The sequence below is a fragment of the Ostrea edulis genome, chromosome 3 (assembly GCF_947568905.1).
Source record: "Ostrea edulis chromosome 3, xbOstEdul1.1, whole genome shotgun sequence".
Lineage (NCBI taxonomy): Eukaryota > Metazoa > Mollusca > Bivalvia > Ostreida > Ostreidae > Ostrea > Ostrea edulis.
In genome coordinates this window covers 66,939,347-67,011,435 of record NC_079166.1, presented here as the reverse complement: position 1 = coordinate 67,011,435, position 72,089 = coordinate 66,939,347, and the positions used below count along the sequence as shown (strand labels likewise).

Sequence of the window (72,089 nt, the reverse complement as noted above, 5' to 3'; positions counted from 1 at the left end):
ACAACTCTGTCTGATAATCAAATGCCTATCGCAAGGTCATAAGTATGTATTAAAGTTTTATAAACCATGGATGTACTTTACATATTAATTAAGAAAGTCTACAAGAGATGAAAAATAAGGAAATTACAGTGTTTGTAAATTTTGATCTTAGTCGTAAGATAGTTTGTGAATAGGTGCCTTGGCCACCGTAGCTGATGTTTAACCACAAGTTCCACTGCAACAAGCTACTAGTAAAACTACTGGGTACCTTATGACATCCCCTGTCCCAGCATCATCAGCTGTGTTCGGTCCAATTCTGGACCAAGTATTTTTAGGTGATAACTCACAACCCACTATGTCGACAAGTGATACACTAATGTTGAGTGATGGTGTAACTTTAGGGGTCAGCCTCTCCCTCAAAATAAAGAACAAAATCTGGAATAATGAGTTCATTGGCATGCGCAATTTACTGTATGCAAAATATGAACCACTATCTCTTACATTTTCAGGTAGTATTATTACATGTAATTTGTACCAGGGCCCAAGGTACAAAAACCATTTCCCTTTCACAATAGACTGATTCTTTTCTAGTATTTTTGTCCATTTAGATGGAACATTTCCAGGCGAAGCTCTGCATCTACTTAAGTACGGTCATATAATTTGGCAAATTCACCGTGGGTACAATGCGTTCCGTATGTTCGTTGAGCATTCCCATGACATCTCATACCCTAAACAACATTTAGTTAATTATGGTTTTCCATAAGAAAATTCTTCTCTCCATTATGATTCTATTATGATGTTACTGCTCTAGTCAGAAAATTTGGCAGAGGTGCCTTAATGGCTAAAACTTACATTCAAGATGCATTTCATATTATACCAATACACTTAGATGACTATCATCTTCTTGGGTTCCCATGCGATGGTAATTACTACTATGATAAATACCTCTCAATGGGTGCTAGCAGTTCATACCAAATTGTTTAAACCTTAGAACTAGCCTCCATTGGTCCATGTGTGTGAAGTATAAGGCAGCAGGCATGCCGCATATGCTTGAAGACCTCCTTTTCATAGGTCCAAAACAACCAACCAAGTGTCTTGAAGATTTACAAGAATTTGTGCGCATTTGCTTTGAAGCAACTATTCCAATTAAGCATGAGAAAACAGTCGTCCCAAGCCCAACTTTTACTATATATGGGATATAAGTAGATTCCATGGCACTACAATGCAGATTACCCGAGCCAAAACTTACTAAAGTCAGGTCCATTTTAGATCAATTTTAATTCAAAAAAGGTTAAGCTTAAATATTTACAGCCTGTTAAAGGGCCCTTGAACTACGTTTGCCTAGTTGTAGTACTAAGCAGTGCTTTCTTGTGTCGTTTGCTAGACCACATGCAAAGTTACCAATCCTGAATTTTTATTTCATTATATTAAAGCTCGTGCAGATCTTTATATGTGGTCCCACTTTGTGGATAACTACAATGGAAAATTTGTTATGTGCCAGACATATGGTCTTCATCCGATATAATTCCTTTTACTCGTGCTTCAGGATCCATGGGTTTTTGAAGCTATCTGAGGGAAAGATTGCCTCGCTCTGCGTTGCTTATTCCATACGAATGGAACAAATTGCTATTAACCCCTCAACAACTTCTGTATAGCTACATAAGTGGCAACTTCTCATTTCCTGGAATCCTAATATTACTCTACCCGTTTCAGTTATTTTGCTTGTAATTTTATGGGGTACATTTTCACAAGAAAATATTCCCTTAGTAATATTGCATCACATATGTTTGGTATTAGTTTTCTGCATAAAGTCTTACACATCGCTGACCCAACACAAGCTTTTGTTCCGAAAAAGATTTTAAAGGGTTGTCAGGTTATGGGTCCTTCAAAGGATGGAATACTTACTATTACAGCCAATTTCTACATAAACTGTTACCAGCACTAAATCATACAGTTCCCCAATATTCAAGTAGCATTCTGATGAAGTCAATATTTCTGTTGGCATTCCATGCCTCTTTACAACTTGGAGAAATCATTGAAAAATCACCTAAGACAAAATCCCAAATTATGCAGTGTTAAGACATTTCTTTTGAATATAAAAATCCACAATTGGCTGCAGTACAAATAGTAATGAGGCATTTCAAGACAAACAACCATCATGAGCCTTTAATAATTTGCCTTGCAACAACTAAAACTAGGAATTTCTGTCCTGTCTGGGCTATGTGGGAATACTTGCAAGTTTCGAAACCCACATCTGGTCCTCTTCTCCAACTTTCGGATGGTTCTCCTGTTCCTTATTAAAAAATAGCGCTACATTGAAAGCAAGCAATATAGTTCAGTGGTCTTGATCCCAACAGTTTTAAGGGGCATATTTTACGAATCGGTGCTGCAACACACGTGGTTTCCCTGGGCTACTCATAGACTTTAATGCAAAAAATAGGCAGGTGGCATTCAGAGGCATTTCGAAAATATATTCACATTGAGTCTTTTCGGATTTAAGGCCCTTCCATCATGGGTAGTTCATATATGTCTGCTACCCTTTACCCGTTAAGTATAAATTCTTGTGCTACAACCAAATTTTCTTTGACCCTGGTGCAAGTTGATTTGTGGTATATTATTGTACATATCATTTTTGGGTTTATGTTATTTCATACCACTTCTTTATGTGTGTAATAATTCCAATCTACAGTGTATAAAATCTATATAATATATGCATCATTGTCCGTTCAGAGATGTCTGCTGTCAGTCTGTGTATATGTTGGTGTTGCACTTCAGATATGTCTGCTGTTTCAGATTGTGTTCATTTAAGGATCAGTTCAGATATGTCTGCTGTCCAATTTTCTGCATGTATACATTCTTATAGTTGGGTGTAATTGCATATGCCCAGAAGGTTCATTACCTCTCGGTCACTTCTTTTTATATAGATAGTATTTATAGAGTCCATTTCTGCTTTGTTGATAATTTGTTCATCAGCCTTGCCAGTTGCCTTTGGGTGGGCGGATCCAATTTGTAATTGTATTGTGGCCTGTTTTGTATGTAAAACCCACCTTATTTGATTGCAGGCAGCTCTACTTCGAAATGGCATTGTGTGTTCTGCGGGGTCAGATTGCATAATCATACCTATGTGATACATATGTCCCTGTATTTTTGTTTTCGACTCATTCTGACTCCCATTAGCTATTCTAATAAATAACAGCTATTCTGTTATATAACTTCGTCATTTTCAAAATAAATGACATGTTTTCACTGCCTTTATCAAGTAACAAGCAAAGGCTACTTGGTAAGTCACATTAACCAAGGAACATAAATTATTATAAAATTCCATGTTTCCCAATTGGCCAAAATCGAATAATTGAGGAAAGTTAAAAGGTTACGTGCATTCGAGGTAAATTTGATTTCTCCAATATCGGGCCAAAAATAAATAGAGAATTTCAAAATTAATATGATTTTTTTTTTTGTTACTCAATGCAAACTTTCTACTCCGACTATCTCGCAATGATTGTAAGGAAAGGGTTATTTGATTAACTTCTTCTATCACAAACCGGAGTAACAATTGTTGATTTCTTGTAGTAGTATTGAGTCTGATCTAAAAATGACCAATCATAGGAATCGTTTGCAAAGTTCAATACATTCTAGTAGCCGGTTTCAGTTTTAATTTGTTTCAATCATTACATTTGTATGAATCTCACGTCTCTAATCACTTCCGACTAAGTGTATACAAAGATTACGGACCAGGTGTAGTTTGTTTCTAGGATCTAAAGACCAGTCTTCGATGTTTTAAAAGTTATTTAATAGAATGATAAAACAATTATTGACATTTTCTCGGTCTATAAGATGCTTTATCTACTCTCAAAGTACCATATTCATATATATTGTACTCTTCAAATAGCTAGAGTAACGTATTGATCTAAAAGAAAAATTGTATGTATGTTTACATTTTTGGTGTTTTTGTCTATGATATCTCTTTAAATTGTAATGATAGCTTCATAAATACGCTATCGTTGTGACCAGTGAGTGTATGGATCTTGATAAATACAGGATGTCTATTCTAAACACCAGGGAATTTCTACAGATATGAAGTAAAATGTACATATAAGAAACAAATATCATTTTTTTTTAATACATGAAGGCGTGAATTGCAACGCTTTGTTCCAACATACTTTTGATACATACCCTAAGTATGCCACCCGGTGTAAAAATGTCCTTATATAGTTTTAAAAAGAATTTTATTTCGTAAATTTTTCCTGGATCAATTTTACCATACGCAATGTAATGCTCCAGTCTGACATGCTATATGACCGTGTTCAATTCTCGTGCAATCCGTGCACGTACGGTTTGATGGCGTGGCGTCTACAGCACGCACCGTTTGTCAAACACTATATTGATTTTCTGCCTTCTCATTTTAGAATACCTCAATGTATAGTACAAAAGTCATGTCATTTAAAAGTTATAATCGGGAGTTTTACATGAAATTATTTTTTCATGGTGAAAATAATATATAAACTCTTGTATAAAAAATAGATATATGAAAGACGTCATTCTTTATTAGAAGACTTCCGTAGTAACAGACACCTGACCCGTAGAAACGCATGCTACTTTTCCAATCGTATATCATAGAATGGTCCGGCTCGTGCCGGCCCATAACAAGAAATGGCTGTAACTTCTAGTTAAGTATGATGTAAGTTACAAAGTCCCAGTTTTCTGTCGTTATTTTTTGATTGTTTAATCATACTATATGTAATTTTACCTACCTAACTCAACAATTCTACGTCCACCTCGCCACTCTGGTTCCCTTCTCCCGTCATCTGTTTCCTGCCAAATCTCCGTTTGTTGACAAACGATGAGATCGTCGATACATATGTATGGTCGTCGTTGAACATCGACTTTAATTTAGTTGTATAATGTATTGGACACGCTTGTCGCGTGCTGCTTAACCCATTATGCGTCTCTATCCCGATATAGGTTGTTTAGACGTTTAAGTTTCGTTTATTTACAGAATTTCCCTTGAAGTTTATGCCTCGTCATTACATTTCACTACAGGATACTCTTTTTGCACGTTATAAATCAAACTGATCACGGTCAAAAGCTGTAAAGTACGAAGTGGTGGTAAAACGGACCGATATTGGTTCCGTCTTTTACAATCACAAGAGACGTATAGCGAGGGTGACATCACTTTAAGTCAAAGGGACTTTACCGATCTTTTCCCCCGATCTGTTAATAGGTCGGTATAATACTTGATCACCCGTCTTTAACAGTAAGTTAATTTTGTTTAATTATATGTAATATTTCCCTTGGTTATCTGTAAACACTTATTTTGTCTCCTTGAAACATTCCTGCATAGACCCAATCTATATCGCTGTCTTTTTAACTTCCTTAGCTTTTTTCGTTAAGTCCAGAAAGGTAGGATGTATGAACGCAGAATCATTACAGTATTTTTTGCGTGTTTAATGTACTTACCCCCTTTCATTAATCCCTCGAATACAGCTTACCTTTGTAAAATGTGGTATCTAAAACGCGTTTGAGTAATCAAGAAATTCAAACGTGAATCTCAGGTGTCTATTTCCAAAAAGTTAAGAATATCGTCTTTTCCATTAACCCTTTCTCTACCGGTACTTTTTAGAGGTTTTTAAAGACAAGATGACAGTGTCTTTTATATCGATTTAAATCAATATGTGCCTTCATTTGATGTAGGCATATGACATATAATTTTGTTCACTATTGGACGGAGAACAATTTTCTAAAAATGTTGTCAGGATATTTCATGACTTTAAAGAGGTCTACAAGGTCAAAGGTCAAATAAGTGCAGATTTTTCAAACTTTTTTTTCAGAAATATATATATCATGACCCCTCTCACTAGATTAGAATCAAAAAGAGGAAATTCTAAATGTATGAGCTGATGTGCCTTTTAAATACTACTACAACATTACAATCAAATTAATTAATTTTATTGACATATAAATATTTTTGGTTGCTAAGTAACAACACTCGCAGTGCAATTTTGACCAAAATTTGCCTTTTTGCACCAATTTGACATAATTTAAACATAATTGCATATCATGATTATTAGTAAATGCCACATTATTTTGAAAATATAATATGTAGGCAGATCTTAAAGATTTTAAAAAGATTTTAACAAACATTATGAACACATGGGAGATAATTAAGGTCAAAGGTCATAAATTCAAAAGTTGTACGTAATATACATTGACATCGTTTTTTAACAATATGATGTTCTGTGAATATCTTCCACTAGATAGAATACTGCAACATCAAAAATAAAGATCTTTAATTGTTCATTCAAAATAATTTGATTTTTTTATATCAAATATATTTGGTTGCTAAGCAACAACACCGTAACAAATGTTATCATAAAGTACTACCCGTTTTTCCTCTCCACGTAGGAATGTTCAAGTACATGTACATGTACTTGCTTTGAATCACTATATCTGACTGCACTTGCATCATGTTTAACAAGAATGTGCTTATTATATGCAACCCTTTAAAACCTCTGGTGGTTAATTACACAAGTCATTTAATATATTGAAACAAAAATGTACATGCAGTAAAATATTCCAGATTTTAAGAACTACACACATTTTATGTGTATTGCATTACATTCACTTGTGATACCTCTGACATCAGAAAAAAAATATGCATTGAGAACACTATATTCATAATTTCCTCTTTTTACATGACAAATTTGCACAATTTCTAACATCTTCCCCTTCTTTACTGTGCCATTTTTTAAAACAATTTCTGTCATTTGATAAACAAAGAGGAACTTGACATGATACACAAAATACAGATGTCTCATAACTTGGAACCTTCTCATTCATAAAAATTGCCTCAGCATTACTAAATGTACAGTCTTTCCTTTTATCTAAAAATTCAGGTATACATACAATAGGACTTTCTTTTGATGCACACTTTTCATTTATACCCATCAGTGACATGGCAAGTAATTCGCGGAATTCAAGTTGTCCATATACAGAAGAACAATTTGTAAACTGATTGGCATGTAATTTTCTAAATTCTTCAAAAATAATATAAGAATTAACAACCATGATATCAAGCAAATGAAAAAACAGAACTTTCCAACAATGATACTACATGTTCTAATATAAGACGGTAATTTACTTGTAAACTGGTTTGAAAGATCTACAGCTCCCATACATTTATTGTAATCATTAGCAACTACAGGTTGTACAAGTCCTTTTTTGTTCCAAGTTAATCTAGATTTCATAGTGCGTTCACAAACAGTTGTAGCTGTGCCATGGTGTAATGGCGACATAAAAGTAACTACCTTACAATCTTCCCATTGCACAAATACAAATTCATCAACTCTATGCCATCTAAAATCACCTCTAGTGGCTACTCTTTCCCACATTTTCACATTTCTAAGTTCATCAGGTATAGGCAAGCTATTAGATTTCAGTACACCAATAAGATAAATTTTCCTAGCAAGTAATTCTTTGCCAAGAGCTATAGATGTATAAAAACAATCAGTAAACAACCTATATCATTGATCAAAAAGAGGTTTACACAATGGAATAGTGACATTAAATCCAATACCCTTTGTTTTATCTGTAAAAATAGTATTATTTTTACCAAGATAGACATACAAGTTGTATGTATAGCCAGACATATTATACATGCTACAACCCAAAGCTTTATTCCAAAGCGAACAGGTTTGTCTTGAATGAACTGACGAATACCCGAGAACTTATGCTTAGAGGCGACCATTCTCTCATCTACCACTATTTCCCTGTAAGGCTGATATAATTCCTTCGATTTCTCACAAACATGATCAACCAATGACTGTATGCGTGCTAACTTCTCAGCTGATGAAATAAAAAATAAAATATAACATTGCAATATGTGCTTTACTGTACAAGAAATCATTAGAAATGATATACAATATCTTAAATATAAAATACAATAAATGTAAATGCATTTGACAAACACCAATGCCTTTTAATATCAGCAAAGTTAAAGTCACAAAGTATAAACATTTGGTAACATCGGAAAGTTCTTTCCAAATGCATACAAATGTAAAATTGTTACTCATTCAAAAGCTGTGGCTTTTAGCATAGACAAACAGACAGACCAGAAACTATATGCCATATAAAGTTTTTTGCCGATACATTTTCGAACAGAAATGTTACCAATTTATATAGTTGCCTTTTAGTTTATGCATGAATCTCATCATATAATATATAACGAATTATTCACATAAATCTCGCACATGCAAATATAATAACTGAACATTTCATAAAAGGTGCAATAAAAACAGTAGTAGAAACCTTTGTTGATATCAGCTGGTGGAGTTACTTGTAAGAAGGACAAAGTAGCCTGGAATCTATTTCTAAACATAATTCCTGGTACTGGGTTGTTCCGATATAGGGCATGCGTTGACCAATACCTATCTATCGACTGGACTTTACGACAGACATATATAAGATAATGCCCAAAAATCTGAAACAAAAAGTAGTTATCAAAAGTGAGTTTACTTAGCATGAAAATAATTGAATACGCAATTGGCTGTGTAAATGTTTCCTATAATCAACTCTTTCTGAAGATTATACATTTATAAACTTATGATAAAATTTTATCAGAGGTAATTGCAGTACACATCATATGAACATGTAAGATGTATAACCAGATTAATTGTGGTAGAGGGTAATTTTATTGCAATGCAAATTATAATTCATTTCAACCTGAAAATCATTGTAACAATACTGACACTTTCGAACTATTAATACCTATACAGTTCCTCTTCAGTGAGAGGTTACCAACTTCCTTGGGAAGTATACGACAATCTTTCCCCTCTAGATATGGCCATCTCAGCATAATGGTTGATGGCAACACAGATGGAAAAAACCGTCAAAAACAGCTTCAGAAAATCTACTGGTTCTCTGAACAATCTGGCCCCATATCTAAAAGAAAATTCCAAATAAAATCAGTATTAGCCATCATCCCCTATTCCATGCTAAAACAAATCAGTTATGACATCTGAAAATTCTGTGCACATGCACGCACGTGCTGTTGAGTAATTTGACCATGTTGATGTATTTCAAGTCTAAATATACATGTATGACTACAACAGAAGTTTCACAACAGTTCAATGAAAAATGAGAAATTAACAGCAACTCAAAACTACGAGGACCAAAATCAATGCATGTGAGCGTAAGTAAGACACATTATTTTTGTTGATGCTATTCAATAGATATTTGATCGATATACTTACAGTATAAATTTCATATTGTTTCCATATTGTTTCCATCATTTAATATAAAAAAGTTATGGATTTGAAAATCGACCAATCAGAATTTAGCCCACGTGCATGCACGTGCTGGAAAGTAATTTTGACTATATATTTGAGTTAAGAACATCACGATATATTTATAACCTGCGTTTCAAAAGATTCTGTTGAAAAACAAAGAAAGTTATGGCCATTCAAAGAAATGAACCTTCAAACGACAATGCACGTGCATGCGCATGTGCATTTGCAATTTTTATTACACTGATCTGTAGATATTTGGCACGTAGACAAAAAAGTCACAAGAAGAAGGAATAAAAATACTAAGAAACAGAGTAAAACCAATATGTTCCCAAACTCCGTTTGTGGAACATAATATGTTTTTGTGTTTTTGTATCTTCTATGTTTCGCATGTACATTGATGTGATATCTAGTAATGCAACAATACACGGCAAAATGGGTTTCACCCAATATTCAACCTCAAGAGTCGTCTCATCTGAATGCCAGGTTGTCGTTCCGGGTGAAAAGCCACAGTTCTTAGATCCGGTGCCCCTGTGTCCTCTACATTAGCATCCTTCCAATGCATGTCTGGATTTGCCAATGGATCCTCGCTAGCGAAAGATAACTGGGAACTTCCCACTGAGGACTGATATACCAATACCCTTTTTAAAGATGAAAAAATAATTACAATTAAACATTCCTGATCTAAGCTTTAAAGCAATTTAAGCTTCAAGGAAGCAGTGGATAGCTTCGCTTGGAAGTATTGGTCAATTCATTTACAAATAGAGATGCCCAGTGGCGGCTTTAAGGGGGCACAGACGCCCCCCCCCCCCTTAAAATTTTCAAAATTAAGGTAAATCGTGGTATTGTGCTCAGAAAAATGTACTAAACAATTTAAGAAGCAATAATTTATTCCACTCCCGGAGAAATAAATGACAAAATCTATTGATTTCTTGAATTACTTGATTGGGAGAAGGTAATTTTTTTCAAAAAACATTAAAATTTGCGTCATTTTATTAATTTCACCTCATAAAAAAAAGATAGAAAATAGTACAAAAGACTAAATAGGAGATATATTTAGTCAAAATTAGAGAAATCTAGGCAAGATGGGGCACTTGGTCATCATCTCATAGCACACTGGTTTTGAATAATCAAACTATGTCTCAGTAAAGGCCTCGGGTCCATAGGACATAATCATTTCAACGATAGGCCTAGAGCATTCTAATACTAACAGCACACCTGCCACACCAGCACCAGCAGGTATGGATAACATGTGATTTATTGTCATATACGATTAACTACATGTACTTAGATACAGTGTAAAAGGGAACCATGATTTTTCCATTAGCCTTTCGAAAATCGACCCCCCCCCCCCGGATTTCGTTTTTGCTACAACATGAAAAAAAAATAACTCAGATTATGATAATTGATTCTATCATCACAATATGATTTTTCCTAATTATTCATGATTGATTTTTTTTAGGAAATAGAAAGATAGGATTTTGATCAACATAGAAAATCAGCACACGAGCACCCATGAATGCCGGGCCAGGACAAATTGAACACATTAAATCATATATGTTCAGCTCTTAATAAAGAGTTGTATGTTGCATACTTGGTGTAGATATCATACATATATATACTTTCTTTCACGAAACGACAAATTATGGCATCATATTGTAAATTTCCATAAAACGACAAAACCACAAACAGCTTTTCGCGCACTTTTTCCAAGTCCTCTGTGACTACATCAACTTACATGTCATTTATAGTGAATGCAGAGTCGCTTGGATCGTCATCAAATGTATTTTGCAAAAGGAGGTCCAATGCATCTTCTTGATCTGACGATATCAGGTCGTATTCCATAGTGAAGGTTGTGTATAAGCGTTAAAGCGTTGAAATCTTAGCGTTCGTTGTGTTGTTTTCAGTCAAACGGAAACACGTGTTACTCCTGCACACTCAGTAAACCCCGGATCCGGATCACGGAAAAAAGTGTTGGACTTGTTAATTGTTTTCTTTGTTTGGCAGAAAAAAATATAGCTATACCGAAAAATGTTACATGATATTTATATCTAAATCTGATGTATTTTTTTTCAATGTATACGTACTCTACCGATACATTCATGAACTTACAAATGGTTTGTGTAAAGTTCTGATATATAGATCTACTTGTATCAATAATGGTTTTATTGGGGTTTTTTTTAAAGCAGAGAATACCAAGGTAATTATTTCATACATGTGTGTATATTGATTCATTGTATCAAAAGCAAGTAACTAATAGAGGTCAATACACATAGTTTACACTACTTTATTGTGCGACGCTGGTCGATCTGATTCAGCGACCGCATGTCCCAAATTCATTTTATCGTTGTATAAAAACTACCGAGAATTATAACACGAATAAGGGCTCATGAAAAAGGAAATTCCCTCTACTTTTACAGGTTGTATTTATCTTTCCTATTTCAATATACGAATATAGGTAAAACCCCGATCTGTTTTAAAATTGAAAAATTAAAACGTAAGAATACGTATGTGTGCAAACAATTGCTATTTTCTTATTACATTGCCGGGCATTATAAATAATTTTTATATACACTCAAGGCAGGGAATATATGACCTTGCGACAAAGCGTTGCGTCATATTTAGACGAATCCATCTTTCACTTTAAATGCTTTTATTGATTTAATGGCTTTATTTACTTAATTAAAATTTACATAGTTAAAAAATAGAGAAAATTTCCAAAAATATGATATATATATATCATATATCTTACAGACGTAGTTTCAAAGATTTAGAGGCACTCCTTTTGCGTAGTCTTGTTTTTACGCGCCACCGGTCAAATTGACGGGTACGGTAGAGAAGGGGTTAAATACCACTCCATGAATCTATTGTGAATTTTATGTATCTTTAGCTGAGATATTTTAAATGGTAGAATAACAACTTTAGTGCAGCCTATATTCTGCTGAAAATATACGGCTTGATTGTGTGGCGTCTATAGCACACACCGTTTGTCAAACACTATATTGATTTTCTGCCTTCTAAGTTTAGAATATTTCAATGTATAGTAAAGCTCATGTCGGGAGTTTTGCATCTTATACCATGAAATGATTGTTCCATGGTAAAAATAATATATGAACCCCTGTATAAAAAAATTAATATATATATAAAAGACGTCATTCTTTATTAGAAGACTTCCGTAGTAACAGACACCTGACCCGTAGAAACTCATGCTACTTTTCCAATCTTATATCATAGAATGGGCCGGCTCGTGCCGGCCCATAACAAGAACTGGCTGTAACTTCTAGTTAAGTATGATGTAAGTTACAAAGTCCCAGTTTTCTGTCATTATATTTTTTAAATTATTTAATCATAGTATATGTAATTTTACCTACCTAACTCAACAATTCTACGTCCACATCGCCACTTTGGCTCCCTTCTCCCGTCATCTGTTGACAAACGATGAGATCGTCGATACATATAAATGTATGGTCGTCGTTGAACATCGACTTTAATTTAGTTGTATAATGTATTGGACACGCTTGTCGCGTGCTGCTTAACCTATCGTGGGTCTCTATCTCGATATAGGTTGTTTAGACGTTTAAGTTTCGTTTCTTTACAAAATTTTCCTTGAAGTTTATGCCGCGTTATTACATTTCACTACAGGATACCCTTTTTGCACGTTATAAATCAAACTGATCACGATCAAAAGCGGTAACGTACGAAGTGGTAAAACAGACCGACATTGGTTCCGTCTTTTACAATCACAAGAGACGTATAGCGAGGGTGACGTCACTTTAAGTCAAAGGAACTTTATCGATCTTTTCCCCCGATTTATAAATAGGTCAGTATAATACTTGATCACCTGTCTTCGTTGTGCCTGTGTATATTACCGTAAGTTAATTTTGTTTAATTATATGTAATATTTCCCTTGGTTATCTGCAAACAGTTATTTTGTCTCCTTAAAACATTCCTGCAAAGATCTAATCTATATCACTGTCTTTTTAACTTCCTTAGCTTTTTTCTTTAAGTCCAGGAAGGTAGAATATATGAACACTGAATCATTACAGTATTCTATGGGTGTCTAATGTACCTACCCCTTTCATTAATCTATCGGATATAGCTTACCTTTGTAAATTGTTGTATCTGAAACGCGCTTGAGTAATCAGGAAATTCAAACGTGAATCCCAGGTGTCTATTTCCAAAAAGTCCACAATATTGTCTTCTCCATTAAATACATGCACCACTCTATGTATCTATTGTGAATTTTATGTATCTTAAGCTGAGACATTTTAAGTGGTGGAATACCAATCTTACTGCAGCCTATATTCTGCTGAAAATATAGTTGAATTCAAAGATGTGTTACTAACATACATTGTACATGTATGCATTTGAACAAAAATCGCCAAAAAAGTGTATTCTAGTATTTGGCACAGTAATATGTGAAATAATTCTAAAATTGTAGTATTGCGTTTATTTTTAGTAATGAATAGAGTTAGATATTTACAAAGAAGTTTACCGATATAATAATTCATAGGGTTAAAAGCATAAAAGGGATATTAAAATCACGCATTAGACACATGAAAACAAAAGTACGTACCATCTATCCTTCTGTGTTTAGTAAACCAGAAGTGATAAAAGAATTAGATATGTTACATGAGGAATATGTTTTGGTTCCAGCTGACAAAGCTAGTAACAATATTGTCTTTGTAAGGCTCATTATTACAACTGTATTTTAAACGAACTTGGCATTAATTCCACTTTTGGTAATCATACTTATACTCCAACTGTCCTTTCAAAAGACGAAATTCTTCAAAACCATGCTTCAGATTTAGACACATTTAATATTCCAGTCAATGGGTCGAATGAATATGAGTTACCGTACCTATACTGGATTCCTAAACTACACATAAACCCTTACAAACAAAGATCCATTGCTGGATCCAGTAAGTGCTCCACCAAGCCCCTATCTTTGCTCCTCACGAAAATGTTAACAGCTGTGAAGGAGAAACTTCAAACTTACTGTGCGACTACATATGCCAGAAGTGGTGTTAATCAAATGTGGATTCTAAAAAATTTTAAAGAACTTTTAGTAAACTTGAAATCACAGAATTTTTCCCAAATCAATAGCATTAAAACCTATGACATTTCAACACTATACACGACCATTCCTAAATTATAAATTAAAGACTAGACTTTTGACATCATAGACAGTTGCTTATTCAACAAAAACGGAAAACGGAAATATTCATATCTAGTGATCAGTCATTCAAAAACTTACTTTGTTAAACACCACTCTGATTCCATGCAAGAGTACTCTGAAGTTGAAATAAAAAATATGCTGGAGTTCCTCATTGACAATATCTTCGTGGTCTTTGGTGATCAGGTCTTCCAACAGTCTGTTGGAATTCCCATGGCCACGAATTGTGCTCCTTTGTTAGCTGACCTGTTTTTATATTCATATGAAGCAGAATTTATTCAAAAACTTCTACGTGAGAAGAAAAAATATCTCGCTGTGACCTTCAATTCGACATTTAGATATATCGATGACGTTTTGTCTATTAACAATGATAGCTTTCATTCATATGTCGATTTGATATATCCCTGTTAGCTCGAAATAAAGGACACCACAGAGTCGTCCACTTCTACTTCATACTTAGGTATTTTATTGAAAGTAGACATTAACGGCAAACTGACAACTCAACTGTATGACAAACGGGATGATTTCAGCTTCTCCATCCTCAACTTCCCACATTTATGTAGCAATATTTCATTATCACCTGCATATGGTGTTTATATATCTCAACTGATTCGATATGCACGAGCTTGTTCTGAGTATAATCAGTTTTTAAATCGAGGTAAGCTACTGATAAACAAGTTGATGGTACAGGGATTTCAACAGTCTCGATTGAAGTCAGCATTTCGCAAATTCTATGATCGTTATAACGATCTAGTTCATCAATACAACCTCGCATTGGGTCAAATTTTGTCTGACGTGTTTCATACCGATTGTTAAGCCGTTCTTGGCACACTGATTCGACTGCGGATAACTCCGTTTACCTGATCAGGATATGGGGCTCACGGCGGGTGTGACCGGTCAACAGGGGATGCTTACTCCTCCTAGGCACCTGATCCCACCTCTGGTGTGTCCAGGGGTCCGTGTTTGCCCAACTATCTATTTTGTATTGCTTGTAGGAGTTATGAGATTGATCACTGTTCGTTATCTTCACCTTGCATAGGACCATTTAAAGTATCTGTGCCACCCGTACAATGCCTGAAATATTGCAAACACGCCGTTTAACCCGATGTATGAAGTGTATGTCAACTGTTTTAGCGCAGCACAAGATAACATGTTGTTTTTCAATACATTTTTGATTTGTTGTATATAATATATATGTGGTGGTAATTTACATGTACATGTAGTTAATTCGTGCTTGATAGAAGAGTCACGACGGGCTTGGCTGGTCATAAGCAAATCGTTGTTAGTTTTGTGTCCAGTCGAGAATTTTTCGATTATATTGAAACGTCATTAGCTGTAAGTCGCACTTCAGTCCTATGCTTAACGCTTCTGCTCGTAACAGTGAGGACCCTTTAATGTGTCAACGCCATTCGCGGCACGGGACCTTCGTTTTGTAAAGTCATATCCGAAATCAACGTCAGAAATCCACAGTCGGTTGCACTACGCAAACTTTCTGCTCATCATAGCTCGTTTTTGTTGTCATTAAAAATCTGAACAAAACAAAAGAGTTATTGAGATTGGAAAATTGAATTTATTACAATATGAAATGAGGAAAGAAATCTTCAACAGAAGATTCTGGGGAAAATCAGTTGATACATTCTACATCAAAGTATTTGCAAAGCTAAATTACTCAAAGTCTGATTTCCCCCCAACAAAGACAAAATATCGAAAATAATGCTACGCTATAAGATGACAAATACAAAATCATCAAAACAAACCCAGAGCCATCGTTGGATAACCACAGGTGATCTCGTCTTTTACTCATCACCCGTGAGCAAACTCGCCGAAAAAAAATCATCGTATGTAATTAATATGCGCGGGTCAGTTGATTTGCTGCTGCACAGAGTCGCAATGGCTAATCAACGAATCAAAGTTTATGTTACGTATGTATGTTCGGCAATGACAAAAATGTTTCCGTAGTTAAGACACCGATTGCAAATAGATCCACTCACCGGTGTATTTCGCAGTTTGAGTAAGGTACTCCCATATAATTTTTGACTGGTATTTGATGTAAGTGACCTGTACGACTTGTTTTTAATCGTTTTAAAACAAAATATGCACATTTTAACGGGTGTCAAGATATTTAGCATAAATGGCAAACTAATAAGCATATTTTCAAAATTGAAGAGTTCCAACTTTCTGATTGGTTGTCTATAATCAACAAATTAGCATATTTAACGACTATATTTCGGCGAATTTGCCCACGGATGTTGCGTAAAAAACGAGATCACCCGTGGGTATCCGACGATAACCCACAGCAAAAAGATGGCGAACAAATAAGGTCATATATATATATATATATATATATATATATATATATATATATATATACAAAAAGAAAAAAAACCCACGTAAAACCAACATCTAAACACATTACACAGTATCACTAACCCACATAATTTATATAGAAAGTTGCATAGCAACGAAGTAGACGCTGATATTTTCGCTGGAAAGTGTGTCTCGGCTTCTTTATGCGATTGGTCGCTTTACTATTCCTTATTGAATGTTCAACCAGTGAAAAAAAAACTTATTTTCAGTGTTCGGGAGCATAGAAAAACATGCTTTTGAAGCGAAGGTTTTGATTTCGTTTAAGTTGGACAAGTTGCAAAGCTTTCATCGAGATGCTTTATCTGTATTATTGAAGCGGATGGTGTACTTGTGTCTAGAAAGACTGGGGAGGAAAAAACCTGTGTTACCAAGCATTTACTACTGCGTACGAGTCTATGTACATGTCTACATGTTCAGCACTCGTAGTCTAGCGATCTTGCCACTTTTATCTATCATACGGCAGCAATGTGTTTTTAAGAAACTTGGTATCCCATCGCTTTATAAGCCTATAGGTCCATGCATGTTAAATTTACTTGCGTATTAAGTTACTGTTGTAATTTGTTCCAGTTGTGTTGTCGGCACAATTTGAATAAGTAATTATGACCTTCTTTACATATCTTTTTCGTGTTTATAAACACAATTGAAGTCTCAACTACGATAATTACAATATGACATGTGAACGGGACTGTAAGACCATATTTTCATCTTGCATTACTGATTTTATTCACGTGCTATGTAGCAGTGATGATGATAAACATACCAATGGCGGATCCAGGATTTACAGAAGCGAGGGTGGGGGAGGACATGTGAAAGTGAACTTGTAGCTATAATAATCAGCCATTTTGGGTGCCAAATCTGGAGTTTTCATCTATTTATCTTTGCTAGTGGCACACAACAAAAGACACACACTTTCATGGGTGCAGCCATTACTGCTGACACTTTGAGTTCCTGTAACATTTTCGGCGATTCCCATTGGTCCTCAAAATGGCATGTAAGGTCATACATTTTGATGAGTTATGCGAAAATATCGGCGTTGTATACCACGGGAGGTAAACGTAGCGCGACTGACCGTGGGTTTCCGACGATAATCCGAAATACCTGTGATTCTCATTTTTTAATGCCGATCGTTTGGCAAAGGAGCAATGTTTATCTAATAAACGTTTATGTCTAAGGTTTCACGTGGTTAATGTACGTGTGGGGTACGCACTCACGACCTCCCTGTTACGAAATGAACGCTCTACTACAGAGCTACCGAGACCGGAATTTTATTTTACAGTTCAATCCCTGATTATGAAAACGTTTTACACAAGTAATAAAAATGTGTTAAATCAATTTACTAGTAGCTATCTGATATTTATTTTGAGGGCTAATTATACAGTACACACACAGGTATTGATATTGTAACATGTATTCTTGTCCCAGCCCCCACCACTTATTGATCACTCGTTTTGTGGTCCCCAAAACGGGTAGTCAATGCGTGGTGTGGAGCGGGGACCAGACTAAGCTACAAGTAGCCTAGTATATAATAAATTAATAATTTGTTTTTCATGATGAAATCATTGATAACGCTTATATACTTGTAATGTTTTAAATACAACGCTGGACATTCGAAGATCACGAACCGGATCGGAATTTAAGAACCAGGTCAAAGATTTAAAACGGCATTTGGGGATATATACCTTGCACAATCGTTTCACTCAGGTACGTGGCTTTGCTGGTCAAAATCAGGACCTGATTAATGGAGTTTCCCTGGATGATTTTCCTTTTCCGTGAATACGAATGACCTCGCATTTAAATGTAATTTACCAATTTCTATTCTTTGTATCACAGTGAATGTAGGCTAATTATATACACTATCTTTCTATCACGTTTGCAATACCGATGAAGGAAAATCCCTAACATCGCTTGCAGAAAATAAAGGTCTTTAAAAATATATAAATTCTAAGTAATTCAAATTACTTTGATATAAATTTTATAATTAATTAAATATTTCGTACGACCTCTACTTGCATAGTACATGTAGATGATAGATATGGCGCTAGCACCCTAATTTTTTTTAAAGATAAACTTGTAGTAAGGTAACCCCACGTTTGGTGTGCCCAGTGATCCTTGATTTATGTTTTGTTTTGAAAAATTGTTGGGATTGCTTACGTTTAGTTCGTTTTGGTCACCTTTTTCATCTGACGGAATGGTCATCGCATGTGTTACTCTTTGAGACACTAATAGGGGCAAACATGGGATCATTTGGAAAGAACAAAAGGCAAGGTCAATTGGGATTTTAAATCTTATGCATGATGTATAAAATAAAAATTGAAACTGGTTCCCGATTTGATTGAATATTTTAAAGGTCATCTTTGATATACGCGTTTATCAAATAGATAGTTCGTGCAGGAATGAAACAAAATAAGAAATGAATATTTATTTGTGAATATCTTATCGTTGTAAAATAGCTTTGTTGGAAATCACCTTCACTAATTAATGAGTTTTAACAAAACTTTATCAAAATATGATTTATAATTACTGTACCGAATTAGCAAGTGTTTAACGAATCAGGTTCAATTGTGATAATAAACATACCGACATTTCAGTATCATCGTATGACCTCGGTTTGATAGTTTTTCATCTTCACAAAATAAATCATATGTGAATAATTCTATACAAATTGTATGTTGAATCATTGTTACCTATGATAGTAGTGATACAGTGCTATATAAAATGTAGGAATTCACACACGAGTATTCAAATGTTACAATTTTGATCTCAGTTGTTATGAACATATAATCACAGAAAATAAACCTGTTTTTTTTCACAAAACTTAAAAAAGAATAAACAGTCTTGGTTATCAATGAGAAATACCAGCTTTCTTAAAATAAACTAACCAAAATATATAGTTTTACTCAAAGTTCTTTTGTTCAGCTTGATAAGCATCTTTGAGATTGCGATTTTTACTTGCTCGTATTGTACAGAGTGTATGTGGTTGGTTCCGAGGACATCCCAAGTACCATAACACGGAATCTATGTGAGCACAGTAACCTAAAATTCTAGTGCCCACTTTACAATCGCAGTACCAGCCGGATATTGGATATTTAGTGTTATATCCATTCTCTATCCAGCAGTATCTTTTAGCCGAGACATGGCAAGACTGTAATCGAACATGGATAAGATTAGATTTACAAATATTTCATAGGTACCCTTCGGGCTAATGTTCTTATTCGCATAGTTAATAGCTTGCTTCAGTTGATAAACACCAAACGTTATCCCTCTTGAATATTCCTCAGACAAAGTAGGAAAATCAATAGGCACTTCAGAGGTTTCAGAATCTACTTTTCGCCATTTTCCCCTTTTTATTTGTTACATGCATGTTTGCTACGCGTTGTTGAACAAGATTTGACTTTGTCTTCATGTTTAACATTTGTCTTGCAAGATTTTCACCTTGTGGCGTATCGGTTGCTATATGCATTGACGAGGTTGATTGATTATATATGTTTTAACATCTCACTCGATAATTTTTCACTCATATGGAAAGGTCTCCATCGTCGGTAAAGGGTTGCAAATTTTAGGCCTATGCTCGGCGCTTACAGCCTTTGAGCAAGGAGAGATCGTTATCGTGCCACATCTGCTGTGACAAAGGGCCTTGGTTTTTCCGGTCTCATCCGAAGGGCCCTCTTATAGTCGCCTCTTACGACAAGCTAGTTGTACTGAGGACCTATTCGTACCCGAATCCCCACGGGACTGCATCGATGAGAGCAACAACTATGTTTACATAGTCTTTTTTAAATGGTAATTGAGTATTTGTCACTACGTTTGCTAAACATTTCCAATGTTTAAGCCTGCAGACTCAACCACCCGACGTAATTTTGTAACCAATCTAGTGCTATTGGCCTCATCTGTACTATGTTGCTTTTGTGCCTTGTTTAAGAAAGCGGGTGTTTCCCATTTATATCGAAAACTGTTTATTGCATCAACAGCATCTCGGAATCCACGATCAAGAATTAATAAATCTTGATCATGCAACAAATAAAAAAATCCATTGGTATTACTTGTAAACATATACATGTACTAGATACGATATTGACGTCATTGTTTTCCCGTCAATGACCAACAACACTGCATGATGATGTACCCACTGGTACCAGTAATTACTAAGGATTAACAAGTAGCCTATCTTTATGCCTGCTAAAGCACCTACGGTGTTGGGCATAAGAACTACTCTTTTCAATATATATGTATGTCCCACCCATGACCAGAATGGCAGTGTCGTATAACCCAGTCAGAGTAAATCTTCCTTTGCAAATACAGTTGTGTGGTTTTCAATGACATCTTCACGCGATATATGCGAGAATCTGAGGTGTAGGGGCACAAAATCTGCTAAAAACGCTTTTCTGGCTAATGCAATGATATGCGTGACTTGGTTTTCGTTATAACCAAATAGTGTAGCAAGAATAGAATGTGACGTGGCTGTAGGTACCTTAGTCAACAAGGGAGTTGCGGTATTGCGAGTAGAACGCATTGATGTGGGACTTTAAAATGGTAGACGGGTTAAAGATATTCAAATTGTGAATACGTTAATCCGGTTAAGCTCATGTGGCATCCTTGGATAAACGTGAGGAGTTGATTTCGTTGACATTGTCCTTAATTTTGTCGTATCGATATGCGCCCCCTTTCTCAAATGATTATTCTGTAGATGAGTAATGCAACATTTCCCACAGGGGATACTTACTCCTCCTAGACACCTGATCCCACCTCTGGTGGTACTTGTATTTAAAAGGCAAAACAGGCAAGGAAATACACGGCGAGTTAGTAGATGTTTATGAGTCGTCTGCACCATCTTATGCTCAGGTTAAATTCTGAGTTAAGGAATTCAACCGCGATAGAACGTCTGAAGAAGATGAAAATAGCTCTGGACGCCCACTGGATGCCACCGACGAAGAAATGTGTAAGAAAGTTCGGGATCTGGTATACTCTGATAGACAAATTCATGTGGAAGAAATAGCGCAGGCATTAGACATTTCACATCGTAGTATTTCAACAATCTTACATCGCATTTAAGTATGCGCAAGCCCGTTGGGTCCCCAAATCCCCTAGAGATGAGCAAATGGCAACCAGAGCATCAGTATGCAGCGCCTTGTTGAAAAGATGATTTTCTGTTGCGTCTGGTGACTGTAGATGCGACTTGGGTTCATCATTATGAGCCAGAGAATAAAGCTCAGAGTCGTCAGTGGATAGGACCTGAGTCCCCGAGGCCAAAGAAGTTCAAGACGCAACCATCTGCTGGCAAGGTGATAGCCGCAATTTTGGGACACAAAAGGCGTTATTCGATACATATGTATGGTCGTCGTTGGACATCGACTTTAATATAATTGTATAATGTATTGGACACGCTTGTCGCGTGCTGCTTAAAGGACACATCTCATGTTTTCAAAGTATTCAACATGACATGCATTTCGTCTTCTTTATGCTTATAGTAATTAATTCTAATAGTTCGTTCGCCGAAATTTTGCGATAATTAACCACAATACAGACGTAAATCTAAGCCCCGATTTCAAAAAGTCTAGATAATTAATTAATTAGGTAGGTAGTCATGTGGTACAGTGACGTCACATGCGCCTTTCCGATTGTGAAAGTACTGCGAGATCGTTAAAAACTAAACTTTTAGGGCCTAATTTATTTACCATGGGCAACATTTAAATCGATGTTGACAAATTGTCCGAGTTTTATATGTGCACACATATAACGATGTAAATACCCAAATATAGCGAGTAAAGCGTGTATGAAATCGGTAATATTATGTGTAAATAATGTTTATATGGGTCGCTGTCTACAAACTGTTTCGTGGTGTTGTTCCCTTATACATCTGTAATTGCTGCTGTTTTTTCTAAAATAAACAGTGCAATCATTATTTATTTTTGGATTAGACAAATTATGATACGTTAAATTGTTGACAACTAGGCCCCATGTCAAGCTATTGTCACAAGTGCATTTCGGAAAGAAAGAAAAAGACAACACCCAGACAAATCAATAAAATTATTCAAATTTAAAGTGTTAATCACATTATTTTATTTTGATAAAGCAATCTTATTACTATTTTTGAATTGTGATCTGCACGTGTTTAGGAAGTACGAAGTGGGAGCACGGTGTTATAGCCTACTGTCGCACTCAAGATGCTACGAGTTCAATAAGGAAATAATTTTATAATTCAATTTAAAGTTAGGAAATACAATATTCTATTATTTGTATACATGTAATTAAAAGTTCAATTATTTTGTATCTTTAATTTTTTTCGTGTACATCTACCAGTTGGTAAAAGTTACAGATTGTATCGTCGATATATGTTGTTACAAGGTGAAGGTCAGTTGACCCGAGTGTGTATTGAATTTGAAGAGCAAAACAGAATGTATGCTATAGGGCTACCAGTGCTTATAGCTTTGATATATTCATTTTCTCGCAGTTTATCAGGGTCTCTGTCCAAGCGGTTTTTGAAAAGGTGACTGGGTGTGTTTTTTAAGGTAAAGTTCTTGCTCCAACAAAAAAATTATCCACGTCTTTTTTCTCGTACCTTCCTTAGAAAAATTAAAAAATACTCAGTCTAAATCCTTTCTACCGACAACTTGTACATCCGAGCACGGCACAAAGCTTCTTAATGCATTATCATTTACAAGCTGGTCATGTGATAATTGGTTTTTTGTCGATTATACCTAATCTGTTTATGAAATGGCTAATAGGTGTTTTCAAACCCGAGGACGCATATGACGTCACACATAATGGCGCGTAAACTAGCGAAAGAAAATATGCATATCGCAAGATTTGAATTTCATCGCTTTCAAACTCGAAAACTACGCAAAATATTTCATTTAAAACACATTTTAAGTAGTTTTAGGCATAAAAGAGTTAATTTTGCTGAAAAAATGAAAAAGTTTAGAAACATGCATTGTGTCCTTTAACCCATCGTGCATCTCTATCCCGATATAGGTTGTTTAGACGTTTAAGTTTCGTTTCTTTACAGAATTTCCCTTGAAGTTTATGCCGCGTTATTACATTTCACTACAGGATACCCTTTTTGCACGTTATAAATCAAACTGATCACGGTCAAAAGCGGTAACGTACGAAGTGATAAAACGGACCGATATTGGTTCCGTCTTTTACTATCACAAGAAACGTATAGCGAGGGTAACATCACTTTAAGTCAAAGGGACTTTACCGATCTTTTCCACCGATCAATAAATAGGTCGGTAGAATACTTGATCACCTGTCTTCGTTGTGCCTGTGCATATTACCAGTAAGTTAATTTTGTTTAATTATATGTAATATTTTCCCTTGGTTATCTGTAAACAGTTATCTTGTCTCCTTGAAGCATTCCTACAAAGATCCAATCTATATCGCTGTCTTTTTAACTTCCTTAGTTTTTTTACCAGGAAGGTAAAATATATGAACGCTGAATCATTACAGTATTTTTTTTTTTTTTTTTTTGCGTGTTTAATGTACCTGCCCCCTTTCATTAACCCTTCGGATATAGCTTACCTTTGTAAATTATGTTATCTAAAACGCGCTTGAGTAATCAAGAAATCCAAACGTGAATCTCGGGAGTCTATTTCCAAAAAAGGCCAGAATATCGTCTATTCCATTAAATACCACTCCACAAATATATTGTGAATTTTATCTTAAACTGAAATATTTTAAATGGTTGTGTCTAACAAACTTACTTCAGAATTTACTGCTGAAAATATAGTTGAATTCAAAGAAGTGTTATTAACATACATATACATGTATGCATTTGTATAAGATCTCCAAATTCGGGATACGAAATTTATAACTCATTTCGATTCATTCCAAGTGTATACTAGTATTTTGAACAGTAATATGTAAATATCATACTAAACTGTAGGAGACCTTAATGCGTTTATTTTTAGTAATGAATAGAGTTAGATATTTAAAAAGAAGTTTGCCGATATACTAATTGATTGGGTCCTTTAACGTATGCTATAGGTGCCGCTGTACAATGTCTGGAGGCATTTAACCCGTTGTAATCTGTATAAAGTGTGTGTCATCTGTATTAGTGCATCACAAGATAACATGTTGTTTTTAAATACATCTTTAATGGCATTTATCAACAATTGTCTTAATTACTAGGCAGGCGCGGTAACTCTTACAACCTTGTTAACCGAGTGAGAGAGATATTGCGAGAGAGAGATTGCGAGAGAGATTGTGAGAGAGAGAGAGAGAGAGAGAGAGAGAGAGAGAGAGAGAGAGAGATATTTGTCGTTAAAATAGCTGTGCCTAAAATACCTGCATTATATAGTGCCGGTTTATCAATCAATCAGCATCATGGTGTCTCTTTAAATGAAATTAAAACTCCTTTATGAATTTCAAATCATTAACACCATATCGATTATCACTTTAGTGTACATCATACACATGTATGTACATGTAGTAGACGGATTAGGATATTCTTTGTTATCAGTAACGTTTGCTATATACATGTATACCAGCCGAGAACAGCTGAAAGAATTCGTAGAACGAATGTAAAGTCAGTCCTAGTACACACGCATAAGAACACACTCTAGGAAACGATTTTGTGAATTCTCTTTATTTTGGAAATTGACAAGAACCCCCTTTTTGCACAAAATTAAGTGATTTAATTGGAGAAAAAAAACAGGCTTCACCCCCTGTTCCCCACAAGTGCTTTGCCTTGAACCCACATGAGGTCTCAAGTCGGCCTCCAGACCATTTGCCATACTTTGCGTACACTTCATTTTCTTTCTGGCTACGCGCCTGTGAACCTTTTGCTGGTGGGGTTTTTCGACAACAAGCACAACAACTCTTGTATGACATCGTTATCAAAACGTGGCGTCTGTGTCGAATAACACAGCTAAAATGACACGTGGCCTCGTGCTATACATTGAATAGAAACCCGTTTTATTTGACTAAATATATTGTTAGATTTCTCGTTTCATTTATTGGTTATGTTTTTATACTAATCTTTAATTTGATGGTGGAAAAAATGTCGTTAAGAAGAATGATTATTGTTAATAAAACTAATAATAATTTTCAGAAAAACCCATCACCGTCGATAGGGCTCGAACTCGTGCAGGAAGGTCCTACGTCGGCGAAAACACTTAGATTATTTTTTTTCTCTCTTTATTGATTAACATTTAAACAAAGATCTATCACAGACTAATCATCAGTTACAATCACATTCAAAACACTTTGTATCTAAGATATGAATACGATTCCCTCTGTATATAATATAATTATGCAAAATGATATTTCCAGTTTCTTTCAATAGAGGATTTCTATGTAAGAAAAACCTTTAACCAGGTTCATTTTCTTTTCTAAAACAGGCAAAAGATAATGGTTATATGCAATGTAATGTCTCTATGTATATCTACAAAGCCTTTCAATATCAATTTTCTTTTCACTTTGCCAAAAAAGGTATTCTTCTGTAAATACAAAATATGTATACCGATATCAAATAATGGACAAAAACTACATGCTCGTGTTTAGTACCCTTATGTAATGCCGTCATGGATATTTCTTCAAAGTTTAATCTGTTAAAAATATTACTTTCACTGACAATCTTTCAATAACGATTCAAGACGACAAATAAATAAATTGTTCTTAAATTCAGCCAACTCTTTACATCCGATGACTAAATGCATTACGTCCTCTCGTTGTAGCATACAAGTTCGACATATTTTAGAATCAGACTTTCCTGTCCTCAAAAGGTTCTCATATGTAAATAGGATATTGTGAAAATTTTGAAATCCAGGTCAGTGATATCTGGTGTTTTGTATAACTCCCATACAGTTTTCCATCGCTTTTCAATGAATTATTTATCTTTCATATCGAGTTTATCTCACCAATAAATAGTTGACACCAGTTCTTAAAACATTGAACTAACAAATTATAAAATATTCGTACTGTACCGGAATAGAACACCATCTTCCAGCAATACCCGAGACTGCTTTCTGGGACTGCTTTGTTCAGCCAAGCGTGAATGAATCACGCGATGTTATGATTGACAAGAAAGCTCCACTTACCGTGTATTCAGAATAAACACACATCACCTCAGTAGTTTTTTCCACCGCTTACTGATACACTTTCACAAGAGAACATGAGAAAAAATGGATAGAAATACCGTCGTGTGTTTATGGGTGTCAATGCAGGGCTATTATGAGTAGCAAAAGAGAATTTATTGTTAAATGTTGTCGTCGGTAACGCTGTGAACACGTATATTCGGGAACATGCACTTTACAAACACTGTACCTTCGATTTCAGGTTAAAACAATATGTACATATACACTTTGATTGGAATCTTCATAATTATTTAAATCTGTCTAAATGTTGTAGTGAAATTAAACAATTTTAGTATGCTGGCAATAAATAACCCATATCTAACGAATCATTTACAAATTAAAAATACTTGTACGTGTACATGTAAGTGGAAAACAGTTTGTGCTAGTTTAATATAGACAATAAGTGAATAAATCATTTAGACGACTTTAAACACATTTATTTCAATAACACAGTCAAGAAATAAATATAAGTATGCTACATAATTTTCAGAACCCAAGATACACTTCACATGTATGAAATTAAAAAAAGAATAACAGCAACAAAATTGCCTGACAGAACATGGACGTCAATTGATTTTACGTTGTGAAATTGTGGTCATCAGACTTATAAACTCTGCATGTATCTTTTTTCTCTCGTAGTCATCAACTATCATTTTATTATAAATTCATGAAAGTGTCACATAAGTATTTTGAATATGTGCTGTTTTCATGTATAATGCATTGTTTTTCTCTTTAATTACATTATAAGTAATTTATCTCCGATTTCGACTACCGTATTGACGTGCTCCAGCGATTATCGACAATGTTTATTGATAATCTCACTCACCCCTACTAACGTGTTCGGAACATATTCTTTATCGGTGTTAAGTATAGCGTAAAATCAAAGACTATCGAATGAAATATAATCTCGCTGCTCCGAGACCCCAACGCCAGCTACCTGAGACCCGGTGAATTTTCTACCGGATATGTATGTGCTTTGAGGAATTCCAGTGTTAATGTAAGTATCAATTAGAAATTATGGTATATTGTGCTTTATTTGTTTTTGCAATATATATATCTACGTATCAATGCATTATTTTCCTAATGCCATCAGCTAATAAAGCTTAAATAAGAAATGGTAAGAAAGAGTTATCGTCCTTAGATTTGGACCTAGGCCAACTTTGAAAGAAGTCTTGATTATCGTGAAAAAAAATATTGAGAGGACATCTTTCTATTTCAAATGCCATAATTAAATTTTAATGTTGCATAGGGATTGTGTTCAATTTATCAAACAATGAAATGTTGCATACAATTTACCATTTCCACGCAGAAAATATTATAGTCTGTTTCATGTTTGAGGTAAATACATGTATGTATCGGTGAATGTTACAAGCAACGAAAGATGCATTGCAAGTATCCTAAAACTTCTAAACTTAATATTTCTTTGATGGAAACATAATCATTTTCCTAATCTAGCAGTATAGATAAAGTGAATTTATTTTATGAAGAAAGTAAATTGTATTGATTGGATCTATTGTGGTGACCAGGGGGTGTATATACTACCCATTCATAATTTTTTGATATGTAAAGATTTTGATAATTGAACTCATTGATGCATGCAGCACACCTAAGAAAATTAAAATGAATGAAAAGTATATGACATGTATTTGTATGATTATCATTTGGTACATATGTAAATGAAAAATTCCATCTTTTCCTTATATGATATGATTTAATAATAATAATACCATATTTATATAGCACCCTTTTCATACACTACATGTATGTACGCTCAAAGGTGACCAATTATGGATTGTTTTTAAGTGGAGGGAAAGCAACAATAAATGGAAATTAGAACATGACTAGATGTATACATGTATACATATAGTACCCATTGCCAAAGTATATAACGTACCAGTGATAATTTTAAAAGTTGATCACAAAACTGCAAAGGACATCAGGGGACAGTGCATTATATTTAACAGGATCCTCCCTGTATTTAATGCAGGGTTGTAATTGTCATTTATAACATGTATATTAAATCTGGTAAAAAATGTGCTTATTAGACACCAGTGGACAATGCATTAATTAAATTTTTTTATCAGATCATGCATCAATCTTCTTATATGCAGCAAAATATCACAGTCTTTGATTTATATAAAATCATAGTAGAAAACATTTAAAATTTCTGAGTGGTGCAGGTCTCATACTCATTTACAGATTGGCAGTTCATAGCTCTGAGTTTCTGTTACCACACACATGTATTACTAATGTTTATTTATGCAAGCATTTATGATATATATTGATCATTAACACATACATTAATGTGACGGGACAATATACATGGATATACATCATAACTTTTTCCTTTATTGATACATTATAAGCAGTACATATTTTCATAAGTCATTTCTAAAAAAAAAAAAAACAATTCTCCTTTTATGAATGAAATACCTACATGCATTTCCGATCTTTTTAATTAATTTAGATTTACTTATTCCAATTACAAACTTATAATTACAGAAACACACATGTAATAATATCAATAATCTTTTTCATATTTAGATTAGTCATGTATCTGTACGTTAGAGGACAATCTGTACAAAAATTTAAAATCTGAAATCAAATAATTGAATCACAATTAGGATTACATTGCACTATACTGTAATTAACTATTGTTTTAATATACATCAACTATATTTTGTCTGTAAGAAACCTTTGCTGTTTCATTTTTAGTATTACATTTCGCAACATAATTAAACAGTTATAAGTCTCAGAAATCAAAATTTAGCTGTGATCATCAGAAGCTGTTCTAGAAATTTAGGAGAAGAAATTATTTTGCATGATCATATTACATGGATTTTTTTTTTCAAGTTTGGCCAAGTTAGGATCATAGTGTGCACTGAGTATTATTTAACCTAAAATAAAGAATTTTGTAATTATAAGCTCCCTTTAATGAAAAGCTGACTGTGCAATGTTAATTATTTTACATGTTTTAGTTTGTGCTATATGTTTAACTGAATTGCCTTAAATTGTAAAAAAAAATAATTGTGAATTAAATACAATTGTAACTGATCAAAATATTTATCATATTGCATGTTGATGGAGTTTTGAAAATTTAAAAGCATAAATTAAGGCATCAAATAAATATTGTGTTTCTGACCAAAAATTAAACACACTACCCTTAGTTTTTAAAATAAACATATATTGTTGAAGAGATCATTGAAGAAACATTGCTTGGGGGACTTGACATCTGTAATTCAATTTTATCTATAATAAGGAATTTTAATCAAACTAAATCTAAAAGTTTCATTGACAAGTGAAAATAAGTTCAATAAGACACAATTAATTTGTTTAAATGGAGATTGTGATCAGAATATTAAAACTTAATTGTTTACAGTTACAGAAAAAAGTTACGAATTATATGTTCCAATCTGAATTGAAATTAGACTGGTATATTCGACTCGTCTTCGGTACACCTCAATACAAGTGTATCATAGAGAAGTGGGATTCTTTTTCTCTTGCCATTATTTTGACTTGCACAGCAATTTATATTTTTAACCTAAATTTCAAATCATAATACATATTTGTGCATGTGTCTGCTTTCAGTGTACTTTTTGGGGACTTTGAGTGATTCACCACCCTTTGAACAAATGTATTTTGAGATCCTCAAAGGAATCCTAGATTTGTCAAGGTATTACATCTTCCTATAATTGAATGTAATGATTACGTTTTCAAGATTTTAAAGGAGATTATTCTGTCTACAAAGCGAGATCATTTTATCTGTCCTTAAATTTTTAACCAAGTTATACACTGCATGCAGATAATTTTGTTTCTTAAAAAATTGTTATAGTAATTAAACATCTTTTTATGCATGGTTGTATATGTACATGTAACAGAACTTATGAAGTACATGCATATGTGTTCAGTGTTTTATTATGTAAAATCTACTTAGGGGTACAACTACATTTACAAATTATGTACATGCATACAAAGGCACAAACACAATTTCTACCTCAAAACTTTCATCAGATACAAGTCAAAAAATTTAAGATTATAAGAATTAAGCTAATAATTATACATGTAGCAGATCTTAGAAATATTTTCATGAAGAAATACATTATTGCTTATGCTATCACTTTGCCTGTCTTGGTTGAGTATATAGTACACTTGCAGATGACACACACTGTTTCATGGAATACTGAATCTTAATTACTGACAAATCGTATAATTTCATAATATTACATTTTTTGTTACATACTAAATAAGTGCATGATTTTTTTCCGTTTTAGAAGCCTTTTTTTAATTGCTGCCCATGAAATAGTACTGTGTCTTGCATGTGTAAATTGTAAGTATTCAGTGTCTTAGTATAAATCGTTAGTATTTTGAAGCATGATGTTACAGTTAGTTTATTATGTCTCCCCTCTTCCAGGAGGATCGAGACATTGTTTTTGTATTTTCTGTCTGTTCATCTGTCTGTCACAAATTCTTGTGGACGCTTCTCCTCCTACCGTATATGGCTTATCCGCTAGACTTGAAACTTTGTACAATGCTTCAATGCCATATGGAGATGTGTATGTTGTTGGGACGGGAGGATCCAATTATTTTCCTAAAAGTTATAGTGGATCTAAGAGGGGTGGGAGATGTTTAAATAGCTTGTGAATGCTTCTCCTCTGATATGGATTATCAGAGTTAGGCTTAAAATTTTCACAATACTTCAATGCCATTTGCAGATTGGCATATATTGTAGGGATAGGAAGATCCAATTGTTTTCTTAAAATCTTAGGGGTGGAGGGTATAAAATAATTTTTGAACACTTCTATATGGCTTATCGGAGTTCATAAATGCTTATATGCTTCTGCTCATGCTTTCTCCTCAATACCATACAGTACAATAAGGGGCAGTTTCATTTGGAGAACTTCCAATTTGGGGAGCTCAGGGAGACATTTGTATTTCCTAATAAACAATCTTTAGTTTCAAATTGTGATTATGGTATTTTTGTTTCTCTTCTATAAAATGTTAATTATATTAAATATCTATTTTGAAAAAATATCATAAAATATATATGTAGAGTTATAATTAATTGTTTTCTTTCTGGTACAATAGGCATAGTGTATATGCAGTGTAGGTAGAGATAAATCACATAGCAAAGAAAAATTCCAAATTGATTTTAGCTCACATGAGCTGCATGAAAGATTGAAAGAGCAATTCTGATCACTTTTTGCTGTCATCAGTCCATCTGTACAACCTTTTCAACTTCTTCTCCAGAACCAGTGTTAATTTTAGCCTAACTTGCCACCCTTCACAGGGGAGATAATCACAAAATAGGGTGGGTTCATTAAAAGTCTTCTCAAGAACCACAGGGTCAGAAGAGCTGAAATTTACAAGCAAGCTTCCTGGCATAGTGTAGATTCAGGTTTATTAAAATCATGACCCCCTAGGGATAGGATGGGGTCACAATAGGGGATCAAAGTTTTACATGCAAAGGTATAGGGAAAATCTTTTAAAAATCTTCTTTTCAAGAACCACTGGGCCAGGAAAGCACAAATTTACAAGAAAGTGCAGATTCAAGTTTGATAACATCATGGCCCCCGGGGGTAGGATGGGGCAACAATTGGGGATCAAAGTTTTACATACAAATATATAGGGAAAATATAACATCTTCTCAAGAACCAATGGACCAGAAAGTAAGACAAAAGTTTATATTTACATGAGAGCTCTCTGACATAGTGCAGATTCAAATTTGTTAAAATCATAGCTCCCAGGGGTAGGGTGGGGCCACAATAGGGGATCAAAATTTCACATACAAATATATAAGGAAAATCTTTTGATTTTTTTTTTAAAAGAATCACTGGGCCAGAAAGTCTTACATTTATGTCAAAGCTTGCTGACATAGTGCAGATTTAAGTTTGTTAAAATTATGCCCCCCCCCCCGGGGAAGGGTGTGGCCACAATAGGGGATCAAAGTTTAACATACAAATATATAGGGAAAATCTTTTTCTCAAGAAGCCATTGGGACAACGAAATTTACATTCACATGAAAGCTTCCTGACATAGTGCAGATTCAATTTTGTAATAATCAAAGTTACGGGGGTAAGTTGGGGCCACAACAAGGATCAAAGCTTTACATGCAAATATACAAGAACAATATGGGCCAAGGTAACTCATGTGAGCAATGTGGTCCATGAGCCTCTTGTCTTTAATGCTATTGATACTAAATTGAAACAGAATAGATATCTAGAAGGAGTAATTAAGACAATCAATCAGTATTCATATTTCATACTGGAAAATAAAATTTAGATAGCTTATATTGATCATTGTGAAATTTTTTTTCTTTCAGAGATTCATTTTGAGGAAATAGGTGGTGTGCAGTGCACATTCCTAAATGAATTCATCAGTTTACATTAAGGATCTACCTTCAAATCCTGAAATATGGGATGCTCTAAAGTGCATGTCACAGACTAAAGTTATAAAAATAACTTCCAAGAATTTTTAAGAAATTGTTATATACATGTATACTGATATTGAATTAAATTTTATAAAATTTCAGCATTTGATTTTATGTATATATAGACATATTGTAAAAATTTTCCACTCTAAAGGTTTAATTTCTTTAATATTGAAGACAATTTTTTTTTTTTTGCAGATACAGTGATGTAACATTGTCTTACTTTCTGATCAATACATATAGATAAGAAAACTATGTATATTTCAATAAATGTGGAAAATTTTCAACCATTGAATTTCCATTTATGAGTAGTAACTTGTACATAGTACTTCTTAACCAACTTTGATACTGTATAACTATAACTACCTGCATGCATGCATTGCAGAGCACAACCGTAGTAATAATTCACATTTGCTGATGAATTGCTTTAGCATAAAGAGTAAAATTAGTACGTTAAGTTTCAAATTTATGAAAATGCATTTTAGGCTTTTCACAGATATTTCTTAAGATATATAGAAAATATGTATACATTCATATAATTGTATAAATCCTGCTAATCTAGCTTCTTCCTAAGTGAGGTGTATGGCACGCCATATTTATACAATGTATCTACGGGGTATTCCTTTAAGGATTTCATATATAATTTATGAAATATCTTCTATTTCTGATAAGATATCTAACAAAATTGATAAGATATATATCTCATATAATATATAGTTTATAAAATATTTAAGATATATATTATAAATTATGAAAGATATATCCTAAGCTTTATAAGATATCTTGTATATCAAATGATATAATGTTTAACAGATATCTTATAAAACATAACATATCTTAAATGTTTTATAAGATTTCTCACAAGCTTTATAAGTTATCTTACATATCTTATAAGATATCTCATAAACAATTTTTAAAAAAATATAGCTCAAACTTTGATATATCTTATAATCTTATAAAAGTAAATTCATATGATACATTATAAAGTTAACAAGATGTCTTATAAAATTTCGTTTTTGAGATATCTTATAAAATATCTTATTAAGTTTGAGATATCTTAAAAGACATAAGATATATGTTTTAGAAGATAACTTATAAACTATATACCATATTTTATCATCTTTTATCAGATATCCAATTATAAAGGATACAATTAATATATTTCATAAACTTTAGAAGATATCTTGTAAGTTTAATAAGATATCTTATAAAATTTATGAGATATCTTTAAAGAGGAATAAATCTAAAAATAGCATGCTATAGAAGTGTAGTAATAGAATCTAACAATAACATCAATTTCATTTTTTCTGTGACGTTGATGATTAACTTATAATGTGATATAGTATTTTGTGCAGTTTATATGAATCGCAATTATACTATAAGGGAGGAATCGCACATTTTCTTCACCAATTCTATTTTCAATGCAAAATATTCTCTTTTTGTAACCAATGCTGAAGATAACTTAATTTGTTAAAAATCCTTGACAAGAGAAAAAAAATTGTTTTGTCCTGTGACTTGCCCACTCTACAAAATCCTAAATCGGGGAGGGGGAACTTTTCTCCTAAGTTCGAAAAAATTCATGATTTCTTAATTCGGAGGGGGGAGGGGGTGTTAAAAACTTACTACCAAAGGTAATTTTTTTATACACATTCTCCATGAATACATGCATATATGTTTGCAGTTCTGTCTTTACCCTAAATATCACTATATAAATGAAAAATGGAAGAAATAAGTCTCCCCAATTTCTTTATTTCCATATGTTATAAACAATGGAATTATTACCGTTGCCCCCCTCCCCCCCCCCCCCCCGAACAAAAGAAGAAAAGACCCTCCCCCTCATGACACGACAATAAGACTAGATATCAGTTAAACTACAATCTAAATCTTTAAATGACTTTAACTTCCTGAGCTTTTCACTATTTCACAATCATCGCTGGTATGACAGTACTAAATTGAATTTACTAATTTGCATTCATGATACATGTCTATTACAGTATATAGAAAATGACTATAGCTTTGGCAGATTTATTTCCGGTTTCCTTCACTGCGGAATTTGACCTCACCTCTAACCTTTTAATGGGTCAAAAAACCCACGTGGTGTAAATTTAAATAACAATAACGTTAGTAGGGGTGTCACTGTCGGCTTAGATATTCCCACTAGTTATTTTGACCCTCGCCTACTGGGACTGCTGGGACCGCTGAAACTACTTTTCGGTTTGTTTACTGGGACTGCTCTGGGACTGCTTTCTGTCAGGTTGGGTCTGGTTGGTACTGTATCTGCAATATATCTTCCTATTATACAACAAGTTGGTGTTTCAGACACAATGTTTGGCAATACATGCTTTAGTCTTTTGACATAACTCTTGCTATTATCTTATAATCTATATTTAACAGGGTAATGGGCCTCCATTTTTTCCAACAACTTCAAATCTGCTTTTTTCTTGTATAACAACGTAATAACACCCACTTGCATATAGGGTTACACATCGTATGTTTTCTGTTAATTTCTTTATATAAATTGAGTACAATATCTCTCAACTGTGGTAAAAACATCAAATCCTGGGCTTCTATTATCAGCCATTTCCTTGATTGCATTTTCAATTTCTTCTTTGTTAATCTCACTTTCACATATTTCCTGCCCATTAAAATCTTGCAACACGACTTTTATCCGCCTCTTCATTTAACGCGAAAAATATAACGCGCTTGGTGTAAAGAGTTATAATTTGTGACGTAATATTAGCTGCAATGTTTTTTCTTCTATCAAACCAAGCAAAAACAAAACGTTTGAAGCTATGAGAAAGCTTGTCTGGAATTTAAAAACGTTAATTGTACTTTCCAAACAATCTAATTATTTTAATTACGGGATTGTCAATGAAGTATACAGCAGTGACGGCGAGATTTTTCCGGAGGAATTATGGGTAGTCCCCATCATTTTTCAACTGATGAAGAGCAAACCAAGTGACTCAATTGCGAAATCATTGGAGCGAGCTCGTTGTGACGCGAGCTTCGCTCGCTATTGATATCTTCAATTTCCTATTCACAAATGACAAAAAGTGTGCCTTATTTTCAGAGTCAATTCGCACTAATGAATGAAATTTAGAATAGAAATTGTACCCTATTTCTAAAATTGATTCAATATCCTTCTTTATTTCTTCTCTCTCACTCAGCAATTATTACTGAATTGAATTCTTATCTTCATTTCTCTAAATTCAAAACTAGTTCGTACATTCATATCATTCATTTGCCCACTGTGCTTTTGATCTAAATATTGTACTTTTCATTTTTTATTTTCAACATCTGACAATTATTGTTTGATTGCTTCATATTTTTCAATATTAACTTGAATTCCATTTGCTAAATTTTGTGATTTTTTTTTTCATGTCCTTTGCTCTAGTTTCACTAAAACTTAGAGAAAACTTTTTGAGCATGGGATTCTTATCCCACCACACGAACATTGAACAACTTTTTTCGCTTTGAATAATTTCTATATATTTTTTGTTTTACATGAAAGCTGAAGATAACGAACAGTATGATCAATCTCAAAACTCCCACAAGCTGTATGTATCATCATTCAATAGCAAATTATTATCTATCCACAACCTTGGTCCTCTTTTACAAACAGTATTATTCAAGTACATCGAATGATCGCTTAGTGTAGTTTCAACATAAACTATATTTCTAACTTATGCTTTTACATGCAAGGTGAATATAACGAACAGTGATCAATCTCATAACTCCTATAAGCAATACAAAATAGATAGTTGGGCAAACACAGACCCCTGGACATGCCAGAGGTGGGGTCAGGTGCCTAGGAGGAGTAAGCATCCCCTGTTGACCGGTCTCACCCGCTGTGAGCCCTATATCCTGATCAGGTAAACAGAGTTTTCCGAAGTCAAAATCAGTGTGCCAAGAACGGCTTAACAATCGGTATGAAACACGTCATACAGCATTTGACCCAATGATAAGTTGTATTGACGAACTAGATCGTTATAACGACCATAGAATTTGGGAAATGCTGACTTCAATCGAGACTGTGGAAATCCCTGCACCATCAACTTGTTTGTTAGTATCTTACCTCGATTTAAAAACTGAATATACACAGAAGAAGCCCTTGCATATCGAATCAGTTGAGACATATAAAATCCATATGCAGGTGATAATGGAATATTGCTACATAAGTATGGGAATTTTACGATGGAGAAGCTGGAATCATCCCGTTTGTCATGCAGTTGAGTTGTCAGTTTGCCGTTAATGTCTACTTTCAATAACATATCTAAGTATGAAGGAAAAATATATGACTCTGGTGTCCTTTATTTCGAGCTCACAGGGATATATCAAATCGACATATGAATGAAAGTTATTATTGTTAATAGACAAAACGTTATCGATATATCGAAATGTCGAATTGAAGGCCACAGCGAGATATCTTTTCTTCTCACGTAGAAGTTTTTGAATAAATTCTGCCTCATTTGAATGTAGAAACATGTCAGCTAACAAAGGAGCACAATTCGTGCCCATGGGAATTCCAACAGCCTGTTGTTTAAAGATCTGATTACCAAAGACCACGAAAATATTGTCAATGTGAAACTAAAATGTAATGTATTCTACTCTGAACTAACGTGTTTCCTCCTACCTCTCCATAAATCTGCTACACCGTGTTGATTCATCAAATTAAACATGGCTTTGTAGCCCTGGTCATAAACATGACGTGTCTCAACCCATTTATCAATCTCTGCAAGTGTGTTATTAAAATCACCTAGTATTTTAAGATTCTCTGAATATGGAATGATACTAGAGATATCTTGAAACAAGTTGGCCCTTTCTATTGCAATGTTAGACGCATATATGCTTATTATGTTAAAATGTTCCTTGTATTTGTATCTTATTTGTCGAAATCTACCATCGCATCCGTTTATATATTGAATATTATCTTTTAATTCATTTCTAATATAAAAAAAACCGTTACACCTTTTGATAACGTGTCAGAGTTATTCTGTCATTGTACATAATACTTCCTTTCCATAAATGTTGATATTTTTCAATGAAGTCATCTCACCAATGAGTTTCTTGTAAACCAATGATGACATACTTCATTTCATATAATAAACTAAATATAATTTTCATCTTATTTACATTATATAACCCATTACAGTTCCACGAAGTTACTGTTACCATGATTGTAATACCAAGAAGGGTTTGTCTATTCTTTCCATTTCATTCAATTTAGCTCACCTGAGCCGAAGGCTCAAGTGAGGTTTTCTGATCAAAATGTGTCCGTTGTCGGTGTCTGTCGTCGTCGTCGTAAACTTTTCACATTTTCATCTTCATCTCAAGAACCACTAGGTCAATTATAACCAATGTTGGCCAAAAACATCCTTGTGTAAAGGGCTTTCAGGTTTGTTCAAATAAAGGGTCATGCCCCCTTCAAAGGGGAGATAATCACAAAATGCAAAAATAGAGTTGGGGTCATTTAAAAATCTTCTCAACAACCACTGGGCCAGAGGAGCTGAAATTTTCATGAAAGCTTCCTGACATAGTGCATATTCAAGTTTGTTCACATTATGGCCCCGGGGTAGATTGGGGCCACAATAGGGACTAAGGTTTTACATGCAAATATATATGGAAAGTCTTCAGGTGTGGGCCAAGGTAACTCAGGTGAGTGATGTCGCTCTTGGACCTCTTGTTGTTTTTTTTTCGTTTTTCTCTTCTTCAATTTCGTTTTTGTTTTTGTTTTCCCTTCTACGGTGATGCTTTCATTTTCCGAATCTGTCCCTATATTAGAATCACTCTCCTTCCGTTCTTGAATCATGTTTTCACGATCTTGAGACGCTTCAGTCAACTCCTGCTCTTGTATTTCGTTTCCACTATCCTTAGAGGCATTTTTATTGGTAGACCTATTCAGTTGATGGTTTTTATTCACAATGATTTAATTTTCTGTCGTGACCGTGTGTTTCTTTTGTTTTCTTTCCGCATAAATAAACGATTCGTCCAATATATCACTCTCGTGCTGCACCCCTCCGTTCGCCTCTTCCGTTTCCATATTTGTGTTACCCTCTAAAACGTCCTCTTTCACCACCTCGGACACTTCCCATTCATGGTTTCCTTCAGAACTGTGATCACTCATGCATCAATGGTATTCAAATGTTCATTCACCACACTGCTCACACAATTGATTTTTACAGACCCTCGCGTAGTGACCTTGCTGTTTACAATTGAAGCACATCAATTCTGGTTATGATCTAAATAAATGATCACTAGTTCTGACTACACCTATGATACCCCTTTTGAAATTTCTCAGTGTAGGGAAATGATGGGATATGAGGAGGTTGTTTCACCTTAACAGTGCCTAATGTACCTTGTTATGTCGGCAATTTTAGTTCCATAATGATATCGTCCGTTAATAGGTGAGAGCAATTCAACACCCACTGATGTTAAAGTTTGTTCCACTCTCTTCATTATCCATGTAAGTGGAAAGGTGTAAAAAAAAAAAACACAAAAAAACAAAACAAAACAAAAAAAAAACAAAAAAAAACAAAAAAACAACAAAAAAAAAAAACAACTAACAATCAGTGAAGTCTGTACAACTTCACGAAATTCAAATACATCATTGCCAATTCGTATCCCTTCTAACAAATATTGTGTTGGTGTTTTCCATCAATAGTAAGTTCATACAAATTACTCGATTTAGGCACACATGCATGTAAGACAAACGGGATGATTTCAGTTTCTCCATCGTCAACTTCCCATATTTATGTAGCAATATTCCATTATCACCTGCATATGTTGTTTATATCTCTCAACTGATTCGATACGCAAGAGCTTGTTCTGTGTATAGTAAGTCTTTAAATTGAGGCAAGCTACTGACAAACAAGTTGGTGGTATGGGAGTTTCAACAGTCTCAATTGAAGTCAGCATTTCGCAAATTATATGGTCTTTATAATGTTCAAGTTCATCAACCTCAACCTGATCAGGATATATGGCTTACGGCCGGTTTGCCTTACTGTCTATTTTGTATTGCTTATAGGAGTTATGCGATTGGTCACTGTTCGTTAAATTCACCTTTCATGCATAAAGAGACCACAAACCACAGTTCGTATTGACGAATTGGATAATTCTCTCGGGGTTGAGGAGAAAATTGTCTTTAACATTTACAACTACATTGTTCTCACGACGGTACTTTCTGTCTTTGAATAAATTGTTGTATCCACCAAGATGGCTATCACCCGACGTGGCTGCCATCTCACGTTTATACATAATTATTCACTATGTTCTCAACGTCTAACTATTTTACACAGAAAATTGAAACATACACTAAGCCTTCTGCAGAATAGCACTTGGCAAATATACTACTCACAGTAGATGCAAAAGGTAAACTTTCCGACACACAAAATTTCATCGTGCTCACTACAACAAGTAGACCTGGAGTCCCTCCAGCTGAATCACCTATTGTGCCACGGGAGACACAATATGTCTCATACGTTACAGCAATAGTTTTCGGGGACTGGGTGTGGGGGGGTCATCAACATTTTCATCCGCATGACAGTGTTGCTCATGAAAATGTCACCGTGATAATGAATCAACAACGTGGGTACGTTAAGGTAGGTTATGAAAATATTCACTGGGATAAAATTCGCGAAACAATGTGACGTCATAATTGAAATAAGTGTATCACTAAGTATATATCAAATTCCGATTTTATTTTTTATGTAAGTTTTATTTATGCATAAAATAAACCATGAAGCTATTAAGATCCAAAGAAATTCGAAATGTTATACTGCTGTCGTGTAAATTATGTCCGATTAATATGAAAGTAAACTGATGACGTCATGACTATACATAGAGTGACGTTGACACATACAAGGAATTTGTTAATGTGTGCCATGCAAATATCGACAAATGTGGAGTATTTGAAATATATGACTTGGGATATTTGGATTATATATATGTGAAACGCTGAGAATTTATTGACATTATGAAGGTATGTTGATGTAATTCATTGGCAATTTTGTTTAACGGGGAAACATTCCATTTAGCATGTCGATCTGATTTTCCTCTGTCACACATTGAAATAAAACTGCGAATGTAGCACACTACGACGCATACGTTTAGAGACGTTTTATACACCATTTGAAAGGTCATAAACTAATGTACACGACAATTACTGATAGAATCGTCTGCTAATAAAACTTTTAAAGAAAACCACATAGCATCAGTGCAAAATGTAAAACATGGGCTAGATGGTTTCATGTTTAAATGTTTAATAATTATTTCTTACTGAAAGTGGTAGGATTCTATCAGTAATTCTGATATAGTATGGGTGTTTTGCCGTCATTATCGCCAGTTAGACCAATATTTAAATCCCGGGGTAGTGTGCTGCTTTCCATTTTCTATGAAGTTACATCCGTGATCTATCTATAACAGTCATGCAATGACGTCATACAGCAACACATGTGTATCGCGTTGTTATGATACAAAATGTTCTCATGTAAACAACCAAAAGAGTTTTTAAGAGTTGGTAGTCCCCTCTCTCTGTGTAGGACAGATTTGAAAAATTATGCAGTTTACGTACGTAAATGGAGCATGAGAAGCCTTAACATACCCGCGAAATCTGAACATGTTTAATTTGCCCATGGGCACAACTGCAAACATGCTCTTTTAATGGAAAGTGTTGTCAAAATTGACCACAAACATAGAAAACTGTGTTATTCGCCAAATATATCTTCTTTAAAAAATACTATGACCCCGTTGTCAGTGAAATTGAGAAATATTATGATTTGGATAAATTTGAGTTCACAAAAAGGTGACCTGAAATTAATCACTTTTTTGTCAGAATTTTAAATCTCGTTCTGGGTCGACTCTTCGAACAAATCCTTATCATCCTTTTCAAAATAAATCAAGTAAGTCAGTCAGTCATACATGTAAAACTTATACGGTACCAATTTTGATGCATCAGATGCGCATTTCGACAAATTACGTCTCCTCAGTGATGTTTGTATCTACTGAGGCTCACATCTGTACGTATATCATCTCATGTAAAACGTTGTATGATATGAGGAATTATTTACAACATTCACTCTAAGATTACCATTAAGTTTTACCACCAAATGTATCCTTGGTAAGACCTCAGTTGTTGGCAGGCAAGACCATGAATAACAGAACTGCAGTATATCTTTCATGTACTTGTCAGTGCTTTAGGCATACAGTGCATGTTGTATATAAAGGGGCATGAACATGATTTCAACTGAAATTTTTCAAATTCTATTTTCCCATTTCTAATCTTTATAACGCTTACGTGTGATATTGCTAATGGTCAGTAAATATTTAGATGTCAGTTGTTGAGTTACAACACTCACAATTATTTGTTATTCTTTGGGGAGGATTATCCAAGATTTCGGACCCCTATCCAATACTTTTGTCTGATTAGCAATGGAATAAGTTCAAATGAAAGCTTGACGAGTTTTCTACCCCTTCAATTAAAACTACACTGAAAAATGAAATACACTTTGAAGTCACATCGTTATAGATTGGCTATCGCGTTGGTAGACTATGAATCGTTAAAGTATATGTGTACTATTTTTATATTTACAGATATAATCCAAAATGGGATGCTGTTTTTCTCATCATGAAGACTCGGAATGTTCATGCTGTCAAAGGACGGTACAGGTACTTAGAATGTTTTGTTACAAAAGCTGAGATACACCCATTTCGTTAAAAAGATGTTTTAAGAAAATGTACATGTAATAACTTATATCAATCATCAATTACTTACTTTGCACATATTCTGTGAGTTAACAAATGAGAACGTAAGTTGATGAAAGTTAAGTGTAATCAATAGTAAGTTTAATCCTGTTTTTCTATTGGTTTCCTTGTATGCTTTAAGTCCCTATATTCATATCGAGAGGTAACCAGTCACAGGGGATATTGCCAATTGTAAAATTACCCATTGCTTTCATTATATTAGATATTTATTTCTGAGTTAATTTACCTTGTAACAAAAGTAAATATATATATTTTTGTGTTGTCGTTATCCTTTTCCGTGATTCTGTTTCCTGCTATAATTTTGTTTCCATTAATTATCTCTACCTTCAGCTACCATTTGGTAAATATACATGTATAAACCATGAGATTGTCAAGGTGAAGACTTATTTGGTTCCGGTCTAATATTTCTTTTTACGAAGTTATGTCCCTTCGACTTAGAAAATTTCAAAGAAATCATAGTTTCGATTCATTATCGCAGCCATAGATGAACAATTTGTATTGAAATTTGGAATATAGATACACCATGAGAATACACAAGTCAAGAATGCATATGTGTTCAGTAGAGAAAAAACTGTAGCAGTGGTGAATCCCTTGGGTGGGGACATTCGTGTCACTCAGTCATATCTAGTTCCGCAACACGGAAGGGGACATAGAAATACCAGTGTCCGTGCGTCCGTCCGTTCATCCCACTTCACTTTGTGGACGCAACTCTTCAAAAACCGTTCAACAGATTTTGTTCATATTTTTGTAGTATTGTGAGTCACCATGTGTAATTGATAATATTACGCCGCCATTTCGATTTGACAATTTTTACAGGAGTTGTGGCACTTTGTTGAATTTGTACATGCTACACTATAGGAACACCTTGTGGATGCAACTAAGAAACCGCTCGATGGATTTTCTTCATATGTTGTAGGATTGTTGGTCACCATTTTTAGTTGATCATATTTAGCCACTATTTTGATTCGACAATTGTTTACAGGAGTTAAAGGTATTTGTTGAACTTGTACATGCTACTCTATAGGAAGCTTTTATGGATGCAACTCTTCCAAAACCGCTGAACTGATTTTGTTCAAATTTTGTATGATTGCAAGTCACCATATGTAGTTAATCATATTGCGCCGTCATTTTGATTCGACAAAGTTTACAAGAGTTATGAGATGCTTGTGCTTCAGCTTTTTTGCGGCGGTGATGGATATGGCTACGTGAAAGACAAAGATAATGAACAGTGATCAATCTCATAACTCCTATTAGCAATAAAAAATGGGGTTTGGCAAACACTGTTGGAGCCCCTGCACCGTCAACATGTTTGTCAGTAGCCTGCGTCGATTTAAACTGGCCATACGTGTAGCAATCTTGTTGTTTATGGAAGTTACTTGTAATCATTAATGATACAATACCGATTATTGATTTAATTAGTATTAAGCTGGATAAATCCTCGTTTAATACTATAAATAATTTATGAATAGTTGAAGGCATATGCGGTGCACCACGATTCATACCATTCAATTCGATGCACCGATTACAAATTCCGGTTTTTGGTTCGGTTTAAATTTTACATACACCAAAACAAGAAATATGGCGTCCGAGTGATGTGCAAAACATGCGGATGTTTATGCAACAGGGATTTAAATTACTACTGTGTTGAGATTGAGCATTTTCTCAGATGCCAACAAAATATGGTCCGTAAGATCATTGCAGTTTATCTTGACATGTCATATAGCATTTCTATTAGTTCTGGAGTGAAATCAACACCGTAGATGATGACACAGATTAAATGTTTTGACAGTTAATATAAGAGAGAAGTAAATCAATAATAGAGAGATTTTTAAAGATTTTCAATTGATAGAATTGTTGAAATTTGACATATAAATGAAAACAATATCATATACATTTTAGATTGACTGTATGATAATCCAAACATTTTGCTGTGCATATACTGTTAATGTTTTCTTCTTTCTATCAACATTATAATATGCAATTATGAATAGATATGATATTTACAAATTACGACATATAGTTATACAAACCTTGAATAAAACTAAATAAAGTATGCTATTCATTAGAATTGTAGATTGTTGTGCCTTAAATCATTAGATAAATTGGACCTAACAAGATTGAATATACTCTGGACATAGGAAAATACTGGCCGCTCCATATCTTAAGAGCCCTTTGCTTGACAGACATGAAACTTGGTGAATTGATACATCCTAAGGAATAAATGACCCCTATTGATTTTGAGGTGACATGGTCAAAGTCAACGGTTAAACTAGAAGATTACCCCTATCTATTGATTTTGAGGTCAAATGTCAATAGTTGAACTGGATATAGTAATATATTTTCTCATATTATCACCATTGTGAGATCGACTTTACCCATGTGGGACAGCCATATGAGTTGGGTGTTTTTGTCTCACACTGCTGCGACGTCATATGATTTTGACGTCATATATTTTCTATGATTTACGTTACACGGTAAAGATCTACGTTGCACGGTGAAATAAAATATTTTGCATTGTTATCTTTAAATTTTGATGTATATAGCTTTCTGGTGGACAATCTTGGGTTTTTTAGTTTAAACGTATAGTGTAAACCATTTTCGGGTATGCTCTTTCTGTCTATCTAATTAGTTTTTGCATCGAAGTTCAAATGAGGATTTTCATACTTTAAAATTTTCTCAGAGCTTCTAAATTTAAACAGGAAACTGTACGTAAAATTTGAGGAAAAAAATCCTTCATTATTTACTTGTGTGGGATAGACAAAGTCTCGTCCTAGACTGCGAATCTTGTCCCCTCGGTGAAATTTCCTTATCCCCCACTCGTACTAATGAAGGATTGTATTAGTCTCCTATATTTTAAGAATTATTTACTTGATTGACACCAAACTTGGTACACTGGTACAGCATAAGGATTAGATTACCCCTATTGATTTTAGGTCACATGGTCAATCCACTGTTGACATAGCAAGATATCGTCTGCTCAATATTTTGAATTGATGATACTGCTATCAGTTAAATAATGTGTGTGTATAACCCTTTTCAATTTTGCACCATGGGGACATATGTGTTTTACACACATCTCTTGTTGTATAACAGGGATTATCACTTTATCATATTCAGGGATTTTGGGAGTTGATTTTATCAACTCCTCGATGCAGTCTCTCGGTTCAAGGTAACTGAGCACTTCTTTACAAACAGGTATATTATTCATCACTAGCAGGAAATATTTCGTAAACCGTCTATGTATCATACGTTTAAATCCATAGTTTCTGTACATTTACTTTTCCACCGTCGGTCAATTGAGTATGTACATTGTAAAACGACCAAAATATAACTAAAAATACAATCTAAGGTCAACAGCGATATTTCACACTATTGAAAAATTCCTACACGCAGACAGAATATCACCGATCATGATATACAGTACAGATAAAAAAAACCACGGGAACCAGGTACTGAAAGTGAGCCTAGAAAAAAATCGGTGTCTTTAAAATTGGCTTTCTGCGTATTCTATAGCATTTGCGTGGACCTTTCAAATTCAAAGATACATACACGTACACACGTGTTCACAATCGGGAAAACAAACGATCGACAATGATAGTAGCGTTAACTAATTTGTGTTAGCGTCAAATTGAAGCGAACCTAAAATATCGTGAATCGTCACATTTAATGCTGAATTTAATTAAATATTGACGAAAAACCCAAATATTTTGTTGTTTAAAAGAACATTTGTCATAAGTTTGAAAATCAAACCACACGCCTTAGAATTTCAGGGTTTTTAGATACACATCTTTATACACATTTCTCCGTGGGCTGCGACCAAGTTCTTAGCAGCAAGCGTCAGCTGATTGACAGATAGAGCACGTGTACCTCGTGTGTAGCAATATAAATTAGAAATTCGGTACATGCAATGAATAAAATGTCAATTTAGTTTTCCTTTGTTAAATAGAGAGATTAAATTATTTTATTGCAATTTAGATTCATAATCATGGTGACAAAACTTTCCATTAAAAATACATATTTTCCCATGGGCTGCAACCAAGTTCTTAACTGATTTTATTGCCTTTTAGAGTCATAATGGTGGAAAAACTTTCCATAATATGTAAAACTTATACGATACCAATTTATATATATAGGTCTGTACTTTAGTCAGATTGATATACCTATATAATCTTAATATAATATAGGTATGTATTTCAGTCAGATTGCAATTGACAATGCTTAACATAACATTCGTTTTTCAATAGGTGTGACTCTATAGAAACAAAATCTTTCATCAAGCCCCTCCCATGTGTTTGTCCAGCTACATGTAGGTCATAAAAATCAAATAGTATCATTTCTTTGCGTAATTGATAAAAAGAATCAAAACTTTATGTTTGAAGATTAAACAAATATCATGCCATCAAGAAGCGCATGTGCATATCAAACTTATACGGTACCAGTTTTGATGCACCAGATGCGATTTCGAAAATTAATATCTTTACAGCGATGTTCAAACCGAAATTTTGGAAATCCGAAAGAACAATAAACTTGTAATTGAACAGCGAGAAGAAATTATTACGCACCAAATAGCAATGCATTTAATCAAAAAATCATCAGTAGATTTAGAATGACCTTTTTTCAGTTGGTAATTGCTCTTTTGATAGGATTTCGCAGCAAACTGCTGATTTTTTTTTTAATTGTCACCGGATGAATTGCATACTTTATTCATTTCTAATGAACGTTGATATGACATTTCCAAAAAAAAAAAAAAAACCAACGATTTCTATGCGAGATTTGAGTATTCCGTTAACAAAATACCGAACTCACTGAAGTTTCATATCTTATCAAAAATACACCAAAAATACCATTCAAAAATACAAGGAGGGGTGGGACATGGAGTCATTACAGAATCACATGCGTTTAAGCGATCAAGACATAGGGATCATGGCGGATGTGACCGGTTGATTGGGAATGCTTACTCCTCCTAGGCGCCAGTTTCAACCTCTAATACATGTATATACAGGATTCCGTGTTTGTCGAACTCTTAATTTTGTATTCCTTTGTATTCCTTTTAGGATTTATGAAATTGATCACTGTCCGTTATCTTCACCTTTTCACAAGTGCAAAATTAAGACAGCATGGCTATTTTATCAATTAAATAATTTGTAGCTAAATTAATGTCATTTTTTATGCTTACGGAGTTATTTACATCGAAATTTTCCTAGATGATATGCATAGAGCTCTAGGAATTGAATTTCAAATTTTAAGTAAGATCATACTTAATCTTAAAGATAAAGGATTGTGTTTAAGCACAATTTTTTGCACTTCAGGTAATGGGGAATTGTTTAGTTGTGTAAGTGGTATCCACCTTTAGGAGGAGTTGTAGGAAAACAATAAGATTTGCATAATCCAAAGAATTATTATGTTATGTGTGGAGTTTTCAAAAATGTTCTTGTGCTAGAATATTAGCGTTGTGGCATATTTTGTCAATAATGAGCAATTTAAGAGTACTACTATATAATATGTTGGAATAGTAAAATAGAATCCAAACAATGTGTTAACTTACCAGTGTCTATATGTATGTAAACATAACTAATTGCGCGTTGATTGTTATAAAGACACAACATACGTTTATGACTTCTGAGTGTACGTCTCTATTTCTTAAAATTATTATTTGGGAATAATTCTCAATTCCAGAAGCATCTGGTGCAAATCTCCATAAATTCAACTCCCATGAGTACTTTCAATACTTTGATTATAGAAACAACTTGTGCTTTCAGTATTGTAAGTAATGTATGCAAGTTGTGATATGTAAACCCATTATCTATCTACAGTGTATATATGTAATTATTGTAACATTCTGTTTTTAAGGACATTTGTGTTTTAACCAGGTCTTAGGTTTATGATGTATTGTCCAATCATATCGTAAGGTCATATCACGTGATGTTTAGATAGCGTGAATTCTGAAATTGAATCGTTACAAGGAGGAATTGTGAAGTTTTGCCCACCCTCCTTCCCCTTATTTATATGCAGCTATTATGTAATGTTTAGGCAGCTGCTGATGTTTTTTTTCTGCTGTTTTTTTTTTTTTTTTGTATGCGCAACTAGGTTAAGCTAAGGGCGTTCATAGTAAAATGCACAATAATAATGGGGTGAGATTGCAACTCATATTCACAGGTATCACTACACTTGTTATGGTTAAACACCGAAACGATACTACCCATATGTTGACTGTGACTGAGCTACCGTAAATTCCCCTCATGATAATTTCCCGTGACGTCAGGGACTTATCATGTAACACTTTATTTTTGGAAAATAACAAGAGGCCATTGAGAACAAAAGTTCGGGTCCATACGGGTAACCAGCTGAATTTTTATTGATATACTCAGAAATAAATAAAAATCCTTAACATGAAAAATACTGGGAGCAAATGCATCCTCAAACTAAACATGCTATAATTTAACAAGATATTAATAGTCATCAGCGAATTACCGGGGGTGTCCATATACCTATACATGAAAGGTGAAGATAACGAACAGTGATCAATCTCATAACTCCTATAAGCAATACAAAGTAGATAGTTGGGCAAACACGGATCCCTGGACACACCAGGGGTGGGATCAGGTGCCTAGGAGGAGTAAGCATCCCTTGTCGACCGGTCACGCCCGCCGTGAGCCCTATATCCTGATCAGATAAACGGGGTTATCTGTATTCAAAATCAGTATGGAACATATCGGACAGCATTTGACCCAATGATATGTTGTATTGACGAACTAGATCTTTGTAACGACCATAGATTTTGCGAAATGTTGACTTCAATCAAGACTGTTGAAACCCTTGTATCATCAACTTGTTTGTCAGTAGCTTGCCTCGATTTAAAAACTGACTATACGCAGAACAAGCTCTTGTGTATATAATCAGTTGAGAGATATAAACACCATATGTTAGTGAAAATGGAATATTGCTACATAAATATGGGAAGTTGATGATGGAGAAGCTGCAATCTTCATGTTTGTCAAACAGTTGAGTTGTCAGTTTGCCGTTAATATCAACAATCCCTTTCTAAAAATTAACATATAACTTAATGTCCCAGACCTAAAGCATCGTGATATGTTTATTTGCAAGAGCATGACAGCGCGGTTAAAACATACCGTCACGCCAGCAAGCAACGCAATGTTGTGCTAACACAGCTTCACATCACTAGCCGTTGCGCTGATAAGCTACACGCCGTCACGCTTTTGCAAAATGTCCCTATCCGGAGACCATAAAGATCACGTAAAGGTGGTCAAAGATTCATATAGGAATTCAATAACCCTTTTTTAACGTAGCAGCGGGGTAAGTTAAGGTAACTCCTTTCTCGCAGTTTTACCTGATACAAGTTTCAACAGTGTATTTATTTCAATTTAATAGAGTTCAATCTGACAAATTATCAAATAAAATATATAGGTCATCACACTTTTTAAAATGCGAGAGAGGGCCTCCGTGGCCGAGTGGTTAGAGTATCGCGCTGAAAATCACACGGCCTCTCACCTCTGTCGGCGCGGGTTCGAATCCCGCTCGCGCCGGTAAGTGAGAAAGTTTCCCAGTTTACTTTCGGAAGGTCGGTGGTCTCTTCCCGGGTACATTGTATCTGGGTTCTCTCCTCCACCAATAAAAACTGGGCGCCACCAGATAACTGAAAGATTGTTGGGTGTGGCGGAAAACATTAATCAATCAATTAATCAATAAAATGTGAGGCATACATAAACAGAATCATATATCACCATCAAAAAATTGCATTTTCCCCTAAACATCATTATCAAAATTTAATAAAAACTGGTTATGGCGATATAATAGCAATCATAACATTTTCATAAAACTGTTTCGTCACAAAAATATACGAAATGTCTGTAAAACTAAAGGTAATCTACCGCATAATAGACTTGATAGAGAAATCAATATCAAGAGGCCCATGGGCCACATCGCTTACCTGAGTCACCTTGGTCCATATCACTAAACTTGCCACATATATTTGCATGTAAAACCGTAGTCCCTATTATGGCCCCAACCTTCCCCTGGAGGCCATGGTTTCTGCAAACTTGAATCTACACTATGTCAGAAAGTTTTCATGTAAATGTGAACTTGTTTGGCCCAATGGTTCTTGAGAAGATTTTTAAAGATTGTCCCTATATATTTGTATGTAAAACTTTGATCCCCTATTGTGGCCCCATCAGACCCGGGGGCCATCATTTTAACAAACTTGAATCTGCACTATATCAGGAAGCTTTTATGTAAATATCAGCTTTTCTGGCTCAGTGGTTCTTGAGAAGATTTTTAAAGAGTGTCCCTATATATTTTTATGTAAAACTTTGATCCCCCTATTATGGCCCCATCCGAGCCCAGGGGACCAGCATTTTTACAAACTTGAATCTGCATAATGTCAGAAACCTTTCATGTAAATATCAGCTTTTCTCGCTTAATGGTTCTTGAGAAGAAGATTTTTAAAGATTTTCCCTATATATTTGTGTGTAAAATTTGATCCCCTATTGTGGCCCCATCCGACCCCCAGGAACCATGATTTTAACAAACCTGAATTTGCACTATATCAGAAAGCCTTCATATAAATCTCAGCTTTCCTAGATCAGTGGTTCTTGAGAAGAAGATTTTTAACGATTATTCCTATATATTTGTATGTAAAACTTTGATCCCCTTTTGTGGCCCCATCCAACCCCCTGGGGCCATGATTTTAACAATTTAGAATTTGTACTACCTAATAAAGCTTATGTATAAATTACATTTTTCTGGCCCAGTGGTTCTTGAGAAGATTTTTTAATGATCCTACTCTATTTTTACCTTTTCTTGATTATCTCCTCTTGAAAGGTGGCCTGGTCCTTTATTTTAACAATTTAGAATTGCCTTTACCTAAGGATGCTTTGTGTCAACTTTGGTTGAAATTGGCCTATTGGTTTCTGAGAAGAAGTAAAAAATGTCAAAAGTTTACAAACGGACCGACGGACGGACAGACAGACAGACGGACGGACGCCGGAATACGGGTGATCAGAAAATCTCACTTGAGCATTTAGCTCACGTGAGCTAAAAACAGAGTTATTGCCTTTAGATTTAATACTTTGAAACTTATCATTGTTTATTCATCTATAACTTAGACTTCTGAAATATTTATTTTTAACAAGATATTTTGCAATAACTATAGAAAAAAAGACTCCTACAAAAGGTACGTTCCTATCATGCATAAATCTAAATAAATCATTGATTTTGCAAAATCTGATGACATCAGAGGAGGGTGGAATTACTTTAAGTTCTTTTCCGTATATCCAACGCAATATTCTTTTTAACAAACTGATTTTAACACTAATTATGTTTAGTATATGATTTCATATTCCTTTTCTTGAAGCCGTGCCTGAGAACACGAAGAACACGAAGACCTCGGGTAATTTTGCTATAATATGTTAATATATTATATATGTGAACTTGTAACAAAATTCCTTTTCGATAGTATATCAGCCGATGAACAAGGGGAGGGTCAAATTGTCGTGAACACACCTAGGCTAGTCTACACAAGATAGAAGCACGGATGTTTAACATATTGTGTGTGCCAACTTTTAGAAGAGTTTACGGTATGGATCCGACGATTGTGAGCTTTCCATATAACAACACCTCCTATGGTCTTATCGCTTTGATAGACATTTGGGAGGGGTGGGATGAGGGGAAGATATTTAGATTCAGCATCTTGATAATATATTTTCTATGTAATTGATCATGTTAAGTCATGTGATTCGCTACCGTGAATGGGACGAGAGTCCTCGACAGCACATTAAGTCGAGTTTTAGAATTCATTTTGTGAGTGTCTGTATTGTAGGTATCGTACCGGTAATTTTGGTCACTATAGGTTCCTATGTAAGAAAATACCTTAAAATCGGTTTATCAAATTGATTTCAATTAATTCAGCAAGGAATATCCTTTGTTCTTATTTCGGGCGATGAGGGGTCAACAGAAAACCCTCAAATCCACGTGCAATCTAATTTTGATTGGATTGACCTGTGGTTTTTTTCCCATGTACCAGTACATGTATAGAACCTGTATGTATTCCCGGGATGTGTTATGACCATACAACAAATGCATTCTTTGTAAAAGTTAATTCCTAACAGTTACACAACTTTTCCTATTCAGGGATACAAAATTTAAGACAAAAAGTGAGGGAAAATGGGAATAATCGCTGAACGAAAAAAAAAATTTCCGTTTGACTAATTTTAAGCTCATATCAACTGATCATGCTATTGTCTGCACGGGGCGGAGAAAATTTCGAAATCACTTGTCTGCAGCGTGTAAATTCCGACAGTAACTCGAAACTCTCCCATTCATCGACCAACATTCAAACCGTACCTAGTTGGGTAAGCATTGTCATTCAAACATGTTCCGTTTGTTTAGTGTGTCGTCGATTGAAACCATTACTTTAACACTGATTTGGCGAATTAATGTCAGGGTCACATATTAGAAATCAATAAAGCTTTTTTTTTTTTTTTTTTTTTTTTTTTTTTTTGTTTGATTAATGTTTTATGCCTGTGATGTTCGATGAAAAAAAACATTATTTGCAATTAAAACTTTCATCTAAATATATCATCCTTTATTCAGTGCGTTTAAGTTAAGAAGTGGGGAAAGCAACATTAAGTAATCAATGTAAACAACCTTCCTTTCAAAGAAATTCGCCATTTTCATATCATTCAAACACGTCACAATTGGCGCGGATACACCGCAATGATAAACGGCGATGAAGGGTGTTGCTAAAACGCGGAACGGAAGGCGGAACGGAACGGAAAGCGAATGCAAGAACTAGAATTATTAATGTAGCTAAGATAACACAACAAATCTGGGGGAATGCTTTATTTTTATGAAAATCAAAATTTGGGGAAATTGTTTACAAGCGGTAAACCAATTTTATCGTAAAATTCTGCATCATGCAAGGTGAAGATAACGAACAGTGATCAATCTCATAACTCCTACAAGCAATACAAAATAGATAGTTGGGCAAACACGGACCCCTGGACACACCAGAGGTGGGATCAGGTGCCTAGGAGGAGTAAGCATCCCCTGTTGACCGGTCACACCCGCCGTGAGCCCCATATCCTGATGAGGTAAACGGAGTTATCCGCAGTCAAAATCAGTGTGCCAAGAACGGCTTAACAATCGGTATGAAACACATCAGACAGCATTTGACCCAATGCAAGGTTGTATTGACGAACTAGATCGTTATAACGACCATAGGATTTGCGAAATGCTGACTTCAATAAATCGATTAAGCAAAGTAAACGTTGGTATAAGAATTTAAAAAGAGTTGTACAAGAATGTTGAGAGTTCGGCATTTACAGATGTGTTAGCGAGCAGCGACACCTATAGGTAGAGAATGGAAATACCCCCCCCCCCCCTCCCCCAATCATAGTAAAACGTCATTAACGCACATGTACATGTATTTACACGTAACACCGTGTATATGTGTACCTGTAAAAAGGGAGTGTGGTATATACATGTATATAACAATAGTTCATGATCTTAGTAAGTCAACAAGTTAAACATACTGTGTTTGGTTTATCATTTTGACTTGGTGACCGCAGCACTCCAATCCTAAATAGGAAGGATCTCTGGCAGTTTATGTCTAAACTAGATACTTGTATCTGATCATTTCAATTAATAATGGGATGACCTTTGAATTCAATTCAAGCATAAATTCTCTGTTAGTCTTTTAGATAGTTCATATATTATGAAGTATATCTGTTAATCCCTTACTATGGATTGTAAACGTCACCTTAATTTTCATTGGTTTTTGTTTCTATCTTTCTTTCCCGCTGTATCTCTTCAGATTCAACACTAATCCGCAGGTGAGAACTTCTACATCAATTCATTCCAAATGAGACAAACCTTTGATACAGTCACACACCGGATTCGTTCCCTTTTAAATTTGATGTGAGACATGTATATTATACCAGGTGTAAAACTAAATTCAAATATAATTATCTTAAAATCGATTTAAAAAGGGTAGGTTTGGTGAAAATTGTTGAAGAAATTATCTCTTACAATGTTATTGTCGGGGGAGGGGGTGTAATTCATTGGATATAAAATTTGAAAAGGGTTTAATTATAATTCAAGTCTTTTTAGTACGTACAATTTTTTTTTCTTTATTTCTGAAACAACATACTGTAACAATCCGGGGTTGGGGTGGAGTTGGGGACAGAACATGACAAAGCCAGGGGAAAGGGGAGAGCAGAAAATGACCAAGCCGGGAAAACCGATAGTACCCGCAGGCGCTTGCTTAACATTTTTCATTGTAAGTTACTGGTTTTAAAATACATATATACATGTATTAATTAGTATGAAAGTATATGAAACGGTGTATTTTGTTGATTACTTCCCGTTCTCTCTGTAATTTCTGCTTCCTTTGCACATAATAAGGTTTTTGATTTTACAAAATGCTGTCCTCCTCATAACACTATTACATACAATATTTCCCGTTTCGTTTTCCGTTCCGCATTTTAGCAACACCCGACAGTGAATACTATTCCTGGAATACATTGATTAGGGGCGAGATCAAAGGTTCAATGTCTGACTAAAACTAAATTAACATAGTTTTCACCATTTAAAAGTAAATAAAATGAATGTTGAAACTAATCTATTAACAAGTAAAAACATACGAGTATAATTAACATTCTGCATACAACAGTGCGACATTTAACTTCGGGCACGACAAAGTCCAGACTTTTTGCGACCATTGATTGATTGATTGTATATTGCTTACTCTTTCGAGAATTTTTCACTCATATGGAGACGTCACTAAGACCTGTGAAGGGCTTCAAATTTAGGCTTTTGCTCGGCGCTTACAGCCATTGAGCAGCGCGGGTTCTTTTCCGTGCCACATCTACTGTGACATCACATGGGACATCCGTTCATCAAAGTTTGGCAAACACGTATTCGTGGATATATCAGATGTGGAGAAGGTGCCTAAGATAAGTAAGCATCCCCTTTCGACCGGTCACACCCACCGTGAGCCCTATATCTTGATCAGGTAACAGGAGTTATCTGTAGTCAAAATTAGTGTGCCAAGAACGGATTAACAATCGGTATGAAACAAATCGGACAGCATTTCATCCATTGATAGGTTGTATTGGCAAACTAGATCGTCATAAAGAATTTGCGAAATGCCGACATTAAACGAAACTGTTGAAACTCTTGCACCATCAACTTATTTCTCAGTAGCCTGCCTCGATTTAAAAACTGATTATACGCAGAAAAAACTCTTGCGTATCGAATCAGTTGAGAGATAGAAACACCATCTGTAGGAGTAGGGAGAGGATGGGGGGGGGGGGTAGATTAAGGATCTTGGTAATATCATGTTTTACTCATGAACTTGACGAAACCACAGACAATGAAACAAAGTTATAGCAAAATAGCACAGATCACATTTATACATTTGAAATTGGTAGATTCTTAGTTCAAACATTTACCACCTCTGTCCAAGAAAGCTTAAAAAGGGTCCAAAAATGAACAATAGTTTACTTTGCCACTCCACCGGCCACCGATCATTATTGTATTCGCTGCTCCAATAACACGGATCTCTGTCACCAATCATCTCTCCCTCTGAAAATGTATTCGGCGAAGGCCATCACCATCTCCCCCCTGCGTCAACGCCCTTGCCATAGCATATAGGCACGATATTGAATCACGTGACAATTACACAGGGGAAAATGCAAACAAACTGTCATTTTAGGATAGGTTTGTTCCTGGTACAATTCTGTAAATTGTGATATAAGGTATGTGACAATTCGCTATTGTTAAAGGTGTTACTCACTCGCTTTAATTTTGCTTTGTGTTGACGTTAGTCGTCATTTTCTGTGTAATTGATCATCTTAAAGTCACGTGATTCGCTACCGTGATTGAGGTGAGAGTCCTCGACAGCACTTTAAATCGCGTTTGAGAACTCATTTTGAAAGTGTCTATATTGTTGGTATCACACCGGTAGTTATGATCACTATATATTCCTATGTAGGGGGAAAAAACTTTAAATCAATTTATCAAATTGATTTCAAATAATTCAGCAAGGAATATCCTCTCTTATTTCGGGGTATAGGGGGTCAACACAAAACCCTCAAATCCACGTGCAATCTCATTTCAATTAGTTTGATACACTGTACATGTGTTTTCCATGTACCGGTACATGTATAGAACCTGTATGTGTTCCTGGGATGTGTTATAAGCATACAACAAATGCATCCTTTGTTAAACAAAAAAAAAATGATTTCTGAAAGTTAAAGAACTTTTCCTAATCAGGGATACAAATTTGAAAATTTGAAAAGAAATGGGAATAATGGCTAACGGAAACACGAGTTTTCGTAAATTTGACTAATTTTAAGCTCATATCGATTGGTGAATGTATTGTCTGCAATGGGCGGAGATAATTTCGAACTCGCTTGTCTGCAGCGTGTAAGTTCCAGCAGTAACTCGAAACTCTCCTATTCATCGAGGAACATATTCAAACCGTACCTTGTTGGGAAAACATTGCCATCCAAACATGTTCCGTTTGTTTAGTGTGTCGCCGATTAAAACAGTTACTTTACACAAATTTTGCGAATTAATGTCAGCGTAAAAAATTAGTAATTGATAAAAGAGAAAGACTGCCCTTTAGTTACAAAATGGCATATTTCATGTCTCGTATTTTACTGAAATCATCGCTGAACCGAAGGTTTTTTTTTTGTTTGATTTCTTTAACCTATGGTGTTCGATTGATTAATTGCGGTATTACGTCTGTGTTGTTCGCTGGAAAAACAACAACATTATTTACAAATCAAACTTTCATCTGAATATGTCTGTCGTGTCATTTATCCTTTATTCACTGCGTTTAATTAAGAAGTGAAGAAACCAACAGTACAGTATTCAGTGTAAACAACCTTACTTCCATATAAATTCTTCATTTTCATATCATTCAAACAAGTTACAACTGTCGTGGATACATTAAAGTGAATACTATTCCTTGAATACATTGATTAGGGGCGAGATCAAAAGCTCAATGTCTGACAAAAAACTAAATTAACATAGTTTTCAACTACAATGCCTCCCCCTCCCATTAAAACTAAATCTGATGAATGTTGAAACTGATCTATTAACAAGTAAAGACATAGAGTAAAGTTAACTTTTTGCATACAACAGTGCGACCTTTAACTTCGGGTACGACAAAGTCCACACTTTTTGCGAAAGATGAAATGTGAAGATAACGAACAGTGATCAATCCCATAACTTCTATAAACAATACAAAAAGAGAGTTGGGCAAACACCTATTCCTTGATGTACCGGAGGTGGAATCAGGTGCCTAGGAGGAGTAAGCAGAACAAGCTCTTGCATATTACAGGTGATAATAGAAATATAATGCTACATACATATGGAAAGTTGACGATGGAGAAGCTGAAAGCATCCCGTTTATCATAAAGTTGAGTTGTTAGTTTGCCGGTAATATCTATTTTCAATAAAATATCCAAGTATGAAACAGACATGGATGACTGTGATGTCTTTTATAGTCCAGTCAAAATAGCCCACAAAATGCCGAACCGTGACAAAATTGCAGCATAATTTTTGTTATTATAAATCAAATTTACATGTATCGAAGTAACATATATAAAAAATCTAATGATTTCTGACTTGGGGAAATATTATAAATTATCATACAAAGTTTTCGTATTTCAAAAGAAAAACCACTGAAACCAAATTTGGATTAATTAGGTTATGGTACATATTTCATGATTCATTATAACATACATGTTTTATCGTTGATGTACTTTAAGAGAAATATTTTACTGTTGGAATATTTCGTTGCTAACTATGAATTAAATAGACTTTTGTGAATTTCGTGATTAATCCGAATTTTCTCTGTCAATATACAATAACGGAAAAATTTTGTGCTGAATAGTTTAACAATTGAAATTAGCCCAATGTCTTGTTCTAAAAACACATATTTTCTTCAAATATATTTTATTATAACATCAAATAAATAGCAATTGCAAAAACATTTAGACATTGTGTAAATTTATCAGTAATCTGAATTTCCTCTGCAAAATGAAAGTATTCAAAATACGCTTTTTAAAATTTCATCAACTATGATGTCTTCTATTACGTCAAATCTTAATTAACACTGTTGTCAAAGTATGAAAATGCATCTGAAGTCCTGTGTGAAACACAGGGCCAGGTTTAAGAGAAGTAAAAAGTTGCAAGGAATACAATAAAAATATGTTCAAACCAAGAATATTACCAAACTGATGATACTTTGCATAATATTCCAGAAACTTGCAGTATACACCTTCAATGGTTTTAGTACCACAAGATTAACTTCGTTTTAAAACGAGGAAACAAGTTAACCTTCTGCAGAAGAGGGGAAAAAAACATAGCTGAACAATACATGTAGCCAATGTTACGTTCAAAATACTAGCAGCTACGTAATGCTAGATATATGCACATGCGTGTAATGCTACTAATTTAGTTGAACAGACGTCTAGGCTGGCTCAAAGTAGGGATAGCACTAAGCGTTCATTCATACGATACGTTCAATAGGCCTAGAAAGAAATCCAGCTTAGATACGATCTTGAATGCCATCTTGTTATAAGTATAAATATTACTATTAAGATTCACTCCATTTTTCCTTTAACATTTTTCCTGAAACACGAGGCTTTTGAAGTAGGTCAATCACTGAGTATGATTGGACTTACGGTGTACACGAAGGATAATACCGCGTATTAAAAGCATTTAAAATTATTAAAGTGTATAACGTGAATATAAGAAATATATTTCAGTTTTTGAAAGTATATTTATACACAGGCACTCGACGTTTTAAATATCTATAATAAAAAATTGTGAATATTATGTTTACAGAAAGACAATTTTTTTAATTATAGATATTTTTAAAACGTCGAGTGCCTGTGTATTTATAAGAAGCAGATACCCCAAGTTTTTTAACACTAAACGCGCCGTGAGGGGTCTTGAGGTACATGTATATGTATCTCACATACACTTTCAAAAACTGAAACTTTTCTTTAAAAGTACGTGTACACTCTGTTCATACGAACAAATGATCAATATTTTGGGGTTGGTTTGTTTGTTTGTTGGTTGTTTTTTTTTTTTCTTTCTCGAACTAATATGAATCTATAATCACGTTATATCATAACTTATGGAACGTAAACTATTTGATTTTGTCCCAGGCGAAAGAAATGATTCTTCACTCTTGACTTATTTAACTTTCTGAATCTTTGTGTAATGTATGTATTGTGCGTACCTTCTTTACATGTGGTCAAAAAGATAACAATGAAAAAGGGAAGTTGGATTTGCACAGATTCAAGGGTTGGACCGGTTGCGGTAGCTCAGTGGTAGAGCGTTCGCTTCATAACTGGGAGGGTTGTGAGTTCGAGCCCCATTCGAGCCCTAAGACGTAAACATGGATAACCGATTGCCCATTTGCCAAACTTTCGGCATCTAAAGGTGAGAATCACTGCTGGTCTTTCGAATATGACTTTAAAAACGGAGATCCCGTGTTGCTGCATGTTGGTACGTTAAAGAACTCTCACTGCCATGGCCCTGTGTGCTAACCATATAAAGGTCTAACTTTGTGATACTTTACCTACAGCTGGTGTCGTGACGTGTGTGAAAATTCTCGATGAGACATAAAACAACCAACCAATCAAGAGTTGGTGTGAAAATATTGCTAATAAAACAGTCACGTGGTCAGCACTCAGCAAAGAGTTATTCGAAATCCCTTAATTTATGTTACATATATGTAAGTATATTCAAGCGTAATCATTTAACGGACATTGTACATTTTCCCATAAGGGTCTCTGAAAAATGGAGAACCAATTTAAATTTTTGCATTTCTTTCTCTTTATTTCTTTCTTTCCATTATCGAAAATGATTATAAAAGTCCATGCTTTTCAATTGGCCGAAATCGAATAATTGAGGAAAGTTAAAACATTATGTGCATTCGATGTGAATTTGAGTTCTCCAATATCGGACCAAAAATAGACAATTTCAAAATTAATATGATTAATTTTTTTGTTACTCAATGCAAACTTTCTACTCCGACTATCTCGCAATAATTGTAAGGAAAGGGTGACTTGACTAACTACCTCTATCACGGACCGGAGTAACAATTGCTTATTTCTGGTAGTATCGAGCCTGATCTAAAAATGACCAATAATAGAAATCGTTTGCAAAGTTCAATATATGTACATTCTAGTAGCCGGTTTCGGTTTTAATTTGTTTCAATCATTACTTTGTATAACAACCTCACGTCTCTAATCACTTTCTACTAAGTGTTGCGTTTAGCCGTACACAAAGATGACAGACCAGGTGTAGTTTATTTCTAGGATCTAAAAGCCAGTTTCGATGTTTTAAAAATTATTCGATAGAATGATAAAACAATTATTGACATTTTATCGGTCTATAAGATGCTTTACCTACTCTCGAAATACAATATTCATATATATTCTACTCCTCAAATAGCTAGAGTAACGTATTAATCTAAAAAAAAAAACACAACAACCTATGTATGTTTACATTTTTAGTGTTTTTGCCTTTGATATCTCTACAAATTGTAATGATAGCCATTTCCTCATAAATACGCTGTAATTGTAAGTGTATGGATCTTGATAAATACAGGAGGTCTATTTTAACACCTGGGAATTTCTACAGATATGAAGTAAAATGTAGATAAAAGAAACAAATATCATTGTTTTTAAATACATGAAGTCGTGAATTGCAACGCTTTGTTGCAACATACTTTTAATACATACCCTAAGTATGCCGCCCGGCGTAAAGATGTCCTTATGTATTTTTAAAATGAATTTTATTTCGTAAATATCTTCTGGATCAAGAATTTAGTGTAAGTAGTAGTTGTTATTGTTAACGTCCAGCTTGAGAATGTTTCACTCATATATATGGAGACGTGACCATTGCCGGTGAAGGCCTGCAAAATTTAGGCCTTTGCTCGGCACTTATGGCCTTTGAGGAGGGAGGGATCTTTATCGTGCCACACCTGCTGTGACACGGGGTCTCATCCGAAGGACCGCTCCCCCTTTAGTCGCTTCTTGCGACAAGTAAGGGGTACTGAGGACCTATTCTAACCAGAATCCCTACGGGGTTAATGTAAGTAGTGACTTTCTCTTTGTCACACGCCTGGCATTAGAAATGAAAGTCATGTGTCAGGATTTCCGGTACGACTTTTAAAAACCGAGGTCCCATATTACAGTCAAGGTGTTGGCCAGATAAAGAATGTTCACTCTAACTGTTACCAATACGTACATAATATATTTTCTCTCTCTATGCATGATGATTAACAATATTGAAACGCATTTCATGTTTGAATCGTTCCCGTGCACATAAAGTCCGATAAATAAGAAGTCAAAATGTGCGCGTCAGTTCTACCGTTTATGAATGCAAACCGCTAATTCAACTCATTCTATGTAAGTGGTCACGTATAATCAAGTTTCAAGGCTTGCAATTTTATACATAGAGCGTTGAAAAAATTAATGCGTAACTTCATGAAAAGATTTCCTTGACAGTCAATTTTTCCAGTTACATGACTTTAGCGAGACTGCTATTTAAACTGTCCTCGGAGAACAAATGATTTTTTATTGAATTATTTTACTGTTTTGAGATGTACATATCAAATTTCAAATTATTTAAGTATGAATAGAAATTAAAACGTTTGAAAGGCCAATGTGGATATTATTTTGTTTTTAATTACTTAATTTCCTCCATATGGGCTTCCATAACAATGAAACCGCAAGCGTCAAATTTCAATAAAGGTCAGTCTTAAATCAAAAGTAATTCTAAAATCAATCTGTCCGGTCATTCTGTCACTTCATATCGTATAATGTTTTATGTCTGCTCGTATTACAATATAACGTGAAATTGTTTAGATTTCTAAAGGAATCTAAATCTTAAATGGGTCTAGCAGACGACGAGAAATATTATTTGTCATACGCAACACGTTTATTTCTATGTACATGTAAGGATTCTTCAACAAACCTAATACATGTTAATATTATGGTGTGTACTAATATCTCCTCGCCATATACCATGAAAAGTGCGTGGAGCATGCAACAATTGCGGTTTGTTGTGAAATGTTGGGGCGGTAGCCAAGTTTACGTTGTCTATGGAAGCCTGAAATTGCAACGGTCAATATGTTCGGCATGCGATAAATTAAATCACGATGTTTTCTACTTTCCCCACTGTAGATTTCTTTAGATTTTTGATATGTTGTATCTATCATCATGTATATTGATATGTGATAGAAATAAATTCTGTTGCAATTTTATCCCGGTTATATTTATTTTGACTGGACTATTATTTCGAGTTCAAAGGGATATATCGAAGCGACATATGACTGAAAATTAGCATTAATAATAAATAAACGTCGTTGAGATATCTAAATGTTCCATTGAAGGGCACAAGAAGATATTTTTTTATTCTAACAAAAACGTTTTAAATAAATTCTGCTTCATCGGAATTTAAACACAGGCAATGTACCATAAGGTATTTTTTTAAACACATAAGATAATGATAAGATTTTGATAGGACAAAAAATTCTCCATTCTCCAACAGGAGTCTTGTCTTTAGAGTTTTGCATTTCTTATTGTACGTCATGAAGCACGTTCAACTTTGATAAGGGAGATACTGCACAAAACTCCCATCATATATATTTTATTTATTTTCTGTATATGTTGTAAAGGGTAGCAAAAGTCCTGACTTTGTAGAATCCGAAGTTAAATGTCACAGAAAATGGGGGAGGGAAAAGTCTCCCCAACAAACCCTTAACATCACAGTCACAAAGGATATTCCTGAGTGTACAAGTTACCCCCTGTTTCAATTACCTAGACATTTGTCTTGAAATATTTCAACCTGTAACAAAAGTAAACCTGTAGGTTTTTATGTCTCTGTCGTGAAATGACAGGGGCATAGATTGTTACCCGTTTCCGTCATTCTGTCTTCCCGTTGTAATCTTGTTTCCGTTCATTATCTTTGCTACGGATGCACATATTCAACTGACCATGAAAATGTCAAACGTCGATCAAACACTCTTGGCAGAATTCTGCCCGATGGACTCAAGTTACAATGGATGTTCATTATCTCAGCAATTCATGAAGATTTGGAACTGAAATTTGATGTATAAATAGTTCCTGAAAATATGCAGGTCAAGTTTATATTTAGTTGCGGTCGAATGATTTTGAAAGACTTTGATTTTCACAGTATTGACTTTACTTGTACCATCTTACAGAATTTCAACCCCACCACCAAATTTCTATCATCCGTTGCCATGGAAACTGACAGCAGTCAATGAGGGCTAATTGAACTGCAAAATTCAGCCCGTTTTGCCCATGTTTTGTCCTTGTGGTATATAAAAAAAATTAAATAAGACTAATTTTCCCCATAAATCTCGAGTCCTCATAAAATTCCCTCCTTATTTATGATATCTATATCCACCTATGGTAAAAAGTGTGTTACTTACCGCTGTACCAATGTATTATAATTTGACACTTTGTCAAAAAGTGATTTTTTGTTGCATCTCATTGATGAATTTAGATAATTTGGAAAATACATACAACATAATCAACTGTCATCAAAGGATGTCCATATCAAAGACTTTTAATATATAAAAAAAGATTAATGGTGAAACGTAGTGTAATAGATCTATTGTAGCACGAAAACTGTAGATTTGGGCATTTTGCCAAACAGGGATTTTTTGTTGGATTTCGTTGATGAATTTAGTTAATTTGGAAAATACATACAGCATAATCAACTGTCATCAAGGGATGTCCATATCAAAGACTTTTAATGTATATAAAAAGATTAATGGTGAAACGTAGTGCAATAGATCTATTGTAGTGCGAAAACTGTAGATTTGGGCATTTTGCCGAAAATTCATACTAATGACAAATAATCCAACCTACACCATTTTCAGTTAAAATGAACAATACGAGCAATTGATATTTCAAAAATAAACATGGAGAAGTTTAACATATTAATAAAAATTAGTTAGAGTGATTTAAAAAAAAACATGTAAACATAAACTGTAATCCAGTAGTACCCTCCCTCCCCAAACACCAAGTAGATTTTGCAATCATTTCCATAAACGAGCTATATTACATGTACTGTATTGCCATGTAAACTATTAAAAAAAAGTCTTCTCAAGATATTGGGCAGATTCCAATAAATGTTTCATTGTACTGCCTTGTATTTGCTGACCTTTGACCTGGAAATCATTAGGGTCATCTACTATTCATAACCAACCAACATATGAAATATCACAATTGAATAACACGCCCAAGATATTGGGGGACACCATTGCATAGAGCACTAGCTGCATTGCACCTAGATATTTTTAATTGATTGATTTATTGATACTTTCCGCCACACTCAACAATTTTTCAGTTTTCTGGTGGTGTCCTGTGTTTATTGGTGAAAGTGAGAACCCAGATACAATGTACCTGGGAAGAGACCACCGACCTTCTGAAAGTAAATTGGGAAACTTTCTCACTTACTAGCGCGAGTGGGATTCGAACCCGCGCCGACTGAGGCCGTGTGATTTTGAACGCTATGCTCCAACCACTAGGCCACGGAGGCCCCCGCCATTTTTAATCTTTTGACCTGAAAATCAATGGGGGGTCATATACTACCAGTCACCAACCCCTGTATGAAATATCACTATCAATCAAAGGGTTCTGAAGAAACTGGTCAGACATCAATTGTACAGAGTATTGTATTGCACGCGATGACCTTTGGACCAGAAAATCAATATGTGTCATTTTCTACTGCAGAAAACGCATAAACTTTAAAATTTATTGAAGTTTGTTCAGTGTTACTGTAATCTATGTTGACATACCAGTAATTAGTAAATTTATAATATTAACACAGAACAACTCATTTTTGCAAAGTTGTTTATTCAACAAACATGGATCACAATGTTATCCAAACAACAATCTTTTTTTTTTAAAATCATTATAATAGTGATTTTCCTTCAACTGTTCAGTAATGAATCCTTATTCAGTAGGCTCACATAAGACAATTGAAGGTTAATTTTGCAATGTTTTAGTTACATTAGTCTTCTGACACCAAAACTTGATCTTAACTAAGTCACGGTGTGTCCTTAGAATAATAGACTACCAGTTTAATGAATCAGGATGGACTTGTGTCGTGAGGTGTGTTCATTGACTGTAAAACTTGCAGGTTTTTTTCCATTCTCAAGAGCTCTTCTTTGTCTTCTATATGATATAAAAGTCATGGAATGCATCTTCTGCTCTTCAAGTTCTAAAAAATGTGCTGAACAAATATCTTATTTTTCACATTTTCATACAGTACACACCTAATTCAATTTGATTAAACTAAATGTACATGTACAAGATCATTTATGATGCTAGAATAGTGATTTTACCACTTAATTAATTACTTAATTGATAGATTATAATGCCCGCCCGCCCCTCAAAAATAATCTGTGAAATAAGCATAGATTTATATATCTGGCATTAAATTATGCACTTCTGTTGAAAAAAAATCGTTTCTCATTAATATATTTCTCATAAAATAAAAATAAAAAAATAAAGTCTTCCCACAGTCTGCCCCATACTTTTTGTGACCCTGGATGATAATCTTACTAATTAAGTTGAATTGGCCTAAAGGATGTTGTGTTTTGATACAGTTTGTATACATGTGTTTATGCTGTATTGAAGAGCTATTAATAGTGTTAATACTCATAAATTACCTAGACGTTTGTCTTGAAATATTTTAACTTGCAACAAAAGTAAACCTGTAGGTTTTTATGCCTCTGTCGTGAAATGACAGGGGCATAGATTGTTAACCATTTCCATCATTCTGTCTTCCCGTTCTAATTTCGTTTCCGTTCATTATGTCTGCTACGGAAGCACATATTCAACTGGTCATGAAAATGTCAAATGTCGATCAGACACTCTTGGCAATGTTAGAAAGTTACAATGTTCATTATCTCAGCAATTCATGAAGATTTTAAGCCAAAATTTGATGTATAAGTACTTCCTGAAAATATGCAGGTCTAGTTTAGATTTAGTTGAATAATTTTGAAAGATTTGAGCCGCTTGGAGTTTGAATATTTCTAAGAATACAGTTTCATATCATCATCTTAATCATACAGGAACCTACTGAGCTGAAGTTTGGAATATTGATACATTATGAAAATACATAGGTCGAGAACAATAATCATGTGTCCAGTACGATAAATAGCAAAGGTGAAGCCCTTGGGTGGGGGATGCGTTTTGTGCCGGCACATCTAGGCTTTTACCTGTTAATAACATTTTAAAAATATACCTGTAGCCTTCGAATTACTACCCACAAAAATTAGAAGAAACACCAATCATATTCTCTTCTTTTAAAGGACTCCATATTTTCTACGATTTTTGACGGGTTCCTTTAGTTCAGTGGTACAGTGTTCGCTTTGTAACCGGGTAGTCGGGAGTTCGAACCCCGCTTGTGCCATGGTCGCGCAGTATCAAACCTAAAACGTTTACATAGACAGTGACTACTCCTTCGCCAAACGTTCGGTATTTGGAAGTGAGAACCATGGATCTCTCGAATATTACCTTAATAACGGAGTTCCCGTGTCGTAAAGGAGTTGGCACGTTAAAGAACCTTCATCACTACGGTCCTGAAGATTTCGGTGGTATTTTCCCTGCACCTGGTGTTGGCTTTTTATCAGCGAAAGAGTTTCAACGTATCTTAAAGAAGTTCAGATGTATTCAACGCTTTGCGCGGGGACATCCGTGTCCCTCCGGCACATTTAGTTTATTGTTCATGAAATTAAAGTTACTTCTTATCGATATTTTTGAAATTATACATGTAACTTTTGAATGACAATCTATAAGAATTTAAAGAAGGAATTCAATTTAATATATCTTTTTTTTCTTTTTAAATAGCTTGGAAGTGTATGCTATATGGTAAGTAATCTCTGATTCCATCACCAGTATTTGCAGTTTGTATCTCCGGCACATCTATTTAGTTTATTGTTTATGAAATTAAAGTTACCTGTTATCCTTATTTTTGAAAACATACATGTCACGTATAACTTATTATCCATAATAATCTTAAAGCAGGGATTTAATTAAGTATATACGTTTATATTATTTTCAATGCCAATTTGACATTTACGTGATTCTGAGTTCAGAGTAAGTACGTTTTAATTCCATCAATGGTACCAGAGCTTACAATATAGCAACCGCTAATGATACAACGTCGATTAATGATAAAATTAGTGGTAGGTGTTACAAACACAACGCTTAATGGTTTAATTTGATATTGTATTAAAACAATAATTGAAAATTCCAACCACTAAGGCTAAATCGCTGCTTATTGAGAGAAGTATCTCATTAGGCGTCACAAACGTACAACATTCCTAACGCTTAATGAAACAAACAAATATCTACATGATCAACCGCTAATGATACAAAGTAATGTATAAACCAGCGTCTCAGTTATGACATTTAATGAGACATTTCAATCCCCACCTCACACACACTAGTCTGACGTTTTTGCTGTACATCACTGTTTGTTATCTTCACCTTTCATATGTAAACTCTTGCATAGAAATTTTCGTAAAAACGACAAGAGCATAATTTTTCGAAAATGATAACAGTACAATTAAGTGTAAATTAAATTGTGTTCAAAGCATGACTCTAGTGATAGAGTGTGGCCACGATAGAAATTCAAATTTCGAAAATTAATGACAGACGAAAAAAATAAATTATTAATTTCAAGAGCCACTTGCAGAACAAATCTTAGTCATTATCCTATAATGTAGATGTTTAAGTTTCTTCACACTTTATATCTTGAGCTCAATATTGTTTTTAATAGTAATTATATTTAGTCCAGAAGTTTATGTTCCTTTTCGTGAAGACAAACGCGTCAGTCCATGGTCTGCCATCATTGCAACTCTTGGTATAGTTATTTAGATATGCATGGATTTTCTTTCGTTTTAAGAAGTTTAAGGGTGTGACATTCGCATATGCAAGGTGAAGATAACGAACAGTGATCAATCTCATAACTCCTACAAGCAATACAAAATAGATAGTTGGGCAAACACGGACCCCTGGACACACCAGAGGCGGGATCAGGTGCCTAGGAGGAGTAAGCATCCCCTGTTGACCGGTCACACCCGCCGTGAGCCACATATCCTGATCAGGTAAACGGAGTCATCAGCAGTCAAAATCAGTGTGCCAAGAACGGCTTAACAATCGGTATAACAATCGCATATACAATTTAATAATGCAAACAGTGCGATGCCGTCTACATTGAGATATCTTAATGTTGTATTGAAGGCTACAGGAAGATATTTTTTATTCTCACAATTTTTTAAAAATAAATTCTGCTTAATAGGAATTTAAACACAGGCAATGTACCATAAGGCATTTTTTAAAACCCATAAGAAAATGATAATATTTTGATACGACAAAAATCCTCCATTTTCCAACAGCATTTTTGTCTCTAGAGTTTTGCATTTCTTATTCTACGTCATGAAGCAACTTCAGCCTTGATAAGGGATATACTGTACAAATATTCGATCAGATACATTTTATTTGTTTATTTGTGTCTGTTGTATAGGGTAGCAAAAGTCCGGACTTTGTCGTATCCGACGTTAAATGTCACAGAAAATGGGAGAGGGAAAAGTCTCCCTAACAACCCCTTCACATCACCGTCACAAAGGATATACCTGACTGTACAGAGTATCCCCTGTTTCCATTACCTAGACATGTGTCTTGAAATATTTAAACCTGTAACAAAAGTAAACCTATAGGTTTGTATGCCTCTGTCGTGAAATGACAAGGGCATAGATTGTTACCAATTTCCGTCATTCTGTCTTCCCGCTCTAATTTTGTTTCCGCTCATTATGTCTGCTACGGAAGCACATATTCAACTGGCCATGAAAATGTCTAATGTCGATTATACACTCTTGGCAATGTTAAAACGTTACAAGGATGTTCATTATCTCAGCAATTCATGAAGATTTTGAGCCGAAATTTGATGTATAAGTAGTACCTGAAAATATGCAGATCAAGTTTAGATTTAGTTGTGGTCGAATGATTTTGAAAGACTTTAGCCGCTTGGAGTTTGAATATTTCTAAGAATACAGTTTCATATCATCATCTTAATCATACAGGAACCTACTGAGCTGAAGTTTGGAACATTGATACATTATGAGAATACATAGGTCGAGAACAATAATCATGTGTCCAGTAGGATAAATAGCAAAGGCGAAGCCCTTGGGTGAGGGATGGGATTCGTGCCGGCACATCTAGGCTTTTACCTGTTAATAACATTTTTAAAATATACCTGTAGCCTTCGAATTATTACCCACAAAAATTAGAAGAAAAAACACCAATCACATTTCTCTTCTTTGAAAGAACTCCATATTTTCTACGATTTATGACGAGTTGCTTTAGTTCAATGGTACAGTGTTCGCTTTGTAACCGGGGAGTCGAGAGTTCGAGCCCCGCTTGTGCCATGGTCGTGCAGTATCAAACCTAAAACGCTTACATAGACGGTGATTACTCCTTCGCTAAAGGTTCAGCATTTGGAAGTGAGAACCATGGGTCTTTCGAATATGACCTTAATAACGGAGTTCCCGTGTCGTAAAAGGAGTTGGCACGTTAAAGAACCTTCATCACTACGGTCCTGATGATTTCAGTTGTCTTTTCCCTACACCGGATGTTGGCTTTTTATCAGCGAAAGAGTTTCAACGTATCATAAACAAAGAAATAAACAGTGGATAATGATATTTGAGATTTTGGAGAAGTTCAAGTGTATTCAACGCCTTGCGCAGGGACATCCGTGTCCCTCCGGCACATTTAGTTTATTGTTCATGAAATTAAAGTTACTTGTTATCGATATTTTTGAAATTATACATGTAACTTTTGAATGACAATCTATAAGAATTTAAAGAAGGAATTCAATTTAATATATCTTTTTTTTCTTTTTAAATAGCTTGGAAGTGTATGCTATATGGTAAGTAATCTCTGATTCCATCACCAGTATTTGCAGTTTGTATCTCCGGCACATCTATTTAGTTTATTGTTTATGAAATTAAAGTTACCTGTTATCCTTATTTTTGAAAACATACATGTCACGTATAACTTATTATCCATAATAATCTTAAAGCAGGGATTTAATTAAGTATATACGTTTATATTATTTTCAATGCCAATTTGACATTTACGTGATTCTGAGTTCAGAGTAAGTACGTTTTAATTCCATCAATGGTACCAGAGCTTACAATATAGCAACCGCTAATGATACAACGTCGATTAATGATAAAATTAGTGGTAGGTGTTACAAACACAACGCTTAATGGTTTAATTTGATATTGTATTAAAACAATAATTGAAAATTCCAACCACTAAGGCTAAATCGCTGCTTATTGAGAGAAGTATCTCATTAGGCGTCACAAACGTACAACATTCCTAACGCTTAATGAAACAAACAAATATCTACATGATCAACCGCTAATGATACAAAGTAATGTATAAACCAGCGTCTCAGTTATGACATTTAATGAGACATTTCAATCCCCACCTCACGCACACTAGTCTGACGTTTTTGCTGTACATCACTGTTTGTTATCTTCACCTTTCATATGTAAACTCTTGCATAGAAATTTTCGTAAAAACGACAAGAGCATAATTTTTCGAAAATGATAACAGTACAATTAAGTGTAAATTAAATTGTGTTCAAAGCATGACTCTAGTGATAGAGTGTGGCCACGATAGAAATTCAAATTTCGAAAATTAATGACAGACGAAAAAAATAAATTATTAATTTCAAGAGCCACTTGCAGAACAAATCTTAGTCATTATCCTATAATGTAGATGTTTAAGTTTCTTCACACTTTATATCTTGAGCTCAATATTGTTTTTAATAGTAATTATATTTAGTCCAGAAGTTTATGTTCCTTTTCGTGAAGACAAACGCGTCAGTCCATGGTCTGCCATCATTGCAACTCTTGGTATAGTTAT

General features: G+C 34.5%; 1 long non-coding RNA gene across 1 annotated transcript; it reads left to right on the top strand.

Moving 5' to 3' along the window:
• Positions 1-27,836: 27,836 nt before the first annotated feature.
• Positions 27,837-33,310, top strand: LOC130052746 (uncharacterized). The gene is made up of 3 exons (XR_008801129.1): positions 27,837-27,873; positions 30,465-30,549; positions 33,196-33,310. It is a non-coding gene; the product is annotated as an uncharacterized LOC130052746 (long non-coding RNA).
• The last annotated feature ends 38,779 nt before the right edge of the window (positions 33,311-72,089 follow it).